The sequence below is a fragment of the Martes martes genome, assembly GCF_963455335.1.
Source record: "Martes martes genome assembly, chromosome: 9".
Classification (NCBI taxonomy): domain Eukaryota; kingdom Metazoa; phylum Chordata; class Mammalia; order Carnivora; family Mustelidae; genus Martes; species Martes martes.
The window spans coordinates 20,686,351-20,756,484 of NC_137896.1; the positions used below are offsets into that span (position 1 = coordinate 20,686,351).

At 55.3% G+C, this 70,134-nt stretch overlaps 2 protein-coding genes across 3 annotated transcripts in view; both read right to left on the minus strand.

Moving 5' to 3' along the window:
- Positions 1–2,887: 2,887 nt before the first annotated feature.
- On the minus strand, positions 2,888–38,730 carry VSTM2L (V-set and transmembrane domain containing 2 like). Its single transcript, XM_080813717.1, has 4 exons — positions 38,596–38,730; positions 14,731–14,900; positions 13,107–13,157; positions 2,888–4,309 (listed from the first exon to the last, which is right to left on the minus strand). Exons 1-4 carry the CDS (start codon positions 38,714–38,716, stop codon positions 4,037–4,039), a joined length of 615 nt encoding a protein of 204 aa, XP_080669843.1. The 5' UTR covers positions 38,717–38,730; the 3' UTR covers positions 2,888–4,036.
- A 21,965-nt stretch (positions 38,731–60,695) lies between these two features.
- The window catches only part of CTNNBL1 (catenin beta like 1), a 161,126-nt gene continuing 151,687 nt past the window's right edge, over positions 60,696–70,134 (minus strand). For both annotated transcript variants that reach the window (XM_080813370.1, XM_080813371.1), the window contains exon 16: positions 60,696–62,521. In XM_080813370.1, coding sequence (XP_080669496.1) covers positions 62,433–62,521 — 89 coding nt within the window. In that variant the 3' untranslated portion in view covers positions 60,696–62,432. The remainder of the gene's footprint in view (positions 62,522–70,134) is intronic.

Here is a 70,134-nt window from a genome sequence, read left to right on the forward strand (position 1 = left end):
GGTGGGGCTCTTGAGTCCCTCCCACCTCCCCTTGGATCAGGCCTCCATCATCCCCTGCCCCTAACCTTATTCCTTATTCAGGTTCCGGGATGATTTCAGAACTGACCCCGGCTCTCTTAGGTAGCTAATCACATAGACAGCCCTTGTCAGGACTAGGAGCATAGTCAGTCCTGCCCTGAACCAGGAGGGCCAGCCCCTGGGTTGAAACCTAGTGGTCACACTCTTACCTCCTAAGATGGGGCATTTCTGTCTCACACTCTGAATCCTGGGGTAAAGGACCAAGAATAGGGAACAGAAGCTTTGTCCTTACTGTCAGTTACCCATCCCCACCCTCCACAGGGCAGAAGGAGAAGCTCTGGGACAGGGTCAGCAGGGCAGCCCTGAGAGGGGCACACACTTGGGTGGGGGGCAGGCCTCCAGGGTGTGGGAGGGGTTGGGGCCAGGGCCTTAGAGACCAAGGGAGCTAGAGATGCAAGAGTATGGGAGCGGAGCAAGAGTAGGGGACGATGTCCCTGGCCAGGGGGTCTGGTGCCACTCAGGATCATGAGAACCACCTGGGGGCACTAGTTACCAATGTGGGCAGAGAGATCTGAAGGCCAAGAGGGGGCCGGAGACATCCGAATTTATAACAAGCACACCACCGCTCCATTCTTACAATGCAGCACAAAGGGGACCATGGCCCACAACTAACCTGGGGGTGTGCAGAGGTTTACCTGGATTTCTAGAACAGGACGAGGTATGATTGTTATGAACTTCCCTGCCCCAGGACTCATGTTTCTCTCCTGTCCTGGGGGTGGTGGTGGTGTGGGGCACAACTTGGCTCTGCCTTCCATATAAAGTCACAACAATATTAACAGGAGCCAGAATCCCCTGGGGGCCTCCCATGTACCTGGTGGGGGCCCTCAGGCACGGGGCTGTAGTTAGGAGCACCCTCCTTTCCCTCAACAGATTTACTGAGATATAATTCACATACCTATCCAGTTCACCCAGGGAAAAATGTACAATTCAGTGGTTTTTAGGATTTCCATGGAGTGATGTGGTGCATCCATCACCACAATCAATTTTAGAGTATTTTAGTCACCCCAAAAGAACCCCATACCCACCTGTTAGCCGTTACCATCCACTCTCCTCTCCCCTGGCCCTGGCAACCAGCAGCAGTCTGCCTATTCCTACTCTGGACAGTTCATATAAATGGCATCATACACTGTGGGACCTTTTGTGTCTGGCTGCTTGCTCTTAGAATAATGTTTCCACGGGTCGTCTATGGAGTAGCGTGTGTCAGGACTGCGAGCCTCTTCATGGCTGAGTAATATTCCAGTGTCTGGAGACACCACATTCTATCTACCCATTCTTCAGTTGATGGGTGCCTGGGTTGTTTCCACTTTTTGGCTATTACGCATAAGGCTGCTGTGAGCATTCACGCACACACTTTTGTGTGGACATAGATTTTCAGCTGTCTTGAGTATATACACAGGAGCGGGATTGCTGGGTCATACAGTAACTCTCTGTTTACCATTCTGAGAAACCCAGACTATTTTCCCAAGTGGGTGCATCACTTTATAATCCCACCAGGAGAGCGTGAGGGTCCCAGTTTGGTCCCATCTTCGCCAACGCTTGTTATTATCTGTCTCTTTGACTCTCGCCATCCTAGTGTGTGCAAAAAGGTAGCTCAGGATTTTGATTTCTATCTCCCTGGGAGCCTCCCCATTTTACAGAAGAGGAAACTGAGGCTCAGAGACATGAGGAGCCTTGCTGGAGGTCCTGAGGATGTCCCTATGGGTGTAGGGACAGTGTGGGTGGTGCTCGTGGTTCCTGTAGGTGCTAAGGAGGAATCAGCTGGGCGTGAGGGCCTCAGAAGTACACGACCTCAGGCAGATCCTCAGCAGGACCATGGCGGGTGGGACTCTTGTCAGGGATGAGCCAAGGGGAATCCGAGCCCAGGGCATGATGATGGGAGAGGCAGGGAGGTTCGGTGGGTGGGGTGGGGCATGGGGGGGGCGGTCCAGATCTGGCAGAGCAGAGTTCGACAACTGGGTGACCTTGAGCAAGCTACTTAGGCTCTCTGATGCTGTTTCCTCAACTGTAAGAAGGTGCTGGCGATACCAGTTGAGGGCAAATGGGATCCCTAATGGGCCGTACCTCACCCTCCCGCCCCACAAACACACCCCGGAATCTCACGGTCGCACGCACTGGGAAACACGGGCGAGAATGCCCTCGGCGGTGTTGCCGAGCAGATGGAAACACACATTCTTGTCAACGGTAGGAAGAGTCAATAAGTTAAGTTGTGGGATATACATGCACTCATAAAAATGGACAAATTACAGGCACGCAACAACATGGATGGACCTCCCCAGCAGAGTGGTGAGTGCGGGGATGGATGGGCTGTGACTCCATGCATAGAAAGGTCTAAATGATAGACAAAACTCAACTCTATTGCTAAAGATGACGTACATTTAGGTAGTAAAGCTGTAAAAAGGACATGAAAAATGTGCTTCCCATAGAAGTCAGGGTGGTGATTCCTCTCGGAGAGGGAGGAGAGTGGGTGCGAGCAGGGAGACACACGGGCTGGGCTGGGGGCTTCTGTTCTGGAGTGCTGAGCTGCGTAGGTGGCAGGCTCACCTCGATCTGCTTTCTAATGTATTTATTGAACAAACAGTGTAAACATGTCTTATGCACTCCTCTGTGTGCGTATCTCAAAATCTAAGAATAATTCAAGCACCCGGTAGCTGGACAAAGGCCGGTTTCCCTTCGCCCTCTCTCTGTGCCGCAGCCAACTCTCGTTCTGTGCTGGGGGTGCCGAGAGCAGGAGTGAGAAGCTGCTGAGTGAGGCTGGTCCCTCCCCCGCCACACTGCTCCAGACACCAATGTCCCAGAAAGACACGGCCCAGAGGTTTCTTGAAACCGCTTTATTCAGGTTGGCTGGTAGTCACGGATTGGATCATGTGTACAGGTTGCCCACACACCCCTGGGCAGAGCCCTCGGCCTCTCCCACATCCCAACTCCATCACTGAGGGGCGGCCAGAGGTTTGAGCCAGTTCCCAGGGGGTGGTGGGCCCAAGAGAAATATTTACAAATTACCAGGGGGTGGGGGTCCCCCTAATCAGAATTGTGAGGGGATTGGTATTGGAGGCCCTTTGGCTCCCAGCAGCCCCAGGCCCTTGGGTGGGCGTGGCATGGACCCCAGGAGGGGATTGGGACATGGGGAGCTGGCAGAGGGGGGCTCCTGGGAGAGCCTCGAAGACCCTCGAAGGGGTCCTGCTGGTGCAAATCTCTGCATAGGGCCACTGGGTCAGAGGGGAAAGGCCCTCCTTCGGACTTGCCATGTGAAGGGGCAGATTCCTGGTTCCCCCACCTCTGCGGACGGTGGGACAGTGAGCTGTTTCTTAGGTATAAGGAAGTTGAACATGAAGAACCCCCCAACCCAGGAGGCGGTGGGTATCTCCCTCTCCTCCCAGGACGCCTGTGAGTGACCCTGTTCACAGGCCATGGGCAAGGAGATCCAGGCTCTCCTGGGGGCTCTGTGCCTCTGTTCTTCGCCAGGGTAGAGGCCCTAGTTCTGCTCAGAAGATTCCAGTCCAAATTCGGGGAGGGGCCATAGTCCACACCCCCAGGTTCAAGCGGAGGATGATGGGGAAGGAGGGAGAGGAAGGCTGGGAGGCCCCGGCTTGGGACAGGATGGGGGACAAGCAAGCAAAGCAAAACACTGGACTCCACGGAAGCTGGTGACAGAGAGGCAGCCTGGCCCCGGCATGGTGCCCGCCCCAGCATTTGGGGTGGTCATCCCCTTGGCGCACAGGGCCACCTTCTCCGAGCCAGGTCACCGCAGGGGTCTGAAAAGGAAGGGTTGGGCAGGGTTTACATGCTGAGTGAGGGAGTGGTGGGCAGAGGGCCGACGTGGTGGCCACAGGCAGTCTTGGGGATGGGGAGGCAGCTGGACCCAGGCAGTCCCGTCCCCAACGGTCCAGCGGCTCCTCATGCACTCTGTACAGCTGTAGGTAGGGGCGCGGGGCAGGTGGGTGGCCGGGTAGGCATCAGTCTAGAGGCTGCAGGCCTCCTCCTCCACCGAACGCTTCCGCAGCTCCTTGCCCGGCTTTGGGGGGGGCGGGGCGGGCGCGGCAGGTGGGGCTTCCGGCAGGTGCAGAACCGAGTTCTCTCCAGGCTGCACCCGAAGGTAGGCCTTGACCTTGTGGTGCCGGGCCTTGCCGTCGCTGAAGTCGATGACACGGCATTCGTAGGTGCCTTCGTCCGTGGGCTTTACCCTTGACAGACGCAATTTGTGGGAGATGTTGCTGCCCACTACCTTGACCACCTGGGGAGGGGGAGAGAGAGACCATGACCTGGCCATCAGGCAGCATCTGGGAAGATGGAGAGCACTGGTTCTGGGAGCCCACTTTTACCTCGGGAGCCCCAGAGACACTCCCACAAGGGCATTGGGAGGCTTGCAGGAAAGTGAGTCAAATAGGAAAAAAAAGCAGAAACCACTTCAGTGTCAATCAACAGCACGAATAAGTAGGCGGTAGTTGATTGGATGAACTACTGCCCAACAGTTAAAAAGCCTGAGCTAGAGGGGGGCTCCCAGACACGCGGGGAGGGGGAAGATCTCACTGCACAGCCCCTGCGGGGCCAGGCCGTTTCTGTAAACAAACACATAAAAACACTCGGTCCTGGCTTTGGAGACATGTGTGTGCAAGTGTAGAAACAGATTGGAGGGAATGCGGGGGTCCCAGAACAGGGGCTGCGTCTGGGCTGGAGCCCGGGGGAGGGCCGGGGAGCTGCAGGACACGGCAGGGCCAAGTCTCAGCTTTGTGTGAAAGGTCCTACTGCCTCAAACACACAAACACACAAAAAAGAAGGCTAACCACAAACATATCAGCATGCTAATAACTTCACACCGTTCACAGGGAGCAAGAGTGTCTGTGCTAGTTGTCTTTGTACTTTGGCTCTTTGCTTCTTTATTTGATTAGGTTTTTACATTTTTATTTTAAAATTGAAATATATCTTGGGAGGCAGTAAAGAACATAGAGTTTGATGGAATTGTATCCACACACACCTGTGTGACCGCTGCCCAGAGCAAAGCATGGGACACTCAGAACCTTCTAGAGCCCACCCTTGTGGCTCTCCCTCATCAACACCCCCACCCACCCTGACTTTTGTCACTTCAGACTAGTTGGGTCTGTCCTTGAACTCTTTTGTTTGTGGCCACTTTCCCAAGAGGGAGTATTAGTGAGGCTGCTCTGTGTTGTTTGCCCAAAGCTCTGTGCTTTTTCACTGCTGAGTAATATTCCGTCTGAGAAACAGCCCACAATTTGTTCATCCAGCCACCTGGATGGGTATGTGTGGGTAGTTTCCAGGTCAGAGCTCTTACCAACAAACCTGCGGTGATTATAATGCTAAATTTTTTCTTCAATGAGAAGAGAAGAGGCAGTTGGCCGGTTTTATGATACATGGCTGGGGAAGCCCGGGGAAGGGCACAGGGGACTCTGTGATCTATCACTGTAACTCTCTATGAGTCCACAATTCAACGTAGGAAGTTAGAAAGTGGGAAGGGAGGTGGTGGGCCTGGAGAGGAAAGGTGGGAAGGGGCTTCCATCCTTCCCTGGCCCCTTCTTACTTGCCACTGAAAGGAGACCCCCCTCCCCCGCCTCCAGCAGCCCATGCCCTGCCCACACAGAATGGGGAGATCAGTCCCCAACCCCGTGTCCCTGACCTCACCACCTGCCTCCCCACCTGGCGTTACTGTAGGCTCTCCAGGCCCAGGCTGGAGTTGAGTGGATGTCAGCCCTACGGCCCCAGCCCTGAGCCCTATTGGCCCCTTACTCCCCTGAGTGGGGGGTGGGCATAGAAAACTAGCTGTCGGATTCTTGCTGCAAACCCCAGGTCTCAGAGGGGTGGTCCCTGCGGGTCACCCTTGCCATGAAGAGGCCGGAATGTGAAAGAGGACAGTCTTCACATATGCAGTGCTGGGCACACACACACATGACTTACAATATCTCACTGACATGCTCGGACCTCCGGCCTCCTTTCAAGTCCTCCAAACGCCAAGCTCTTTCTGACCTCATGGCCTTTGCGCGTGCTGGCCTCTCTGTCCCGGTGCTCTTCCCCACCTCTCTTCACCTGCTTGACTCCTGTTCATTTTCAACATCACCTCCTCCAAGAAGCCTTCCATCACACCCCCCTGTTTATCTTCTTCGTAGCAGTCATTACAGTTTGAGAACCATTTGTCTGTCTGTCAACTTGCTTTTTTGTTTCTCTCCCTGGCCAAACTATAAACACCGTGAAGGCAGGGAAGATAGCAATTTTGTTCATCTCAGTGACCCTCCAGGGCCTTGTGCCCTGTAAATGACAGCGACACCATTTGTTGAATGAGTGGATTCCCTCTAGGTCCTTCTTCCTCCATGTGAAGTGGTACCCAGATATCGTGCTTTCTAACTTGAGGTCACGTACACACGACTATACCCACCTTACAGATGAGGAAATGAAGTCTCGGAAAAGAGGAGGGGCTTCCTGCGGGCAGTGAGTCAGCGAAGGGCAGAGCTGGGAACTAAACCCAGGCCTGACTCCATGCATGCTACCCCTCCAAACAGTATGACCAGTTCATCCATGGTCACCCAGCGCTGGCAGGGTCAGAGGGGTCGTGTCCCAGGCTCCAGAAGGGAGGAGGAAAGGTAGGTGGGCAGTAGCAAGGAGCCCGGCCCGTCTGAGCCCTCCAGCTGGCCATCACCCCCACGAAGCAGGAAAATGTGGGCTTGTGGTGGAGCAGGAGGCATGAGGTGGGACACAGGCCGAGCTCCCGGAAGGAAGCAGAGGGAGGCTCCCCCAGCTGCCCCTCTTGGCGTGGGGCTGGGGACCAGCCTCCCCTGCCCAGCCATGGGATTGGCCCAGCTGGAGGCCACAGGCCCCGCTGATTCCATCACCTCTGACCAAGGGCACAGGGAGGCCCCGTGGCCCTGCCACGCTCTCAGGCGAGTTAGGAGATGCTGTTGCAAAAGCACAGCCGGGAACGAATTACCTCAACATCTGTTTCCCTCACGGATATTAATTATCCTTCATTTGTCAACCCTACAAGGCGCTAATGGAGTAATAATGCGAAGCACTGGGAGCAGCCGCTGCTAGGGAGGGAGCACCAGACGCAGCCCACCCCGCCCGCCCCAAACCCCAGGAGAGGCCCTCCCCTCCGCAGTCTGCGCCCCACCCCCACCCCGCTGACCCTGTCACCCCCTCACCAGCAGACAAGGTGGACTTCAGAAGAAGAGCCCTGCCCTTCGGAGAGGGGAGAGGGGAGTCGGGGAGGGAGCTGGGAGGCTGGGTCTGGCCCTGACCAGTCACCAGCACCCAGGCTCCCCGGACGGGTTCTGCCTGCATCTGCCCGACATTCAGCAGACGCCCGCTCTGAGCTGGGTGCTGGGTGCTGGGTCACTGCTGGGAACCAGCCAGACCCCAGCAATGCTGCATGGACTCACAGACAGCCAGACCCCACGCCGAACCGGCACCTCGGGAAGAGTCACGCATGAGACACGGCTCTCTCCGGCCCTGGTGTCTATCCCCTGAAGCACCATCGAGAAGGCAAAGAAAAAACCCACAGCAGCAGTAACAGCAACACAGGCAGCCAGTGTTTACCGAGCCCTCGATCGCGGCGAGGTAATGGGCTAAAAACTTCATACATCTTTTTTAACTCCTGCAATCACCCTGTGTTACAGGCCCTGCCAGGATACCCTTTGTATGGGTCAGGAAACTGAGGCTCAGAGAGGTAAAGTACTGGGCCCAAGGCCACCCAGCTGGGGACAAAGATATCTGGCGAGCCTCCCATGACCACTAAACCACAGGGCTACCTTTCACCCCCTCCTCCCTCCTTCCCCAGCTCCCCAGCCTTCCTTGTCTTGGGGGAGCCCAGCCCATCCTCAGAGGCATATCCTATGGGAGGGCGGCCCGGCATCCTACCCCAGCTTCTTGGATGGGGAAAGAGCAGCCTCTTGGATTTCCTCATTCACACACTGTGCAGAAAACCCTATGGCCCAGCTGTCCAGCGAGACCGGAGAGGCCAGGAGGAGAGGAGACCCCCGCACCGAGGTCTGGCTATAAATCATAATCACCTGGGCATAGGCATCGACAGGCCTTAGCGTGTAATTAAGCACCTAATTATGCTGAAAGAGACACGGCGAGTCCGTGGCATGACCAAGCCCAGCCTCCTCCCTGCTCATCCAGGGCCCCGGCCTTTCTGGGCATGGCAGGGGCACCCTGGGGCCCTCAAGGTTGGGGTCCTTCTCCAGAGCCAGGCCAGGAGGAATGAGTCATGCTGATGTATGTCCGTGGGGTCAGACCTCTCTGACATGTGGCCTCATGGCTGAGACTGCGAGAGACAGGGAAGGATGGTCTCTGCCCCAGGCCAGGACCTGCTCTGAGCTCTGCCACTCCCAGGCCTCCATCAGCAGCACCAGACACTTCCACCAGCCCTCCCTGCCCCACACCGTGTGTTCACAATCCAGCTCAGGGTCCCTCTGAATCTGGACCCCAGGAGGCCTCACCCACTCCAGCCAGACCCTTCCAAGTCGTCTCTACCCTTGCTCCTTGTGCACACTGGCACAGTCAGATCCAGAATTCCACGATCTTCCTTCTGACCATCACTGGGCCCCTCCCCTTCCCTCCAGAGTCCAGCCCCCTTGCACCGACTAGGGTCCCAGCTTCTCCCATCTGGTCATCATCCCAGCCTCCTCCCAATCTCCCCAAATCCACCGTGGCCCCTTCTGATCTGCTCTCCATGACAGCCAGACAAATCTTTACACAATGCCCCCAACTTAGGGCCCTTCCTTCGATGGTTCCCGGCAGTGGCTGACCAGGCCCTTTGGGGTCTCATCCCCAAACCTGTCCCTTGGCCACACCAGCCTCCTGCAGTTCCTCCAATACACCCAGCCAAGATTCCCCCACTCCTAGTCAATGCCTCTGCACATCAGTGCTGACTTGAAATAGCACCTCCTCCAGGAAGTCCTCCAGGCACTCCAGACTAGGCCAGATACTCTGTGACTAGCTCAGATCCCCAGTTTGATGGTCACAGTTGTCATCTTACTTTTTACCATGGGTGATGACTGGGCCAACATCCATCTCCCACACTGGCCTGGGAGCACCTGAACACAGGGACTGGGTGTGTTGGGACCATGGCCTTTGAGAGGCATCTTCGAGGTCCCCGACCACTCTAGGGATGTTTCAGGCATCCCTGAGATAGATGGAGGGATAAGGGCTTCACATGAATCTCACCTCCCTGGAGGAGCTCAGAACTTCATGCCCTGTGTATATTGTGGACCACTGCAGGAGTTTTAAGAGAGAAACATCTAGAACATAAAATAAATATCATAGTGAACAATGAGCCTCCACTTGCCTTGTTACTCCTTTGCGAAGTTGGCAGACCCTCTGCCCTGCTCCAGCCGTCCCAGCCTTCTGCCAAAAACCCCCAGGGTCCACACGTGCACCACACACAAGGGGGCAGCTGGGCAAGGTTGGCAGAGGCTTGGTTGATTTAACAAATGGGACCCATCTTATAACCATCCATGGAGATTTCATGGAGACCCCGGGGTGGGGGGCTGCTGATGCTTCCTGAGGCTTTTTCAAGGCTGTACCTGGCTTCGGGGGGCTTGGCTGGAAGGGATGCAGGCTTTAGGATGAGTGGGCCAGAGCACTGGCCACATGCATCTGGGGACCCAGGTGGCCCAGGACTCTTTCCCACTAAAGCAGTTAACATGATGAAGGCAGATACAGAAGGGATGGTGGGGGGTGGATTTCAGCTTGCCTTAAAATTAGGAAGGTGGGAATCAACACGGCTTGTAAAACTGGTTAGGGGCAAATTCACCTAAACTTTAAAACAAAGAACTTCAGTTAGATCCAAAGAAAAACTGCCAGAACTCGAAAACGGCCAGTAAAAAAAAGAATTTGCCTGAGCCTCAGAAATAAGGCCGGGAGGGTGAAATCCTCAGCATATGCAAACTACCAAGGGAGAGATTTTTAGGCCCAGGGTCTCTCCCCAGGTCCCAAGTGAAATGAGATAATTCATGGAAAGTAAGTTCACTCATCATGGTTCCTGGCACATGGCAAGCAACTCAATAAAAGCTAGGTGCTTTATGGGGCGCCGGGTGGCTCAGTGGGTTAAAGCCTCTGCCTTCAGCTCAGGTCATGATCCCAGGGTCCTGGGATCGAGCCCCACATCGGGCTCTCCACTCGGCGGGGAGCCTGCTTCCTCCTCTCTCTCTCTGCCTGCCTCTCTGTCAAATAAATAAATAAAAATCTTTAAAAAAAAAAAAAAAGCTAGGTGCTTTATTATTATTACTATTTTATCACAAATGCCTATCCTCTTATATAACCGATCTCCCTACAAGATGCTGAGCTCTTTCATTCCCTCCCCTGTCCCCTGCAAAGAGGCTGGGCTCTGTTTGATGCTCCAGCTGCCCCCTGCATGCTGGGAATAGGAGTCTCATGATTCACAAATTCATAAGAAGTTTTCACTCTAGTAACCACTGTCATTCACCCAGCCGATCTCTAGGACTTCCCAGGGTACAAGGTGGTCTCGGCCCAGGGATGCGAGGTGCCGGCCCCGCTGTGTCCTCAGCGTTGCCGACTTGGATCCTTCCCAGGGTTACGGCTGCAGCCCCAACGGGTCACAGAGCCCTCCTGCACCAGGCTCCGGGAAGTGGAAGGTACTTCCTCCCCCAGAGCCTGAGGTCCCACGGCACCCACGACACCTTGCTAGTACGTGACATGTGCTCAGCTTCCATGGTGATTTTCAAAGTAGGTCCCAACAGTTTAAAATCAGGAGCTGTCCAACGCCATCGGACTTTTAGAAGACAAGGAGTTACGGGGCCAAATTCCTGCCTGGCTCAGTTGGATCCTACAGATACAGGGCCTGGGTTCTAGGCTCTCCCCATGAGCCACGTTGTGCCTTCAAGTCACCTGTATACATACGCGTACAGGCACAGATGCACGGCATATTGGCAAGTCTGCGTACCAAAATCTGTGTCTGAGTTTATACCACTGTTGGCCTGGGAGCGTGACAGTCATTCAGTTATTTATTGGGCACCTACTATGTGCCAGATGCTGTACTAGGCTCTGGAAATGTAACAATTACTCAAGCAGGCCCAGTCCTGGCCCCACTGAGTCCGGGGGTGTCAGGGGACAGATATAAAACAAATTCACACATAGATGATTGCAGATAGAAATGCAGTCAGCACAGAAATGGGATGCTGGCCGAGCCACAGGGTCAAGGGAGGCATCCTGAGCTGAGCTCTGAAGGAAGAGAGAGGGACAGTTTTCTGGGCAGAGGAATTGCCCGTGCAAAGACCAGGAGGTGGGCAGGAATGGGATGGTGGCAAAGCAGCCAGAGCTGGGAGGGGAGAGGGAGCTAGGTCAAGCAAGATGAGACAGCCCAGTGGGCGAGCAGAACAAGTTGAGCAGAGCCTTGAAGGTCATGGAGAAAAGTTTGAGCCTTCTAGCCTGCAGGAAACCGGGCTGTGCATCTGTTTCCAGGTGTCAGCGAACTCCAAGTCTGTGTATTTAAGAACTGCCGTGTGTGTGACGCTGTCTGGACAAGGAGGTAGCCGATGCCTGTGTGTGAGTTTCCTCCCCAGACCCCCGGAGCCCCAGCTGGAGCAGGAATTGTGGGGGCTGCAGGTCGGGAGTGATTGCACAATCACACGAGCACATTTATTTTATTTAACTAATTAGCATCTTTGCATTCCCCTCACGTGGGGCCCAGCAGCCTCGAATTCTAATCCTCTAAGTCAATTAGATTATTCTTCCCTTTGCCTGAGACACTCCTTAAACCCCAAACAAAATCCCAGGGGAGAGAGCTGCAGGCGTGTTAATGTATACACAGACCTCTACCCACCCAGGCTTAACTGCTGGGTGTCTGGGCAAGGAAGGGGGTATTGCCTATGGCTGTGCTCTTGGCAGAGGGTAAGGGGCAGGGGTGTAGGGGGAGCTGCAGCTGCCCTAATCTGGAAGTGGCTGGAATTTCCAGACCCCAGCTGGGAAGGGCCTTGGGCCGACTGCATGAATGTTGCTGTAAAGGCCCTCGTTCTCTAATCTGCCCATCTCCTGTTCTGGTGGTTGTAGGAGCCTCCCTGCCTCAGTTCCCCCATCTTCACTGCCCAGCATGGAACCCCCTTTGCCTGCTGGGACTCAGTCTTTGCACTGTGACTTCTGCTCTGGGGCAAGGCTCTTCTGAACATCTGTGTCTCACTGGCCTTGGGGTCCGGAGCTCCCCCACAAACCCTTGAAAAATGGTGGAAGAGTCAGCAGAAAAGAGTGAATTTGGAGGTCACTCCCTGCCCCATACTCACTCATACCCCTGTGGACACCTGCATTTCTGATGTCGTTAGTGGGCTTACTAGCGACCTGGTGGACCTGATACCCTACGCACCAATCCAGCCCTCCTCCACAAAAACTGGCACTCCCTGAGCCCCCTAGGTCCCCACATGAGGCCCCAGCAGAGTCTAGGGACAAGGACATCAAGCCCTGAAGACAGGTAGCTCAGCCATATCATGGCCTCCAGCAAATCTTTGAGCCCTCTAAGCCTCAGTTGCCCTACCTGTAAAATGGGTGAATGCTTGGCTATTCCCTACAGAGTTGTAGCAATGATAAAACAAGTCCATGTAGAAGACCTGGCCAATCCCGAAATCCTTCAGCTGTAGTTCTCAGCCCCAGGAGAACCTCATGTCCCACCTCAGCCCTGGGAGCCACATGACCCAAGTGACCGTGGCATGACACCAGTCAGTCATGATGGGCCGAAAAAAGCCAGCTTGGTCCCATTAGACCCTGTTGGTTCCCCAAATTAAAAATGCTGCTGACAGAGCCACAAAGCATCCGGGCCACCCACAGCCTTGGTCCTGACAGGAGAGAATGTGTCTTCTCTCCCCCTGTCATTTTTTGTGCCTGTCATTCAATGAACTTGAAAAATCTGCATCTTTTAAAAAACAGAACGAAGCTGTTTTTTCCCCCTTTCTTTTTTCTTCTCCTCCATCTTCATGCCCAAGCTCCCAGCTGAACTGGACCCCCTTTTTTTTTTTTTTAAATTACAGCTGTGTCCTCCATTAGAGCCCTTGCAAGAAGTCATTACCAAAACTCACACTTATTTTGGTGGCGTCCTTCCCTGTGTCTTCCTGCTGAGATGCTTTTAGCTGTCGGGAGGGAGCAGGAGGGGCAGAGAGAGCAGAGACAAGGCGTTAGCATCATGGGGTGGGAGCACGGACAATAGCTAAGACTGTAGCTGCGAGGAGGATGAGTGATGCTTGGGGGTCCGGAGCTGGGTGTACCTCGGCTCTGTGTCACCTCGGGGTGGACGTGGGGGTTGAGTCTGAGCCAAGGACAATGCAGAGGGTCCCTGTAAAGCTGTTGTGTGCTGTGCATTTAGATATGTGGGGATCTGTGGGGGTGAGTGAATCTGCCTTCTGAGTCTGTTGGAATGTGTCTCTACACTTGGGTCTCTGTCTGTGAACATGTTCGTTCTTAGATGTATCATACCCGTGGTCGTGTGTTTGTGGCAAATCCCATCAGCGTCCTGCCCACACACTACTCCCTGCAGTCTAACTGCCCATGCCGCCAACTGCAGAAAACCCACAGGCTCTCTGCCTCCGGGCTTCCTCTGACCCCCACCCCCCAATCTGCCCAGTCCTCTGAGCCCCGTGAGGCAGACTGCAAGTGTTGGAGAGTCGACACCCCCCAGGAGCAAGACAGAGTTTAATGGGCATTTGTGAGGGGCGCCTGGGTGGCTCAGTGGGTTAAGCCTCTGCCTTCGGCTCAGGTCATGATCTCAGGGTCCTGGGATGGAGCCCCGCATCAGGCTCCCTGCTCAGTGGGAAGCCTGCTTCTCCCTCTGCCTGCTGCTCCCCCTGCTTGTGTGCTCTCTCTCTCTCTAATACAGGCATACATAAAAATCTTTAATATGTATTTGTGAAATGTTAGAGGCTATTTCATGAACACGCAAGCATATGTGAACACGCCCATGTGTGCGCATGAGGGTGTGTGAATGTACGTGCTCGTAGAGGAATGGATGGGCAGATAGGCACGTGCTCGTACATTATTTGCATTTACCCCCGTGTAAGAATGGAAGGGACTTTGTTTGGGTTCCCCCAGAAGCAGACCTTGTGACAAAGATTCAAGTGCAACTAGTCTCCCCAGGAGGGGACCCCAGGGACATCAGGAGGGGAGTGGGCGGGAGGAAGTCAGTAGTGTGCATGTTATCCAGACGGGACCACCGTGGGCACCCATAACAGATTCCCACAACCCCCTCAACACCCCCCCGCCCTGAGGAAGAGCATGTAGAACTCTCTTGTCACCCCGGCTTCGGGCGAGGCCGCTGGGGGATGCGGCCTCCAGCTCTGTCAGTCATTGCTGGGTTGCCTTGCAGGCCGGCAGGCTCTGTCACCCAGGGAAGACTCCGACGCAGAGTGGCAGGGCTAGGGGTCGGTCGTGGGGTTGGTGGCAGGCGTATGTGCCGGGCACCAATAGCTTCTGCTCCAGGGAGGGCGTGTGCAGTGATGGGGGTGCCCGCCGTGCCCGGAAACTTGGCCTCAGTTTCCCCACCTGTACACTGATGGGAGGGCCTCTGTGCTCTTTGCAGGGCCCTCCTTGCTGCCGCCACCCTGAGTGTTCAGCCTAGCTCTGCCTCCTGCTCAGAGCGCGGCAAAACGTCCGCACCCTGGAGGCCAGGGTGGTCCCAGCCCCGCTCAGGGGTCTCCCCAGGGGCTGTACCTGGTTTGAGGCCCACGCCTGCTTGTCAGTCCAGTCCCTGTGGCTCCGCACGTACCACCACTGGATCTCCAGCGAGTAGGAGGGCGAGCCGCTGCCGCGGAAGGAGCAGGCCATCTCCACGTCCTCGCCCGTCCGCGCCGTCATGTCGTGGGGCGTCTCTGTGAACAGGGCTGTGTGGAGAAGGGGGTGAGGAGTGGCTGGGGCTCAGGAAACAGCAAGGCCCGCGGGTGCTGGGCTGGTGGGTCGCGGAGAGGGTGGGAGCAGCCAGCTGGGAGTGGGAACGGCCTGGCTTCACGTGGGGCCCCTGAAGGAGCTCAGCGAGGCCGGACAAGGGTTGTGCGACAGCAGCTGGCAAGACATGGGTATGACGGGGCAGGTCCAGGGCCCTGAGGGTCCCACACGAGCTGGGTCTCTATCCCGGAGTCTGTGGATGCCACGGGAGACCCACGCAGGACAGTGAGGGATCAGGGGAAGGCTGGATTGGAAGGCGGGAGCAAGGAGACCTAGGAGGAGGTTGTGATTTTCAGCAATTCTTCCAGATTTTTCTAGTCACCCCCACTGGTCTCCCTCCCAGATTCTTCTCAACCCCGGGGCACAGGAGCCAGTGCCACAATTTTTGTAAAACCAAGTCAGACCAGGCCAACCCCCTGCTCAGAACCTGCCCTAACTCCCCGCTGCCCCTGGGATAAAGCCCACCAGGTTGGGGTTCGGGGCCTGCCCACTGCCCTGTGCTCTCCTCTCTGTCCTGTGGGCATGCCTCGCTTTCCCCTCACTTTTGCCCTGACTGCCCAATGCTGGAATGCTCTATCTTTGGTCTCTCTTTGCCCAGGGGGCTCCTTCAAGTCACTCAGGGCTCTAACTTGACCCCTTTCGTCCTTTACCACCCAGAGCAGGACCCCCCTCATCCTGACCTCCTGGCACTCCCCCTCCCATCAGACCATATATCCGTTCACTGCATGCACTGCCTACCGAGCTCCTTGAGAACCGGGGCCTGGAGCGCTTGAGGCCGTGCAGTTCCCAGCACCTAGCAGGCGCTCCGTGACTAGATTGAACATTCTCCATCCTCTGAGGGCCCCCCAGGGTACGCTGGGAGCCACATCTGCCTCCTGTGCCCCACAAGGCCCAGCTCCCCAGGAAAATTCCAGGGCAGGTGGTTCCCCCCTACACTCCACCCAATGACATAGAAGGAGCCCCGCCCCCTGCCCCCCCACCCCACGCCCCACACTGCCAGGTAAATGAGAAAACAAATCCCCATTTAATGTGGCCCGTACCCCTCCCCGCCATATGTTCTCTCTCTCCTCTCTCCAAACAAATATTGTCCTGAGATGTAATTAGAATTCTTTCCTCTTCTCAGGAAAGATTATCTTGCCCTGGAAAGACGCCTGGCAACGTGCAGGTCACCCGGGGAATGTATGTCCATCAGTGCTCCCACCCCCTGCCCCTCCTGGATGCTGCAGCCTGCAGGGGGCCCATCCTCCCCAGGGGCAGATGTGCCGCCAGCCAGCCCCAGGGGTCCCTCCTGTATGTCCCCTTCCCCGAGCAGCTTGGGGTGGGAGGAACAGCGAGCCCTGGGCTGGGAGGCAGGGGTCCTGCTCTGGGGCCACTTGCCTCCCACCCCTCCCCAGGATTCCAAGGGCTTTGGAAGCATCAGGATGGACAAGAACCTCCATCGGGAAGCTTCTGTTTTTCTGCTCTATACATGGGGTTTCCATGTGGAGCCTGACTCCAGGAACTGGTTTCTGGGCTAAGAGAAAGTTTGTGAGGTCCCTAATCCCTGAGGTTAAAGGATTATGAGGCGCTTTCTGGAGGCTTCCCACATTCAGTGAGGCTGGGAAGGACTGGCCACTGTCCCATAAACACAGCCTGTTTAATGAGAATGGCTGAATTACTGAACACAAGCCCAGCGAGGTACAAGTGCCTTCACGTACAGTAGATCTGAAAGTTGAGACTGTCCTTATTCCCACTGGGCAAGAGACAAAACGGGCCCACGCCCACTTTTGCCTGCTGGGTGCCCAGGCTCTAATCTACAGAGTCATCCTCGACCCCCTTCATCCTCCCTTCTAGCCCACATTAGGTCTGCACGGAGCCCTGGGGACGCCACCTCCTAAATGTCTGCAGAATCCCACCCCCACCCCCGTGCTGGGCCAGTGCCACCACCTCCTGCCCATAGCAGCGCAGTGGCCTCCTCACTGGCCTCCCCATGGCCACCTGTCCTCCAGACAATATATTTGCAACTGGTCAGTCAGAGTTATCTCCGCAAAACATAAACCAATCCCGACTCCTTCTTTCCTCAAAACTCTCCTACGGCGTCTACCATGAAAGGGAAGGCCTTCCATGTTTGGGCCCGTCCCCTCTGGTGCCAGCTTCTGCTTTTCCTCTGCTTATTCTGCTCCCGCCACCATGGCCTCCTGGCTGTTCTCTGAACATTCCAGTTGAGATCCTACCTCAGGACCTTTGCACTTGCTTGGTGTTCCCTCTGGCTGGAACACTCTCCCCTCGACCCAATTCCCCACATCGCTCCCATCCTCCCCTGCTTCAGGACTCTGCTCAGACGTCACCTCCTCAAGGAGGCGTACCCTAACCACCTCATGTACATTACATCTCTCACCCAAACCCATGCTTCAAATCACTGTTCCCCTCTAAGACATTATTGGTGCCGTCCGACAAACTTTCTGCAATGAGGAAAATGTTCTATATCTGAGCTAATCCAGAAACCACCAGCCACATATGTCTACTGAGCACCTGAAGTGTGGCTAGTGCAGATGAGGAACTGAATTTTAAATTTAATTTCATTTTAACTCATTTAAAGTTAAACAAATAGCCACTGGTAGGTAATGGCTACTGTACCAGACAGCACCGCGAAAACGCTTGTTTTGTGTTTATTGTCTACTCTCCTGGGAGGAGGGACTGTCCCTGAGCCTGTCTTATCCACTGATATATCCCCAGCTCCTAGAACACTGCCTAGCACCTAGTAGGTGCTCAGTAAATACTTGTCGAGTGAACGAGAGGACAGATAAGACTGGGCAGTGGTGGAGCAGGGTCTAGAGCCAACAGGTCCCCACCCTGAGAGTTCTCCGCCAGGCCCAGCCCCCCTCACCTTCCCTGATGCCAACCTGCCAGCTCAGGCAGGACTGCAGGGGGCCATGGAGGCTCTGAGCCATCAGGAGGGACTAAGAGGGGATCACAGTGAACGCTTGGCCCCTTGTCCTGGAACAGCTGAATTTTGCCTTGATCCAGACTCAGTGGCCTTTGTGAAGAGGGGAGGAGAGTTGGATCCAAAGCAGCCAGCTGTGGGACCTGGCTGGCTAAGGGACAGTGAGAGGGACACAGCTGTGACCTTCTCCAGGTGCGACTACTGAGCCACAGGAATCACAATGCGCTCACCATTTTTCCTCCTGCACCTGGGGGAAAGGGGTCCAGTGCTGCTAGGATGACAGATTAGGAAGGCCTGAGCCGGCCCTGGAACCCGGGCCTGTATGACTCCATCCCCATGCTTCTCCTCCCCTAGAGATGTGTGAGTGGAGGAAGCATGTCTGGCCAACAGGTATGTGGAGGGTCTCCTGGGTGGCAGGAAGGGCAGAAAAGGGCTTTCCTTGGGTGGGAACTCCAACGGGGGACCTGGAGAAGGGCCAGGCCTTCATCCACCCTAGCTCAGCTTCCCCTGCCCACGGGCACCCCCAAACTGAAAACCCAATCCTGGCGCACTGGTTCTTTTTACTGATGTATCAAGAAAGGCTCAGAAGGTGTGGGGTCTGGCCTGGCGTCACACAGCAGCCAGGGGACAGCAAGGTCAGGCGCCAGGCCCTGAGTCCTTGACCAGGCCCTTTAACTCTCAAACACACTTGGGGGACGACCCCTTCACCCCCGGGGGTCACCTGTCCCCTCCCTCGTCCCAGTAATGGTCCTCTAGAGGGCGCTGTCCAACAGTCCAGAAGGCAAGCCAGGGTTGCAGACACACGCAGAAATTACCATTTTCTAGTAGCCACGTTTAAAAAGTTAAAAAGAAATTTTTTAAACAGATGAAATTAATTTTAATCATGTATTTTATTTAACCCAAGATATCAAAAAAATTATTTCGACATGTAATAGAAATGATTAATGAGATATTTTACATTCGCTTTTGCTCTAAGTCTTAGAAATCCAGCATGAATTGGACACGATTATAGTACATCTCAATTTCGACAAGCCACATTCCCAGTGCTCAGCTGTCACAGGGGCGGGGCGCGTGTTGGCAGGTGAATCTTTCCTCCCCATCACACGTCCCCATTGCTCAAGGGAGGCAGCCAGGGCCCAGTGCAGGGCAATGACCCTTCCAAGGCCACACAGCAGAGTTTGGATTTGAACCCAGGCCTGTCTGACACCCAAGGCCATGTTCTTCCCAGGGTATTTAAACTCTGTCTGGCTGCAGAGGTCTTTCTTAAAAAGTAACAGTCTAAGATGGTCAGCCTTATAGGGTCCTGTGGGGCAGGCTGGGGTGTGCAAAGACTTGGAAAAAGCATAGAGGAGGCATTTCACCCCTAAGGCAATCAGGGAAGACTTCTCAAAGGAGGTGCTGTGCTCCCTGCCCACCCACCCCAGCCCCAGGTGGGGAGATGGTCTGGGGCCAAGAGTGGGGAAGGGCTTTGGGGAGGAGGTGGGATAGAAATCTGGCTACAAGGACTCACGGAGCCAGGTGAGTCATCTGTGCGTGCAGAAACCTGCTCCCTCCCCCCACCAGAGTGGACTCATGTCCCAGGGTCTCTCTGGTCCCCTCAGATCCTGCCAGGAACTGTTTAGTTGGGATGGGGGAGGGCCCCCAGGATCCCGTTGTCTCCAAAATCAGTGATAAGAGGGGTGACGTGTCTGCAAGACAAGTGGGGAATGAGGTTCCAGGCATTTGAAGGCATAACCCGAGTCTCCCTGTCCCCGGACCTGTCCCAAGGAGCCCCTGATGGAGAAGCAGCGTATGCCAATGAGCACCCAGGGCACGGGGCTGGAACCAGGGATGGAGGACTGAGCCTATTTCTGCCAATGGACGGGCCGTGTGGTCTAGGGAGCATCTCTCCCCTTCTCTGAGACTCGGTTTGCTTTTCTGTTCAATGGGGGTCGGTGCTGAAGGTCTGAGAACCCCACCAGCTCAGACAATCTGAGGGAGAAAGTGATGTACTAAGAGCAGTGTCTTGAGCACTGGGAAGGGGAGGGGTCACTGCTACTTGGGGGAGGAGGAGCATGTCAGCCGGGCGTGAGATGGGTGAATCCTGATAGGCCGAGGCAAGGAGAAAAGGAGTGGTGTGAGCCAAGGCAAGGAAGAGGGAACTCCAGGAAGCCTTCTCATTGTTTTGAAAAAGAATCCATACCATTTATGAAGCATCTACTACACGCCTAGCACTATGCAGGCACTATCTCTTAAGACTCTCTAATCCGCTCACCCCCATTTGACAGATGAGGAAAATGAGGCTCAAAAAGGAGACAGGACTTGTCTGAGTTCACACAGAACTGGGTTTTGAACCTGGGTCTGACCAGCAGTTGGGACCAAGACCCGGGGCTCCATCAGTCCCCATCAGGATTTGGTCTGAATTATCAGGAAAAGGTCAGCCACCAGGCTCCACACCTCTACATCCCACTTGCACACCTCCAGAGATGGGGAGCTCAGCTCCTCACACCTCCACTAGAAGCAGGCAGCTCTAACCAGCAAGAGGTTCTTACTCCCTGTCCCAGGTCTGTGAGAAAGGATACCCCATCAACACCAGAAACTGGAAGGCGGTCCGCACTAAGTTTGAGGATGATGATGGCACAGTAATAACGTCAAAGAAATACAGAGTACTTGTGTCAGGCACTGTGCGAAGCTCTGCACGGACATTTGCCCCCACCACGATGCTGTGGGGGCAGGAGGATCATTACTATCCCCATTGTTCAGGTGGGGAAGCTGAGGCCCAGAGAGGTTAAGGATTTGCCCAAGGCCACAGAGAAAGCAGTTGCATTTGAACCCAGTTCCAGAGCACTTGACAGTGGAGCCCATAACTTCTATACCTTGCTCCAGCAGCCCCTCTTCCTATCCCCTGCCCCATGTCCTTCCCTCCAGCCACCCAGACCACCTCCCCCCATCTTCAGTTAGCATGCCTGCTGAGTTTGGGACATAAAATTCACCTCTCCTTGACGTCCTCCTGTCCTGAGCCCTCCCCCGCTGCTCAGGTAACTCCTCACAGCCGTCTCAGGGGAGGCTGGTATAATTATAGATTTTTGAGAAGGAAGCAATTGCGTTCTCCTGCCCCAGGGCCTGAGCAGGGCTGGGCTTGCTGGGAAGACAATTAAAACCGGTGTCCACAAATTAGGATTCTGCAGGAGAAGGAGAAAGGGGCTTGATTGAATGCAACTTCTTCTTCCTTTCTGCTTTTAATTGGGGGAGCAATGTAGTCATTAACCCCAAGCCCGGTAATCGCGGCATGGTCTGCAGGAAACAGCCCCGGGGCCCTGGCCTGAGTCAGTGGGTTTGGCTTCTGGTAAAGGCAGAGGAGGACCTGGAAAGATCTTGTCTGCCCTTCAGGACCAGGGCCTGACCTCCTTCCTAACCTTCCAGGTCCTGATTCGATACCACATCGAGGGCTTTGTCTTCAGGCCTGGGTTTGAGTCCTATTTCTTCTACTCCCCAGCTGTGTGACCTGGACGAGCCCCTTTGCCTCTCTGAACCTCAGTTCTTTGTATGAAAAAAGGAGAGAAAGAGAGGGGAGGATGACACAAGACAACCCGTGCCTCATGCCTGGCACAGAATCAGTGCTTGACAAGTATTCTCTTCGCTCACATTCTAGCTCAAAGTTCTGTCATCGCCAGAAAGATTGTAAAGATGCTTCCTCTTAGCTTCATCAGATCAAGCAGGGGTACAGTGTCTCTACCTCCCTCATGCCTGGGCCATGTGAAACCTCTTGTCCACCAGTCCTGTACCTCTGCTCCTTCCTCATTGGCTCCCGACAGCCCCCTGCCAGCCGGTGACACACAGGCAGGCCACAGGGGACTTGGCCACCAGAGGCAGCCTCAGCCCAGCCCCCCCGGCTCCCTCCACCTCTGAGGCCAGACCCCACGAACCCTGACCCTCTGATCCAGCCCCATATCTCCTCTCTCCCTTCACACAGCCTTCCTTGCCCTTCTCATCTTCAAATCTCTGGTTTGAGGCTGCCTCCTCCATGAAGCCTGCAGGGACTGGACCCTAGGCCACCCATCAGTCTCTGCTAGAGTGAGAGTAGGCTCCCCTTGGTCCCCGCTCAGCCCATCTCTTGCCAAGTCCTACTGTGTCATGGCCCGCTCCAGCGATGAATGGATACACAAAATGTGGTTTCTCTGCACAACGGAATATTATCCAGCCTTAAAAGGAGGGACATTCCAACACGGACGAACCTGGAGGATGTGACGCTGAATGAAATAAGCCAGGAGCAAAAGGACAAATACCCTCTGATTCCGCAAGGCCCCGGAGCAGCCAAACTCAGAGACAGAGGTGGAAGGGTGGCTGCCCAGGGCAGGGGGAGAGGAGGAGGATGACGGGGGAGCGTTGAATGGATGGGAGCACAGCCTCAGCTGGGGAAGATGCCAAAGTTCTGGAGATGGATGGTGGGGACGGGTGCACAGCAATCTGAACATATTTGATGCCACGGAACTGTATGCCTAAAAACGGTGAAAATGGTAAATTTGATGTTGTTTTACCACAAATTTTTTTAAAAGCCTCTTGGGCTTCCCCGGCCCGCAGCAGTGGCTTTCACACCACAAGCCTCTCCCTGGACTTTGTGTCGGGAGTGCTCCCCAGTGCACCGGGGCGGTGGGGGCGGGGGGTGGGGTATAACACCGCCCTCAAGTCTTAGCTCCAGGGTCACTGCCTGAGTCTTCCCTACCCTGTCTGTCCGCCTCTTCTCTACTTCACGCTTTTCCCTTACCACTTACATGTTCTCTCTGACTTCCCTCACCTTCCCTCTCCCACCCTGAGTGTAAGCCCCAGCAAAGGCGGGAGACGGGAGCGGCTTTGTTGACCGCTGCATCCCGGCAGCTAGAAGGACACCAGGCACACCAGCGTGCAATAGGTGTTCCCTGGACACTGGCTACTGTGACACCAGACATACACAGTGGCTCTGGCAGAAGGCAGAGAAAGGATCCCTTTCTCTCCTCTAAGCTCTGGGCCACCTGGGAGCTCCAGGAGACCCTCACACTCGGGGTGTCCCATGGGAAACTGCCAGCTCTCAGAGCTAGAGTCAGGCTCATGGGCTGGGCATCCAAAGTCTGTGGCTCTGGTTCTGCTGGACCCCAGCTGTGTGGCCCCTCCTGTCTCTCCCGACACTTCTAAGTGTCCATAACCACCCACCCCCCCACCCTCCGCAGCCCGCTGGGCGTAGTTCCCAGAGTCCCGGCTCACAGGGGGCCCTGGGCCTGGAGGTGACTTCCCTGCCCAGGCAGGTGTGGAAGCCATCCTTGGGGCCCTGGATGGCCCCCCTGGAGTGTCCTGTGATGGATACTAAGATATCTGTGTCTTCCCTTGCCTGGGAGCTCCCTCAGCTCCAGCACTGCCCAGCTATCCAGCATGTGCTGAAGGAGTGAACGAATGCACGAAGGGAGGAAGGTCACACAAAAACCCAGAGGACTTCAGTTCTTGGAACTATAAGAAAAAAAACCGAGAGAGACAGACATCGTTCATTTACTGGGCACCCACTATGTGCCAGAAGAGAATTTCGGGGGGAACTGTGCCCATAAGAGCAGGGATAGGCACAGACAAATGGACAATGTGGACACAGGCATCCTGGGAGGCCCTGAATGGGGCCCCAGCAGGCCGGACCCCTCCCCACCCTCCCTCCTTCTGGCCCTCCTGACCACTGGCCATCCAAGCCCAGCCTAGGCGCCCCAAGAGGGCCCCTAGAGTTGTCATATGAAATGTGACCAGAAATGAAAAGCAGCAGTAAACAAAGGTCAGCAGGGCCAGGAAGTGCTGTGGCGGCCTCACGGGGAGCAGTCTGAACCCTTGAGGCCCAGGGCCAGCACCAGCCACCCTATGGGCTCACCCTTCTCATCGGGGACCTGCAAGGCACGGGACAGCTGAAGTGTCTGATTCCACATAAGTCTCAGAGCGACCCTGAAGGTCAGGGGTCTTTGACTCTTTACTACAGGTGGGGAAACTGAGGCTCACAGAAGGTCACGGGAGGTCAGGGACTAGAGCTGGGACTGGGACCCGGGCCTTTGAGGAGCCGGGATTCAGACTCAGCCCTTGGGAACCCCAGAATGCAAAGTCCCCCCAACCCTACCCCATTCTCTGCCAGTGGCAGGGCTGCAAGTGATGAAGCAGGAAGTAAGTCACGTCCACATGAGGGCTCCCGCAGTGCCCCCACCCACCCCCTCCAGCCACCTGAGCTTTTTTCCAATGACTTGAGCAACATCGCTCAGAGAACCTGGGGACCCGCCCCTGGGACCGCAGGAAGCAAGCCCCTCCAGGCACCATGCACAGGACCCAAGGACTTGAGGAAGTGGTGCTCTTTATCACCTGCCCAATCTCACAGAGGGAGGTAGCCTGGCTCCTGGTTCAGAGAGGGAGTGTCAGTGCCTCAGGCCACACAGTATGAAGGGACAAAGCCAGATGTCCAGCCCCAAGGCTGGCTGAAGGATCTCCCAAGCAGAAGCCGAGTCCTCCCTCAGCCCTCTTCCCCTTCAGCTTTATGCAGTGTGACTCCTTAGGGGTTATTTCCAGAAAGCCTGCTCTGTGCCCAGCTCAGCCTCGGGCGAGAGCTGCAGAAGGCCCATGGCCACCTTAACTCTCGGCTGGGAGGCAGGACAGGGAAAGACTGCAGAGGGAGTGTTTGAGGAAGCCCCAGCTCACCCATGAACCTCACCTTGCTCCTGAAATCAGGAGATGTAAAATGTCCCTAAGAGGAAAACCCAGATAAACTGAATGACAAATCCCCTAGGGACTGAGAAGCCAGGCTTGTAGAAGGAGCCCTCTCCTCCCTGGGGATGGGTACAGTGTCTACTCTGGGAGGGGCAGGGCTCCGGGGAGCGTTCTGGCCAGCTGCCTAGAGCAAGAAGGATCGAGGTGTGAGTCGATGAAGGTTGTTTGATCTTGGAGTGGACAAGTTTTCCTCTTCTCAAGAAGTGCAAGGAGGCCGTTTGTTCAAAAGCTCAGGGAATTGCAGTGTGCCTTAGTGGGAAGATGGCAGCCTGGGCATGCAGAAGGACCTCAAGTCCTCCCTGCAAAAGCAATGAAGGAGATCGACCCTCATGGACCCATCCCTGTGCTGGGCTTTCCAGGGTGCTCTGGCCAGGCTCTGGCCCTCAAGGGGCCCAGAGTCCACAGGAAGGGCAGATACACAGACCAGTGACCACTGTATTGACAATGACTGGGACTGAACCTGTATCGCCATGTACAGTTGTTCAGGGTGTGCACCATTCACAGAGCCATGAATCGTGGTCCCCCCACCTCCTCCCCAGAGATATGCAGAAGCTCAGAATGGAGGTGCAAGTGTTAGGGAAGATGAAGGCATGCCCACATCTGCCTGGACTCAGGGATAACTTCTGGAAGGTGGGCCACGTTTGGACTCGAAGGCTGGTTGGGGTTGGCACAGTTATAAGGAGCTCTGAACAGGAAAAGGCATGCCTGAGGGAGAGAGTCTCACAAGTCCAACCTTTTGGGGACCCCCCTCACCATTTCTGCAGGATCCCTGAAGCACCTGCACTATTATTTACTTAATATTTATTTTCAAAGCACCTTTCCCTTTTTACTTAAATAAATTCAGCTTAAAAGGAGACTTTTACTGCTGCCATAAACGGAAAATCAGCATCACTTGCCATAAATAGAGGGTAACTGTAAAAATAAACACCATGAGAACCATACAGTGTCTGTAAATTCCAGCCAGGGAAGGCGGCCTGCTGAAGGCAATGGGTCTCAGTGTCCATTTTCTTGCAGAACAGGGGAGGTTGGCGAGAGTTGTGCATTAAATTCAGAGGAGGACCAGGTAGAGACGCTTCTCCGTCAGAAAGGCTTGGGATGCAGGGCTGCTTAGAGGTGGCCTGGCTTTGGCTTCCTCTGCTACTGGCCCTCTGTCACCTTCATCCCCTGTCCCCACCTCCCAGCCCTGGCTTCCAGAGAGGCCCAGGAACTGGACCCTCCCTGCCACTCACCTGTCACAACCCTACCGATCCCACCAGTCCTGCCCGACGGGGCAGCTTTCTGTCTGATTCACCGCGTCTTGCACGTGGGGAGGTCTGACGCCCATTTCAGGCTCAACGATGCCCGAGGGAGGCCTGCTTGCAGAAGGAGGGAACAAAGAAAGGAAGAGCGGATGCCCTCATGGTCTCCACTGCTCAAACCAGGGAAGTGACCTCCTGAGGCATGGATCCCACCCCCCATCGCCCCAAATGGGGAAAGAACATTATTTTTGTATTAAAACAAACATGAATATATTATGGAATAGAATACGGAATTCATGAATTTTGAATGACACAGGAGAACATCAAAGAAACGTTGCCCCTGGTGGGGCGCTGTTCACTCTGCCTCGTGGGCTGATCCCCCAGTCCACCGCCCTCTGCCTGATCCAGTCAGAGGCCTCCTTTGTCTCCACCGCAGGAGTATTGATGTGTCGCTAAGGGGGCAGGTGGGGGAGGGGAGCCAGGAGGAGGGAGAGGGATGGGCGGTTGGGCAGTGAAGCCTAGGACTTACGCGTGGGCATGCAAGCTGCGGTTCTGCCCTGACTTACTGTGTGGCTTCGTGTAAGTTGCCTGCCTTCTCTGAGCGTCAGTTTCCACGTGGCTCATTGTGAGGATGAAATGAATGCAGGATGAAATGAATGCAGGTGAAGAGTGTTTGCATGTGTGGGAACCAGGAGAGCCTCCTTGTCTGCCGTTCTCTGGTGGCAGCTGCTCACCGTTGAGTTATGTGCGCGCACATACACACACACATGCACGTACACACACATGCAGAAGGACACATGGCCAGGTTGGGGGGGTCCTTGCCCCGCCCCACTAACTGGGAAGGAGGGTGGCCTCAACCAATAAAAGTCAAATAGCTGGGCACCTGGGTGGCTCAGTTAGTTGAATGTCAGCCTTCAGCTCAGGTCATGATCTTGGAGCCCCAGGATCGAGCCCTGCATGGGGCTCCCTGCTCGGTGGGGAGTCTGCTTCTCCCTCTGACCCTCCTCGCTCTCATGCTCTCTCTCTCAAATAAATAAATAAAATCTTTAAGAAATTCAAATAGCTAACATTTTGAACACTTGCTGTGTGCTAAGTGCCTGGTGGTGCTGTGCCTCGGTTTGCTCATCTGTAAAATGGGGATGATGGTAACAGCGACCTCAGGAGGCCGCTGTAAGGATCAGGTACGTTGACAATTATAAAATGGACGATCTGGCACAGAGGACTGCTATAGAGATGGGTCCTTTCTACTTAGTTTGTCATTGAAGTAAAATTCACACCACAAAATCGACTGTTCTCACGTGACCGAGCTGGTGGCCCTGAGGGCATTCACAGTGTTGTGTCACCCACCTCCATCTAGTCCCCCCACATTCTCATCCCCCCAAAGGGAAACCCTGCCCCCATGAAGCAGTTATGCTCCCTTCTGCCATCCCCTGGCAACCGCCAATCTATGTCGAGTCTCTGACTGGATCTGCTGTTCTGGAAGGTTCCCACAAATGGAAGAATATAATACGTGGTCTTTGGGGACTGGCTTTTTTCACTTAGCATCATGTTTTCGAGATTCGCCCACACTGTCCCATATATCAGATTGCGTTCCTTTTTATAGAGACGCTCCTTTCATCAGATAAAATCTCACACTGGTTCCCCACACAACATGGGAAGTAGCCACTCTCACTCTCCTCTTCTTGGGGACAAAGAAACTGAGGCACAGAGAGAGCGGTGGGGACTGGCCCGGTCCCCCGCCCAGCAGTCCTGACACTGCTGGGCGGGTAGTGCCATTGCCTGCAGCTGGGGGCAGGGTGCCTCCCAAGGCCACGGGCACATATTGAGGGAGACAGCAGTGGAATTACAAATCTAGGAAGATTTAAGGAGAGTGAAAATATTCTGGCACTTGCAGGATGTGGGAGCGGAGCAGGTTTCCCCAGTGGAATTCCCGCCTCCTCTTCCCACACATCTGGGCCACGGGGAGGGAAAGGGTTGGGAGGGAGGGAGACCAAGGTGGGAACGCACGGGAAGGCAGGGACAGGGCCGGAACCAGAATGGGGGAGCTGGCGACGGGAGAAGGCAAACAGGCATCGTGATGGTCGTGCCCACGGCAAATCTTTTCTTCCTCACCTGTACAGCCTGCGAAGCCGGCGGGGTGAGGCCACTGCACAGACGCCTAGTCAGGCTCAGAGAGCTCGAGGGAGCTCAGGACCTGAGCCCTAGAGTCTAACCCCGAAGCCCAGGCACGCACCATCCTTACTGCCTGCCAGAGGCAGAGACGGGGTGAGTGCGGGAAGCAGAGGGAGGTTGCAACAGCCACAGCGGAGTAGCTGCCCTGGAGCCCAGAAGGGAGCATCCCCAGGTTCACTGAGAAGCGGAAGTCAAGGGAGAGGGGTGGGGGGCACCGAGGCGGTGGCCAACAGGCTCCAGGGCCATGAAGACCAGAGCAGAAGGGGAGAGGACACGGAGAGCCAAGCGCAGAGACCAAGAGGAAGGGAGAAACTGAAGCAGACTCCGGCAGCCATGTCGTCTCCCCGGGACCTGGTGTGGGGCAAACGCAGCCCCGCTTGGGACCCAGGGCCTGCCCTGCCCTAGCCCTCCCACACCTGCCTGGCTGTGTGTGGGAAATCCAGCCCCCCAGCCATAAACGTATGAACTCTGGAGTCAGCCTGACCCCAAAGTGAACCCAAACTGTACCTCCTTGTGGTGGGCAAATCACTAAGCATCAGTGTCCTCATCTGGAAAATGGGTACTGTGGGGACTCAAGAGGATCACCCACGCCTGTAAACATCTGGCGCCTAGTGGGCTCCATGAAGCATTATTAGACTCTCACAGGCCAGACTTTTCCAGCTCCTCTTTCTCCAAGGCTCCCACCTACCCTTTCCTCACCTAGAAGACTAAACTGGCCTGGCCTCTTGAAACACAAGGGCTATTCTGGAACCAGAGAATCTCTAGCTGAAGGGGTTCTAACCCACCACAGGGCCTTTGCACTTACTGTCCCCTCTGCCCGGGGAGGAGATTTAATGGAAAGCAGCAGGGCCAGGATGGGGCTCAGGACTCCCAGTGCCTAACTGGGTTAGGGACCACTGCTGGGGTCTCTGGGGACAAGGAGACCAGCTGGTGAATCTCAGAGCCCCTGCCCCAGAGGCCTTCCATCAGCTGTCAGCCAGCCTGCCTTCCCTCTCCCTCTCCTCTGCCTGCCAGGAGACCATTAGTGTAGGGTTGTTTTGAATGCAATTTCCACTACCATGCACTCTGGCCGCCGGGCCTCCATTAGGGACCCTTTCCTGGGGCCAATGACAGGCGGCAAACAGCTCCCCAGTGAGCCAGCCCTAATTGCTGCTGCCTCTGAGGCCGGAAATCATTTTTTTAGAACCTCACAAAGCAAAACAGACACCCTGCAGTCTGTTCTCACCTTCCCTGCCCTGGGCTAGGAACCAAGCCCAAGGGCTGTGAGAAAGGGGGCTTTGGTCAAGATCCCCAATCCCAAGTTGGCTAGTGAGGCTCAGAGAGCCTGAGTGGGGGCCGGGATCTGAACCCAAGAGTGTCTGACCCTGAAGCCCAGCCAGGCACCATCCCCTACCACCTTAGCACGCCAGGTTAAGGGAACAGAAGTTTGGGTTCTGTCCCCTGGCTTTGACCAAGGTGTGGGCCCTCAAACGACCGCACCTCTGAAGCCTGTCTCCTTCTGTGCAAGATGGGCATGTTGATAGGGGCTGCAGGGTGCCTGCTGGGGTCACCACGGTCAGGCTCTGACAGGTGGTGGGGCCCTGTGAGGAGGTCTACAGAGCATGAAGGAGAGAGCCAGAGGGTGGGAGAGGTGGGGGAGAGCCTGCCAGTCAGGTAAAATCGCTGGGCTAAAGTCCTGAGGAGCGATCCTGGGGGTGGTGAGCATTAGAAAGGAAGCAGGGTAGGTACACACATGCACATGCACACACACACGCACGCATGCGTGTGTGCTCAGCTCCTATCTCCTGCCCAGCCCATGTTTCCTTCAACCCCTCTGCGGCCAGCCCTGGCATCCTGCGAGCCTGCAAACTCGGACCTAGTCCAGGAAGCAGCCTGTCCCCCTCCGACAGCAACCCCCAGCCTCCAAGTCCTATTTGACCCCCACTTCAGTCCCACCCGCACACCAGCCACACCCCGCACCTTCCCCATCAGAACCCCCCGGGTTGTGGGGGCCACGCCAAGCTCGGCCTCTGCTTTGCCAGATACACATGCACGGCTCTCTGGATGAAGCCCCTGCCAGACCCAGGCAGTCAGGGGATGCTTCTGCAGCCCCTGGAGTCCCCGCTCAGCCCTAGCAGGCCCTGGAGACCAGGAGCCCACTTCCCCCAGGAAGTCTTCCTGACTGCACTGGGACACAGCCACCACTCTGGTGGGAGAGACCCCCGTGGGAGAGTTCACTTGCCAGAGCTACTTCCAGGGCTCCCATCTCTGGTTTGCTGTCCTCCCTGACCTCTCCCCTGTGCCCACCCGCTGAAGACACTCACCCAGAGCTCACTGGGGAAGGAGAGGAAAGCTTGTTATGGAAGGGCTGCAGTGTGGGGTTGTGGGGGGGACTCCACGCCTGCTCCTGGCTCTGCTGCGCACTGACCCTGCATCCCCGGGGCCCGGCCTGGCTCCTCCCTGGGCCTCAGTTTCCTCGCAGATGAAATGAAGACCGCTTCCCCTGGAGCCACATGTGAGCCCTGGGGGCCTGCCCGAACCTGCTGGAATGAACCCAAACCCATGTGGTATTTTTCTGAGGCAATGATCCAGTTTTCACCAGATGCTCCAGAAGACGGCTACCTCCAAGAAAATTAGGAACCACGAGTCTAGGCAAGCTCCAGGGCCCCTTGGAGCCCCACCCTCTTGATCATTCATTCCTCCACTTCATTCATTCACCTGGCATCTGTCGAGTGCCTGCTCTGCGTGGGTGTCACGATGACACACAGAACAGACGCATGTGTAATCCCGAGGTGTCACCTGGAGAGAGGAGTGTGTGTGTGCGTGCGTGCGTGTGTGCGTGTGAAGACAGAGAGGGGGAGGTGGGGCGATGAGAAGAGGGAGGGAGGTGGATGCAGCAGACACAGGGAGAGGGACAAAGAAAGATGGAGAGTTTGAAAGAGAGAGAGAGAGAGAGAGTGAGAGCGCGTCTGACCCTGGGAGAGAGCGAGCCGGAGAGAGGGGCAGGCAGAACACTTGCCACAGATGGGCACTGCCAGCCCCCTAATTGATAGCTCTGAGTGAACCCCCCCACCAGCTCCAGCTCTAACCTTCCAGATGCTCCCAGAGTCTCCATGCCTCGTGTCCCAAGGGCACCCGCTTGCAGGGGCTAGGGAGGCAGGTCCGCATGCCGAGACCACAGCGCAGAGGGCCCAGCCTGGCCACCCAGGTTCCTCCCCGCCCACAGCTCCTCCACCCCACATGATCAAATAGCCACACACATACACTCCAGACACACAGTCAGGCAAAACCACCAGCCTCTGGCAGAATACCCCAGCAGGTGCGCCCAGGACCCCGTGCGTACTCACAAGGTCCCAGCACCCCCACCGACACGGCTGGGCTTGGATCCAGGAGCCTAGGCTCTCAGACCACACTCGTGCAGCCAGACCCAGGCCTTCCCAGCATTTTGGCATCCTGGACCCCGAGAGAATCCAGTAAAGCCAGGGTGCCACTCCAGAACAAAGCAACTGTCCCCACGCCCACCAGGCTCGGCAGCCAGGAGCAGGACAGATGAGCGGGGAAGAACTCCAGCCCTGCAGCCCCACAAGCTGGGCTGGAGCCCGGCTCTGTCGTTCAACAGCCTTGTGGCCTCAGGCCGAACCCAGAGCCCCCCGAGCCTCCATGTCCTGGTCTCTAAAATGGGAACATCCTTCACATGGGCCTGCATGAGGCTTGAAAGGAGGAGGTGAGGGATATGCCAGGGACAGAGAAAATGCTCCAGGGATGCTGTCTGGCGTCTTGGTTCTCAGACCCCTGAAGGCCACTGAGATTAAGCGCCACGTGCAGGACAGAATCCCTCTCCGCCACAGGCTCTCTCTGCACCTGTCGCCAAGAGGACAAAGGAAAGGGCCACAGATGGAAGGATTCTGTTGGCTTAGAGCCTGGGTGAACTCACTATTTTCAGGGATCGCTGAGGCCCCGAGGAGGGCAGAGACCCGCCAAGCTACCCAGAAGGCAGAGGCCGTGGAGGGAGGATCAAGGCTCAGGGTCTACTTCTCTTGCCCGACCTTGGGCACTTTAACTGGGAGCTGAAGTGAGTCACAAAGGAGCCACTGCCTGCGCTTCTTCACACAGGAGACAGCAGAGGCCCTCACCCTTGCCATGGCCTCCCTGGTTGGAGGAGGGGTGGTCAGGCATCCTCTGAGTTGGGAGCTCCGCCCCCCGGGGCCGGTCACTAAATTGCTGTGTGACAGATTGCTGTCTTTTTTTTTTTTTTTTTAAGATTTTATCTATTTATTTGACAGAGATCACAAGTAGGCAGAGAGGTAGGCAGAGAGAGAGGAGGAAGCAGGCTCCCAGCTGATCAGAGAGCCCGATTCGGGGCTCGATCCCAGGACCCTGAGACCATGACCTGGGCCGAAGGCAGAGGCTTAACCCACTGAGCCACCCAGGCACCCCCACCCACAGTGTTCTGACTTCTCTGCCCACTTCACCAGTCTGTGCTCCTTGGGGAAATAAAACAGGGATTCCCCCATAACGACCCCAGCTAATACAGGGTGGGCTCCAGCTTGCATCTCTTGTGTGACAGGGAGCTCACTACCAGTCGCCCTCGCTGCCTCGGGAGTGCCTTTTCTGGGCTGAGCATCATCTCTGCTTCTTTACTCTTATCACAATTTATACTTATATATTTTTTATAGGTTTAGTTGTCTGAGCAAGAACCTTATCTGTCTTCTTCGCTGATATGTCCCCAGTGGCTAAAAGAGCCTGGTACATGGCAGGTGCTCAAACACTATTTGTTGAATGAATGAAGGAATAAATGAATGCTCACTTCCAATAGCTGACAGCAGCCTCTGTTAGGCCAGCAGCTCGCGACGACAGCACAGAGCATGAGGCAGGAGGGGCAGCCCGTGGGCCAAGAGCCCCCACATCCAGTAATTTCTGCCCACAGACCTGCCTGTGTACCACCCTCACTGTTCTGTCCTTAATGTTTTCCTATAAACCAACCCACTATTTTTGAATATCCCTGTTAGTATCATCCTAAGCAATCATATCTGCGAAACCACAGTTTTGATGTGCTGGGTTTATTTTTCCAATCCACATTAAAATAAATGCATAACTATTAAAATGTAAGAGGTTTGTCTGGGTTCTGCCTAAAACCATCTCTCAGGTAGGACCAAATCCTGCTGAGGGTCCTGGGGGTTCTTAAAGAGGGGTTTCCACTGGGTGTGATGGGGCAGGTCCCAGAGACTCCTCTGCCCACTTCCGGGATGGGGAGGGGGCCCAGCCATGGGGAGGGGGTCCTGGAGGAGCAGGAGCCTCTCTGCCTCCCCAGCCCCACCTCCCTTCCCCACAACTGAAGGTGAACCAGAGGGAACTCAGGGTCGCCAGCTGGTAGAGGGGTAAATTTCTACCCTCCGTGAGATCACGGCCCATTTTTCTCTTAGAAGATTCTTGTCTCACCAGGGCTGGGGAGAGGAGGACACACCCTGGGACCCCATTACCTTCAGGGTCTTAGCATATCACAAGCGCTCCAAGGAGCCAGGTCCAGGTCCGCCCATTGCAAAGTGAAGTCAGCCTTGCCCACCCCAGGATATCCTTGTACTGGTCCCTAAGGATGAGGGAGGGGCTCTGATCTTGGGATCATTCTACTAAAAACATGGAATCCTTACGAAATTAAAATTATGGGAATGTTTAAAACTACATTAATTTGGAATACATAGACGTTTTAGCATTAGGACCCCAGGCTCCCCCCATCTCCTCTCCAGGACTCAGCAGCATTGTGAGCCTGGGCTCTAGGGTCACGTTCCTGGGATCAAATGCAGGCTCCAACCCTTGCGAGGTGAGTGACCTTGGGCAAGCCTTGTAACCTCACGGAGACTCAGTTCCCGCATGAATGCCGCAGGCCAGGGGAAGTCCCCTCCTCTGAGGGTTCTTGTGGGGGTCAAACGCCATTTAAGGCCCTGGCATGACACTCAGTCAGCATTTGCTTCCGTACATCTCTCACCTTATTTGCACAGAGTTGAATAAGGTGACACCACAAGCCAAGCGCTGGCCTCCCCCACCAATTTGGGTAAAATGCACCCTTGCCCAGGGCCTCCATCTCCTGTCCACTCTCCCTCACCCCAACCCTGCCCACTTGTTTTTCACCAGGAGACGTCCCCCAGCACCCCTGCTGTCACCGTGTCACCGTGTCACCGTGGAGATGAGCTGAATTCCTGTCCTGCTGGCCGCCCACGGTTCCCGTTGCTTCGGGAAAAGGCCGCCGGAGCCGCTGATAGGCAAGGTGTCAAAACCAATTGGTGTGAAGGACTCAGGGAAAACCGCTAGTGAGGGCCAATTCCCCACAGGAGGCCGGGAACCCTCAGCCCAAGGCTGAGTGTTTACGGGCGTAATTGATAGAGTAATCACCAACACCCGAGACAACGCGAACACATTTCTAACATCATAACCTTCGGAAGACAGCACTCAATTTTCTCCATCTTCCAGCCACCAAACTGGCTGGCTTATTGATGGCGAGGTACCCACAGCTGGGTAAAGAATGAGAGAATGCCGGGGTGGGTGTTCAGCGCACGGGCTGTTGGCCAAACGGCCCATGGCCCCCGCCCCTGCCTCTGCACCCCGCCGCTCCCTCCTGGCAACGGAGAGAACCTCAGGACAGCAAATCCCTCAATGGACAAAGTGCCGGGCCAAGCCAGGATCTGTGTCTGCATTGGGGTGTATTAATAATTGAAGGTGCTGGCCGAGGGGTGTGTGTGTGTGTGTGTGGCCGGGCGGGGCTGGAAGGACGGATGTTTGCTGCAGTGTAAGTCTTCCTGGGGATCCTCTCAGGGTCCACATGCCTGCTCCAGCTTGGCCCTCTCCCTCTCTCGCAAACCAAACCAAGCCAGCATCCCCTGGCACCAGACGATGTCCCATCCCTCTGTGTCCTCTGGCCTGGCTGAGTGCGTAAGGCCGAGGCTCCCAAACTCCAGGCTGCGTGGGAATCATCTGGGGGAGCTTAAGAAAATGCAGATTCCAAGGTCTCATCAACAATCATTTTGGCCACTGGGTCTGGGCGGGAGTTTGCACCCTGGGGTTTGCATTTTAACAAACCCCCTGGTGAGTCCAAGGCAGGAGGTCTGCAAAGATCCTCGAAAAGATCCTGCCTTCAAAGATCCTGCCTTCCGGTCCCCTGCCCTGGCCAAGATCTGGAAAACAGACCTAAGAAGGAGTCCAGCCCAGCTGTCTTTTTCTAACTTGCATGTGGCCGCAGCAAGATCCCGTCCAGCTGCCGGTTCCTCTTGGGGCCCCCCATGGCTTTACCAGTTCTCTGGGGAGCTGGAAGGAAGCGCTGAGATAGGGCTGGGCAGAAAAAACAAGTCCTGTCATGTGACCGGCCAAGCTTGCCTCGAGGTCATCCTAGAGGAGGCAGGCACAGCTCTCTGGCTCTCTGTACAGACTCAGTGACCTTGGGCAAGTCACTGGCCCTCTCTGAACCTCAGTATTCTCATATGCCCAACACCAGCCTTGCGTGAATAACATCAGCCTTAGGGAGTTAACACTGGCAAGGGGCTTGGCAGCACAGAGCACACAGTAGGCAGTTCATAAATGCTAGCCCTGCCGCCTGCCCCCCCCCACGCCCCGCCGCTTGGCTGAAGGCAATGAGCTGACCCTTTCTCCTAAGGAGTAACTGAAACAGCTGCCATTCATTGAGTACCTAGTAGGTACAAACACGGACCAGTGCAAACCCAGCCTCCAATCCCTTATGCCTCTCCAAGGAGCACGTACCACTCACCCCCCATTCATTCCTCATGCCTTTAAAGGCGCTCTGCGAAGTGGGCTGAGTGGAGATAGCAGGGAGATGGGAGGCGAGCCAGATGTCCTTGCCGACCCATCTGACCATGGGATCTCCCTGTGACAAGTCCCGGGCGGGCACAAGGCATCAGCCTGGCGGCTGGGCTGGGCTCAGATTGAGCTGGAGAGGTGAGGCGCCACCAAGTGGTTGGGGTTCATGGGCTCCTCTGGAGGAGACCCACTTCCAGCCTTCCATCCTCACCCCAGACACAGAGACACCTCCCTAACCCGGCCACATCTCCTGAATCAGCTGAGGACACGCGGAGCCCAGGAATAATGAAACGATCAGGCTCCAATCTGCTAAACAGCAATTTCTGGGCTTTTTCAGCACACACAGCTTTTATCAAATTGGTATTCTCCTCCTGAACACAAATGGCTTATTAGACATGACCCACTTATTCGCCGCGTCTCACTATCATTAATAACAGTTTCTTTTTGTGATTAAGTGAGTGGCTCCAAAACCTTCCTGTGGTCGGGCGCTTGGCCCAGCAGAGGGGCAGCCATGGGGGCTCCTCGGCATCCACTACTTGGTGACTTTGAACCTGGCAATGGTGGAAGAAGGCAGTCTGGCCCCTGCAGAGCAGCCTGGTCTCCTCGTTTCAGGAGGAACAGAAGGAGCCCCAGAGGGCTGACCCACTTGCCCAGAACTGCACAGGGGGTCAGTGAGAGAAGTCAGGTTCCCCTGCAGTCGGTGCTGCGACTTCTCTGTCCAGCCCCTCTTCTGGGCCTTAGCGGGACCTGGCCAGGGTTCAGAGGTGACATACAGCCGGCGGGGCAGAGCTGTGCCCCTACGAAGCACACCTGGCACCAGGGGGCAGACAGAGACTACCACACAGAGGGCAAAACCTGATTTCCTATGGGGGGCCCCTCGGGGCCTCAGGAATGCCAGAATAGCACCCAAATCCTTGGGGCCTGCTGCTCCAGGGACAGGATGACCATAAAACTCAGAGCCCCAGTCCTCGTATCTCTTGGGACTGCAAACTCAGGAAAACTCTTCCTTGGAAAACCCTCCTAGTCTAAGTTTTAACCGTGCCAAGGAACTGAGCAGAGCGAGGAGGGGAGGGAAGGAGGAATTCCCAGTTTCCTTTAAATGGGAGGGAATCTGACAGGGAGATGAATATCCTGGAAAATGATCTGCCTTTACCCAACAGACCCCGTGGCCAGTCCCAGCTCAACCACTCACTCACTGTGTGACCTTGGACAAGTCTCTTCACCTCTAGGAGCCTTGGTTTCTCCATCTGTGAGTTGAGGGTCAAAATAACCCTTCCCCTATTCACCAGTGCTCCAGCCAGGTCAGTAGAAATTCGATGAGGGGTATGAAGGGTTCAGAGATGAAACACAGAGCACTTACACCAAATGTGGTGAGGCAGAAGGGTGCAGGGAGTTAGGCTTCCCAAAAAGCAGAGACCCTGAGAAGGGCTTTGGAAGCACCCACACCCCCTGCAACAATCCTACTCGTGCGTCAGGCCCCATCAAAGCCTCCTTTAATTACCTACATTCCCCCCCCCCCACTTTCCCATCAAAATAAATCACACAGTTCTCTGCTCTTTGTGCAAACCTACTCCCGCACCCAGCTCTGGGCTTACAGTGCCCAACCTTGGTCCTGTAGCCTCTCCGACCAGACTGGGAAGGGACTGATGGAAGAAAGGTCTCCATTTTCATTTATGTTCTGGTCTCCATTCTGGAGCCTGGCTCACAGGGGTAGGGGAAGCCCCCACAACTCCCACCTCAGAAGCTACAACTCTGCTGCCAACTTGGGCTCCTTTGGGGCTGAACGGAGCTTCTGACACTCAGGCAACCAATGTGGGATTGCTTGCTTGCTCCCTGGCTCCCATGGTGGCTGAGTTGATTTTCCCACCTTTCCAGTCCTCGGGGCCAAGGATGAGGATGGGTGTGTACCCGGTAGAAGGATGGCAGGGTCGTTCTGTCCACCCCCAGAGACAGACAAAAGCCCCTGGCATCCTTTTTCCCCTTTCACGCCCGTGGCTGGAAGCAGCAATCCCAACTATTCCAATGTCTTTGAGGGGCTCCCACCAAGCTTTCGTCACCCACCCTGCATGGACTCTTGCAGCCCTAGACTACCGGTTCTCAATAGGCAGGGTCTGCTGTCCCCTAGGACCTTTCCCAGTGGTTCCCAGTGGTATAAGGGGCAGGGGAGGAGTGGGAGGGGATGAGGGCAGCTGCAGGGTTAAGCCCACAAAAGGGAAAGGCAGATGGGGAGAGAGGAGTGGGCGAGCAAAGTGTGTTCACAAGTGGTGTGTGTGTGTGTGTGTGTGTGTGTGTCTGCAGGCAGAAGGGCAGGCAAGAGTTGTGCAGAGTGTGTGCGCCTGGGCGCCAGCTGGTAGGGTGTGAGCCCCCAACCGTAGTTAGTGCCTGTATGTGTGTGCAGCGGGCATAAGTGTGAGTGTTTATGAGTGAGGAAGGGGATCTGGAAGGTGTCTGGAGATGTGTGAGGGCAGGAGTTGTGAGTGCGAGAACAGTGAGTGTGCCCCTGGCTGCGAATATCTGTGTAGTCCTGGAGGTGGGTGCATCGGTGCGAGTGTGTTGGGGAGTAGGGGGCTCTCCGCGAGGGCGGGATGGGGTTGCACACGGGGTGCCCCCTCCTCTGCAGGGGTGGTCGGGGTGCCAGGGCCGGTCCATGGACCCGGCAGGGGGCGCCACTGGACTCCCGTCAGGACCGGCGCGGGTTCCAGCCCCGGGGACGGTCAAGTTGGAGCGGCGCAGCCCGGGGTGGGGTTGGGTGGGGAAGTCCGCGGAGGCGGCGACCGAACTCACCGTGGCCGGAGACGTGGTTGTCCCAGGGCGCGTGGCCGGCGGGCCGCGTGGCGCCTCCGAGTTGCAGGAAAAGTGCCAGGTAGTGGAGGGCGCCCAGCGCCAAAGCGAGCGGGGCCCCCATGGTGCGCGCTCGGGCCGGGGCGCCGCCGCCTCACATCGGGGCTCAGGAGACCGCAGACCCCGCGCCCGTCGCTCCCTGCCCGATGCGGCCTGGCTGCCCAGCTCTGGCCGCTGCCCCTCGCCCGCCGAACCCGGCCCGGCCCCGGCCCCAGCCCTCGCCCGGCTCCGGCCCAGCCCCGGCTGCGGGTAGCGAGCGCACGCCCAGCCGGCCGCCTCCGACTGCGGGACTCTTCCCTTCCGCGGAAGGCCACTCCGCTCGGCGCCGCTGCCGCTGCCGCCGCACCCCCTCCCTCCCACTCCCTCCCGCCCGCCCAGAGGAGGCGACGGCGGAGGGATCTGCCTCTTGATTTATCATCAAAGTTTTGGCCAGGCTGGGATTTTTAAAGCGGTACCCGCAACTTCCCCTGCCCGAGAGTGCAAATGGGAGAGCGAGATGAGGTGGAGGAAGCCCCCGTAGGGACCTAGTTCCTTCAAAGCATAAGACAACTGGCTTCAGGAACAGATATACTATCCAGCGGGATAAGGAGAAAAACCAATCCACCTGCCGCCAGACCCAGCGCGCTCAGAGGGACTCCCAACTTTGCTAGCAGCGCGGTGTTGGGGTCAGGGGGTCGGAGGAGGTGGGGGTGAGGTAGTGCAGGAACCTGGGCTGAGGCACAGGGGACCCGGTGATAGTCCCGCCGCAGCCTTTAGTTCCCTGTGCGGACGTGTCCGTATGTCTATTCCCATCTGAGCCTCAAAGTTTTCATCTGAGAAATGGGAAAAGCAGCTACCTGCAGGGGTCCTGTGAGGATTTATGAAATCGTGTATGTTAAAGCGCTTAGCATAATGCTGTCCTCATGGTAGGAGCTGGATAGATATTACTGTTGTTATCCTCTCTGTGTCTCAGTTTTCCTGTCTGCATAATGGGAGTGAGGCTGGCCAGTTGCTCCGGCTCCTTCTAGCTTAGAGATGCTGGGCCCTACGCGGTGGATTGGATCGCCCCCTTCTGGACTGTAAATCTCCGTTCCTTGGACCGATGGGCCTAGATGAAATGTTGGAGGGTCGGGCAGGTAACAAAGACACTCCCATTCCCAAGACCAGGAATCCAACGAGAGCCTCCGATTCCGATTCCTTCCCTGACGGTTTTCCTGGGGCTGTTGGGACAGACCTTCAGTAAAGACAAGAAGGCCAACCGGCGGCCTCCTTTAAATTTAAATTTAAATTTAAATTTCATTTAAATCGGAGACGTAGCTTCTCCGAGGTCCCACAGCGAGGTCCTTTCCTGCCCTCATCCCTTATCCTTCCGCAGGCCTCTTTCCCTACACGGCCATGTCCGCCGCGGTTTCAGCACCACGGAGGAGGACAGCGTCAACTCCGACCCCCATCTTTTTGGCCTCAAGTACCTCGCCTAGGCGGGTCTCAGATTCGAGGGTTCAGCACCATGGACAGACCTTCCAGTTTCCTCTCCCGCCCCACCGAATGGGAGTGAACACTGCAAAGAGACCACTCCCCTCTCCACAGACTACAGGTGGATCCAGCATTATGGACAGAGCCCTAAGTTTGAGAATGAGGTTAGAACCCAAGGGACAGCTCCCCACCCCATCTTTACTCTGTCCTTGTATCCCCCCCTTTCCAGTATTATGGCGGGCAGCACACTGGATGGGGCCTGTGGTCGCCAGCAGCAATCCGGTTCGTTCAAAACTATGGACAGCCCTTTGAAGTCCCCAATTACAAATGCTATGTTTCAACACAACTGAGCCCCAACAGGATGCTACTTTCAGCACCGCGGACAGATCCCCGCCGTCGACCCACCTTCCCGCCCGCATTCACTAGAGGAAGGGGTTGGTTTTGCCGGATTGGCCCCCTTCTTTTCACTTCCTTCCTACACAGAGATAGTACTTAGGTTATCCTGGGATGGCCAGGTGTCTTGGACTCTACAAAAGTGTTTTCTCATTCATTAACTTGAACCTCACTCCCAATAGAAATGGGCTCCAATGCCCCCATTATAAAGATGAAGGAACAGAATCTTTGAAATCACATAGCAGCACCGAGACTGAAACCCAGACTCTAAGTTGCAGCCTGAGGCCTCTCCAGGACAATGTGGTGGTAGAAGTCGGGCTCAAACCTAGGGCTTTCTCCTCTTAACCTACAGATTGTAGGCAGGGGGGCACAGACAAGAGGACAGGGAGGGAGGGGATTAGAAGAGTGAAAACAGGAGACTCCACTTGGGGGCTGCCAAGGAAGAAGGTCCGAGTGGGACCACAGCCCACTGCTGCTCTGACAATAACCCATTGTTTGACCTTCAGGTATCATTTCTCCTCATAGTCTGGAACAGGGTTAAACACAGTGACCTCTAAATCTCCTTCAAGGACAAATATCCAGGGATTGTCTGACTTTGAAAAGGCTTACACTGTGAAGACTCTGCCCAAAACCTTCCAATGGCTTTGTTTATTACAGAAATCCCAGCTTCTCTAGCTTGTATTCCAGGTCCCAGCCTCACCTCCTGCACATGCCCTCGGTCCAAATACCATTTCTGCCACGTTTCCTCCCTCAACGTGCCTGATCTTCATTATGTCCTTACCCTTCTCAGTGCTTCCCCCTCCTCTTGCATGCCTTCCCCTCTGTCTAGCTGAGTGCCCCATTGACCAAGGCCCAGTCTAAGTCCCCCACAGGAAGAAATGAATTTTCCCAGCCCCCAAGCCTCTGTTGGCTCATCATTTGTACACAACACTGTGCTAAGAACTTGACTTATCCCACTTAATCTTCAGAACAACCAGGCCAAATAGAGTAGAATAGTGTGATTCTAAGTGTGGATACTAGTTTTGAATCATGCTACTTCCTAGTTGTGTGACCTTAGACAAGTTACTTAGCCTTTCTGTTCCTGAACTTCCTCATCTGTAAAATAAAGACTGTAATAATTCCATCACAAGATTATTGTGGGGGCTAAATGAAAAGCACTACATAGAAAGCCCTTAGTGGTACAGAGTAAATACATGATACATGTTGGCTATTATTATTATCACGACTACTATTATTATTTGCAGATAAAAGCAGATGCTCAGAGAGGTTAGGCATCTTATCCAATGTCACACAGCAAGGCAGTTGTACAGCCAAAATATGTTTGATTCTAGAGCCCATGCTCTTAGGCATAATATGGAAGCACATCTAATGCAACTGCCCTCTTTGAGGAAACTTAGGAAACTAAGACGCAGAGAGGTTAAGTGACTCCCTCAGAGTCACACAGCCAGCCATGACAGAACTAGATCCAGGTGCCCTGTCTCCCAGCTCAGGGCTCTCCCACTATACCAGACTGTCCCATCTGTATTTCCTACAGCACCTGAATTGCAGTTTATAAATCACATTCACATCCATGATCTCATATAATTCATGCAACAAAGCCTGAGGCCAAAATTATTACCTTCCTTCTTTTACAGATAAAGACACTGAAGCTCAGAGAGATGTGGTAACACACACAAGCTGGCACAGTGAGGCAGGGCAGAAGCTGGAGGTGAAAGAAGACCCCCAGCACCTATGCCCCCCCTGTGTAGTTCTGTCTGTTCTGCTCATGGATTCAAGTGCAGGCACTGCGGAAGCTAGATGCTTGGTAGAGGAAGGAGGGAACCGAAGACTATCCCAGAAAATAGTGTCCAGGACTTCACTAGGGTGAGTGATTCTCGTCATTCTGGGAATGCTCCAGGAGAGAGTAAACATCCCATCCCTGGAGGCAAGCATCCCGTGGTCACGTGGATGCCATGAGACAAATATCCCGTTTCCCAGATGAGACTCCAAAGGCAAACATCATGTCGGGTATTGCAGGTGGGAAGGACAATCCTTTGATTTTAATACATATATTAAATAGATATAACATATAATACAAATAAATATATTTTATAAATATATATACATGTTTAGATCTTATTTATTTGCAAGAGAGAGAGCATGAGTGGGAGGGAGGAGGAGAGGGAGAAGCAGACTCCCCTGCTGAACTGGGAGCCCGATGTGGGGCTCGATCCCAGGACCCTGAGATCATCACCTGAAACTAAGGCAGACGCTTAACCGACCGAGTCACCCGGATGCCCCAAGACAATCTTTTTCAAGTTCACCCCAGGCAGGGCATCTTGCACTGTCCCCTGCCTCTGACCTAAGCTCCCTGGAGAGCCTCCACCCTCCCCTTGACTCTGGGAGGCCACCCTCTCCCGCCCCTCCTTGAGAGGTGTCACTTGAGCACCATGGCTCTGTCAGTGGTAACAGCGGTAAGATTTGTCCTTTTAATCCAGAATCAATAACAAATTTCATTTAAAAATAAATTAAACCAGGCATTGGAAATCATTCACCGTGTGGGCCAGGGCCCTATATAGCGCCGTCTAAATGGCTTCCTTTCACTCATCTATCAATGCCAAGAGGGGGGAAATACCTAAGCTGCCTGATTCATGGAGAAACTACTTAAATGTATCAGCCCCTAACAATGAGCAATGTGAGCCCGGAGTTGCGCCTTTTAACACACCAATAACATGTGCAGCGCGGCTTCATGAGAGCTTATCAGAGACCCCACGGTCACTGGCTTCGAGGGAGCCCATTTATAAGGGGGAACAATGGCTTCAGTATGTAGCCACCTAATTTCCAGAATGCATTACGGAGCTCGGAGGAGCACTGGAATTCTATTAGACTCTTATCTGCCATGGGAGGGTGTGAAACCGGCAGGGAAATCCAGACTTGGCATGGACATACCCAGAAAGTGTGGGGCCTGACCCGTGGAGGTGGGTGAACAAACCTGGAGGGGGGGCAGGCGAGGTCCCGGATGTGTGAAAATATGTGCGTTAATAGAGCTCGGGTTTCCAGCGATTACGTTTACATCAGCGAATAAAACTTGGCAATAAAACATCGGAGCTGCGTCTCAGACAGCATTTCCTTTTACAGCCTGGTGTATTTCACTCATTATAACAGGAGGCAAGGAGCTTCAGGTGTCCCCGTTTCTCCCCCTTTAATTAAATTTCCTAAATTACTGCCCAAGATTTGGATAAAGCGAAAGACTTACGGCTCCGCTAATCGCCAACGCAAGCTCCCGCCCCTCACCGTGGTGGCCCTGACTGTACCAGGTTCCAATATTATTAAAGTGAAATACTGTGAGCACTGCCTGCCTGGGCTCTGGTTTGTAAAAGGAGATGGAGCCTCGGGAGAGAAATTGGCCCAGGCTCAGGAAAGAGGCCTGGGTTCCAGGATGGGCTTTTCTATCATCTCGCTGTGTGACCTTGGGCAAGTTACTTCCCCTCTCTGGGCCTCACAAGTCCGTCCCCACCCCCCACCCCCGCCTTTCCCTAAACATCCATCCTGAGGCACTTAGAACTGACCTGGGGCTGGGGTAGCCCTTGAAGGCACACTGGGATGACTTGGGGGAGCTTTAACAATATGAATGCTAAGGCCACACCCCAGAGATACTGACACAATTGGTCCGGGTTGAAGTCTGGGTATCAGGCTCCTAAAACATCCCCCAGGTGACTGATGCCAATGGCCAGCTGGGGTTGAGCACCACTGGCCTTGACACCATCATGAGATATTAGTGGACGAGCGCCTCTGAGGAGTCTAGCTGTGCCTGCGGAGACTCAAGCCCCGCCCAGGGGCTTCTCTTTCAGTCTGGCTGGAACAGGTATCTGGGCCCCCCGGGTGTATCTCCTGCAGGGATCCAGGGGGCCACAGAGAGGACTGCGGCAGGGTGAAAGGACAGGGGCTCTTCCTCTCCTGTCCCTTGAATTGGGTCCAGCCAGCCTCTGGGGCCAGGAAGCCACCGCTCATCTGGAGGGCGGCATGGGGTGTGCCAAACGGTGACTCCCACCCAGGTCTAGGGGGGCTCTTCTCTTCTGCTGATGGATTTATCCATTCCCCACAAGGGTGGCAGGATCCAGGAGAGGACTCTGCAGCTGGGCCATGCGTCTGTCGTAGGAGCCAGCCTCCAGGTTCTGATGCCTCTGTCCACGTGTCCCACCCTTGATGCCAACCCAGGTTGCCGCCTGCGCGGGTTCAGAGCCTCCCTCTGCGCTCCGCCTCTCTCGGAACCCATGTTCCATCTAGGACAGGCTGAGCGAGGGCCAGGCCTGGGCCAGAGGCCTGGGGCAGGAGGACGTCATTCCGCCCGTCCCTGCCCCCGACACACTGTGTAACCTCAAGAAGACCTGTGGGGCCACTTGGAGGAACCCGAGTGCACCACACAGAGTGAAAGCATCATCTAGAACCTAGAATTTAAAATGTCACCATTTTTTAACAGAGAAAGGTCGTGAAGGTTCAGCCCCCATTTCTCCCATTGTAGAGACAGGGGAACTGAGGCCCAGAAAGGGGTAATGACAAGCCTGTGATCTCACAGGGAAGAAACAGCCGAGCCAGGCCAAGGACCGAGGCTCCCTGACTCCAGAGGGGTCTTTCCTCCTCATGTCATTGCCTGAGGAGCACAGAGAGGGTCCAAAGACCTTCCACCCCACGGCTTCCCATAGGGGGCACCTCTCTGAGGTCCAGAGAGCGCTTGTAAGCTCTGGCCCTCAAACTGTAACCCAAGCCCAGAAGTTGGGCTCTACCAAGGTCAGTAAGGTGTGCACGTGGTGTGCATCCGTGTTGTCCCAGCAAGGAGCCTAATGTTAATCTCCATCAAAGGCAATTAACTGCATCAGAGAGACGGGGTTCCTGGGCCCTTCGCCCCACAAGCTGGGTGCTTATTAAACACGACGGGACAGCAGAGGCTCTGCCAATTCGAGGCTCTGCTTTGTAGGAGTGTTTTTTTAAATGCTGAAATGACTTTAATGGCACGCTTCACGCCAGTCTAAATATTCCACGGCTGTGACTAATTAGCTAGACCGACACCGCCCAATGGAAAGCAAACGCAGCCTGCTGGTGTAATTTTAAATTTTCTAGGAGCCACAATAAAAAAGACAAAGTAAACAGAAACAGGTGAAATTAGTTTAATAATACATACATACCCCAAATATCATCATTTCAACACGTGACCAATATAAAACATTAGTGAGATATTTTACATTTCTTGTATGTACCTTGTCACCAGAATCTGGGGTGTATTTTATACGCGGCGCCTCTCAGTTTGGAGGGCCCTCCTGGCGGCTCTCCAAATGCCCCAGGGACGCTCCTGCCTCAGGGCCTTTGCATTTGCTCCTCGTGTTCCCTGAAACACGGTTCTTTCAGATCTTCTTGTCTCTGATGAAATGTCGCCCCGACCATCTTACCCAAAATGCCCCTCACCTTTCTCTGTCTCAGTGCCTGTCATTATCTGCCATTGTCCCCGTTGATATCTTGACTTTCTGTCTCCCTCCCTGCAGTGTGAACCCCACGGGAACAAGGGCTGTATCTGTCCTGTGCTCCAGCCAGGCCCCGGGGCACCGTGCGGGCTCATCAAGTGATTACTGAGTGAACACACAAGTGTGATTTTTGAAACTTGTTTGTGCCCGTCTACCCCGCAGCTTGGGAGACCCTCGAGTGAGGGACCAGGCTGGTTCTGCTCATCCCCTTGTACTGCAGGACCAGTCACACCCAACAGTGGCCATCCGACCAGTATCTGATCTTTGCTGGTGACATGATGAGAGCTTGCCCATAAGGTCCAAACCTGAACCCACTGGGACCCCAGGCAAGTGTCCTCACCTCTCTGAGCCTCCATTTCCCTGTCTGAGACACGTGCTTGCCCTCCCCTCACCCTAGAGCTGTTGCAAGAGGATGTAGAATCTGGGCACCCAATTTAGCAAGTAGGCACCAGGCCAGCTCTCGGCATACCAGCTCATTGAAACAGCCCTGGGTTGGGGGCCCATGATTCTCCCTAGCAGAGACTGGAGAGGTTAGAGAACTTGGCCAGGTAGGCACATTTGCTTGTTGTCGCTCACTTCTACCCACACCCACTGCAATTTTCTCCCCCCATGCTCCCATCCATGCCCTTCCCCAAATACCACCTGCCCCCAACCCTTGCCATGGCCCAATTTCCTGGGTCGCTGGTTTGATTCAGCAGATGTTCCCCAGGTGGGCTCCTGTTCGGGTCTGGAGAAATCTGAGGAGTGAGGGAAGCTGAGAGTCAGGCTTGGATGGATGACCACGGCGCTGCCTGGAATACACTCGTATCTCTTCCAGAACTGGCCCCTGTGTCAATTCCTGGAGGGGCCAGCCCTCCCCCTCAGGGCTCTCCTCGTCCCTTGTCCTCTCCTCAAGGTTCTCGGGGGGCTTCCAGCCCCACTGGCAACAACAGGGAGGAGGCTGTTGGCCAGGCCATGTGGCCCCTGGTAGCATTAACAGGAGCATACAGCCTAGAACAAGGGAGGAGATGGTTTGTCCTATTCTTCTCTGTCCAGCCTGGTCTCCCCTATCCCTGCCCCAGACTCTTCTGCCCCTTTTCAGGGAAGGGAGCATGAGGATGGGATGGGCCTGCAGATCACACGCTTTCAGCATTTGGGAGGACTGAGCAGTCTGGCTCGGGCTCTCGTAGGCCCTGACCCAGGCCTCACCTGTCTACAGCACACCCCCTCCTGAACGGTCCCTCCCATCCAACACGCCTCCCTCTAAGGTTCTGCTTTTCCTCTCAGTCCTGCCCTGCTCTAGGCTTCCCTGTCTCAGGCAATGCCCCCTTCCCAATCCCCCCAGCTAGCCTGCCCCCAGAGATGGAATCTGTCCTTAAGCCCCTCACGGAACCCCTCTTGGCATGCATGTTCTCTGAGCTGACGGGTCGGTGGGCACCTCCCAGGTGCAGGAACTTCCCGTGTCCCCGGTGCCCACCCCTCATCCCGCCAGAAGTCAGAGGGAGTGCTTCTACCAATGCAAATCCCATCCTCCTCCCCCACTTAGAGCCCTGCTTAGAATAAAATCCAAATGGCTTCCTTAGGTGACCTCACCTCCCACGAGCTCCCCCTCACTCTTGCTTCCAGCCATTTGGCTGGCGGTTTCTGGAATGTACCACGCTCCCTCTCACCACAGTTCCCTCTGCCTGGAACATGCTCGCACCTCTTCCAGAACTTGGCTCCTGTGCCAATTCCAGGAGGGGCCAACTCTCCCGCTCGGGACTCTCCTCGCCCCTCGTCCTCTCCTGCGCAGCCCTGCCACCCTGACAGGGCCGTGAGCACCTCCACAGGAAGGTCGGATCTCCCTCATTCTCACATTCTCCAAGACTGGCACAGGGTCAGGCCCCAGGAAATGCCACTGAACGAGTAGGGGAGGGAAGTAATGGAGAAATGAAGAGCTGTAACAGTTCGGGGAGTGGAGGCTGTGGGCCCCCCGGGGGCCTGATCGCTGTATTTCAGACATGCGGGGGTCGGGCCCCACCGTGACATCAGCTCCCCGTGCCATTCTGGCGTTATGGTCCTCCTCTGGGCCTCAGTTTCCCCAAGAGGATGAGGGGCTTGTGGGAGACTTGGAAGGCTTCCCCATGCCTTGGGGGTCTTTATTCTGGGATGTGAAGGAGGCGGGCAGGTGGCAGAGCCCTGGAGGTGGGGCTGGGGAGGGTTAGACTAGGTCCACGCAAGGACAAACCCTCCCCTGGCCAGAGCTGTCTGGCCACAGGACAGGCTGCCTTGGGAGAAAGTGAGCTCACCCCTGCTGGAGGCGTGTGATCGGGGGGCCATAGGGAGGACCCCCGTGTTGCCTGAGCAGTCGGACTCGTGACCGGGCACCCGGCCTAGAACTCAGAAAGGCACAGGCTCGGGAGGTCAGTCTCAGCTCTGTTCAGCTCTGTGTGACCTTGGGCAAGTTGCTTCAGCTCTCTGAATCTCTCAGAGGGCGTAATCCAGGACACAGAGGAAGAGCTTCGAACTTGCGATGTCTTGAGAAGATACCCGGGGCCTGGAGTGGTGTACGTGCGTGATAAGCAGCAGCACACGCCCCGCCCGGCCTGCATGTCCAGGATGATGAAAGTTCAGGGTGGACACAGGACAGTTAGGCTGCTTCACCCCCGGAGTCCAGCAAGCGCCCGGCCCCCAGTCACAGGTGGTGTGGGGTGCTCCCTGGATGGACCCATGTGCCTAAGGGAAAGGGCAGGCTTGAGCAGGCCCCCTCACCCTGCCGGGTGGCCCGCCATCCATGGGCCTGTGAACGCCTCCTCCTGCACCCCTCCCCCCTCCCCTCCATGCAGGGAGCCCCCTCCTTTCCACGCCTCCCAATCACGGCGAACTGCCTCATCAATCATGTTCTCTCTAATTAACTTCTAATTTACCTCTTTAGTCAAATCTGTTTACAATCAGAGACAAGAAAACACGCAGCGGCTCGAGGTGCGAACGTGGGTCCCGGCTCCGGGGACCGTGGCAGATCAATCAGCCCTTGACCTGGGGCTGGGGGGGGTGGGAGCCTCGCTTCCCCTTCCCTCCAGGGAGGTCCGAGGGCTCTAAAGGGCAGGGGTGGGGGGTACAATGGCCCAGAGTCCTGGCATCCAGCACCCCTGTCCCCAGGGGCCACCCTGCACCCCTCAACCTCCCACAGGCTCCCTTCCCTCTGGACTTTCTGCCCCACCAGGCGGGGAGCTCCTCATGGGCAGGCGCACAGCCACATCCTGGTTGTACGTCCCCAGAAAATGCCTTGGTGACTCTGAACTTCTGTTTCCTTGTTTGCAAAGTCAGGGATCAAATACCATCTCCCTCTGTGTGTAGGCAATGAGTCCAGAAGGGGTCTCCATCTCCAGGCTGGCCTGGCTAGGCCTGAACACTGAGCCCAGCGTGGAAGGATCATGGGCCTGGTTTGGTTGGGTTTTGTTTCCACATTTTGAACGTTTAAAATTTTTTAAAAATTTGAATTCATCTTCAACTTAGGGGAAAGTTGCAAGCACAGCATGTGGTAGGTACACCACCGTCTCCGAATACTCTAGCACACATTTTCTAGAACGAAGACCTATAAAACCACAGTACAGGCACCGGAATCAGGGAATTCTCGTTGAAGCATCACTACTCTTTCATCTCAGCCGGGCCCTCTTATTGGCCGTGGGCCGAGCCACAGGACCCCGCTGAGGCCCAGTTCTGGCCTCTGTGAAGGGGGTGGAAGAGGTAAGAACCCGAAGTCTACCATGCAGGGCTGCCGTGTGACATCCACAGCCCGTGCATGGGAAGCAACCTGGGGCAGGGGTGCGAGATCCTGTCCATGCTGGAGGCGAGAGGGAGGCCCAGGGAGGCCAGGCCTTGTTCTAGGTCACGCAGCATGACGCCACAGTCAGATCCCATGGCCTTGAAGAGACAGAGCCCTGCGTCATGGGTGGCTCTTACGTTCTCCCCCCAGGGATGGATCGCCGGGGGCTCAGAAAGCCCCAAGGCTTGTCTTCAGGCTCCGTGACCTACGCAGAGGACGCAAACCGCAGCCGTGCAAAGACAGAAGCAGGGAGGGAGGTGAGGGGTAACGATTATTAATGACACACCAATAATACGAACAATAAATAATGAGCAGAGTCACCTTAGAGGAGGTCCCTTGTGGGGGTGGCATCTGGGCTCGCTGCAGTGGGGAGGGCCCGGCGCCCCGAGGAGGGAAGGAAGGACGCCCACACTGAGGGCACAGTGCTCTGCCTGCGGGGGACTCTCAGGGGAGCCTGTGAGCCATGTGGTCACAGACCCCCTGCAGTGGAGAGCGAGGGGACCCCGTGCCTGTCTTCCCACAGTGCACCCCTTTGTGCTCCCCCTCACTCACCCACATCCCCACGCACTGGTTCATTTGATTTGCATTCAGCTAGAATGTTCCCCCAGCTCCGCCCTTAGCTGCCCCTTCTCATTGTTCAGGTCTCAGCTCAAACACCTCTCAAGAGAGGCCTTCCAGAACCATCTTATCTCCAGGAGCCCCCACCCCCACCCCCGGGCTGATTCGATTCACTCTTCATCCCATCACCTTGTTTCCTTCATCTCACTTGTTTCTATCCGAAGTTACACCATTTAATTCTCTTCTTCTAATTGGTCTGGAATTGCTCAGTGCCTGCGTCCCCCCAGCTCACCGGTCCTCCAGAGCAGGGACCTCTGTTTTGTTCATTCCTGTCTCCCCAAGACCAGCACAGACACAGGGGGGATAGGGCAAAATGAATCCTGATATCACCCAGTCGTTACTGTCTGCCCCAGTGCCTCTTGGTGTGGGGGACATGGAAACAGGATCACACAGGGCCCCTGCCCTCCCCGGCTTACCATCCTGCTCAGTATAAAATCACAGGTTCTCACAATGGGGGGCAGCCGGGCCCAGCGCCTGCACCCAGCACAGCCACTGGGACAGAACCTGCTGGGACAGCCCTCCTGCTGGGAGATGGAACCCTAGTTCCCCGGGGCCAAGCCAGTGCAGCTCCAGCCCAGCTCTGCCCCAGCTCGCTGTCCTGCCTGCTGGAGGCCTAGAACGACACCTGTTCCCCACGGTACGAGGAGGCGCTGAGACGGGCTCCCACCAACACGCTCCTTTGTCATGGAGCCCTGACTGGCGGCAGCAGGTGGAGCGTGGGGGGCTCTGCCAGGCTTCCTCCAGCTGGGGAGCCCCTTCCTGGGAGCGGGGACCTTATTCAAGGACCAGGAGATGCGCCCCGTCCTTCTGTCTGGAGGCCTCGGGGAGATGACAGCTTCTGGCGATGGGGAGAGCGCTCTGCCGCCGGCTGCACTGTTTGTTCATATTCCTGTTTCCCTGCCCATGTTTCTCGTTCCAGACTGTGTAATTAGGTGTCCAGGGGTGTCTCTGATTCTGTTCCGATAGAATTTGCCTTGTTTAATCGGTAACAGGATGGCTGCCTCTGACAGCTGTTTTTCCTAGGAAAAAAAAAAAAGGCTGTTAGGGATGGGGCAGGTTGGGAGGCAGGTGCGCTGGTATCTGGCTCCTTGGCTTGAATTTCCCTTTGTCACCCACTTGGGCGTGAGCCCGGGGCCCCATACTATCCCCTTCCTGGGCCTCAGTGTGCTCACTGGTGGAACGAAGGGAGTGGGACCTTGCGATCCCTCCGTGGTGACCCTGAAATAGGCCGGTGGGCCGTGCATCCACTGAGCCAGCTGCAGTGGGGGGGTGGGCTGAGCTCATGGAAAGTCGTCCGTGGATCCATTTAAATCCAAGGTGGCATTTTTATCACTGTGTTCTTAAATGTAATTGCCATTTAATTAGATTAATGGTAATTAATAACGCTAATAATGTACTGTCCTTTGGGATGATGACATTGCAAACCCACCTCTGGAGGTGGAACTGGGCCGTGCTGAGTTCCCCTGATCCCCTCTTCTCTCCCCACTCCCTCTGATCACCCGTTCTCCACACGCTGGGTTGGGATTGCCTCTTGTCACGGTGGTCTTCCCATTAGACGGTGAAGTGCTCCAGAGGGCCAGGGACCAGCACAGGGGCTCTCGTACCCTCCCCGCCAACACAGAGAGGGACCGGCCTCTCTGGGACATGCTGGATGGAAGGAAGGTGAAGCCGTGGGTGGGTGGACAGGTGGTCAGAGATGTGGGTGAATGAAAGGCTTTAGTCTCTGGCCCGGGGAGGGCCCGGGGAGGTGACCGAGTTAATTGACCCTCTCAGGAATGTAACCTGTGCTCCCCCACTTCCACCCAACCAAGTCGGGCCCACTCTAACTCCATAATAGCTTTCAAATATGCCCTCTCCTCCCCATCCTCAAGGTCACCACCAAGGCCTGCCTAGACTACAGCACCAGCCCTGTCCTGATCTTCCAGCCTCCTGACCTACCCCCTTCCCTCCGTCACGCAGGAAACGGGAGGGTCCTTCGGATTCATTCAGAGCCCTTCCAGGGCCCCACTGGGCCTTCTGAATAGAGTACCAAGGCCTTGGCCTTGGAGCATTCCCAACCTGACTCCTGTCCACCTCCCAGTCCCATTTTCTACCTCCTCTCCTTCCTCCCTGCCTGCTCACCCAGCACGTCCTCCCTCTGCAACCTCCTCCCCACCCATCAAAAGCTCACCACCCTTCATGATTGAATTCAAATGCCACCTCCACTACGATGCACTCCATGATACCCCAGGAAGAAGGAGCTGCTCAGCAATGCCTGCAATGTGTGTGTGTGTGTGTGTGTGTGTGTGTGTGTGTGTGTGTGTGTGTGTCTTTGGCAGTATCATCCCTCCTGCCTGCCATGAGGCCTCCCAACCCTCCCAAGAGTGCTGGGATACGTTTTATTGATGACTCTTGCTTGGGCTTTGAGGTCAAGATTCAGCTCTCGCCCAGAATAGTTGTGTGGCTATCCAGCCTCTTCCCTTTCCCAAGCCTCGGTTCTCTCACCTATAAAATGGGGACAACAGCTTGCCCTTCAGAGATTTGTGGTGACAATTAATTGGATTTGGGTCTGTAAGGCCCCCAGCTCAGAGCTGGGGTCTTTCCTGCCGTTCTGCCTCCTCCCCTCTCAGAGCCTTTCCCGGGAGCCCCTCCTGTCCCCTTTCCTGGTGAAGTTCCCCTTGCCCTTTCATCCCCAGGCCATTGCTGCCTCCTTCTGGAAGCGAAGCATCAGGAACTCCCAAGACTCCGGTCAGATGTTCCCAGAATCATCACTTCCCACCCTGACTCAGGGTGCCTTTGTGTCTGTCGCTCTGACCACCACGAGCCTGGGCTAGGTGCGGCCACTCCAGACAGTGGGCCAGAAGGGACGTAGAGGTTAAGGACAGGAGGGACCCAGGTCCTGCTGCATCCGTGGTGGCATCTCCTTCATGCAGGTAGCCAGCTGGGTCTTTTTCCCTTTGCTTTGCCGTTCATTCCTTCATCCTCTCTTCCTTCACCCATCCCCTCCCATCCTCCCTCCTTCACTGGGTTGTTTTATTCCACACACACTCCTGGGATCATTTTTCCCTCTACTGCTTCAAACCCTTGCATGGTTTCCCATTGTGTGTGGAAGAAAATCCAAATTCCTCACTGTGACCAACAAGGGCCTGTACAGCCTGCTCCCTGCCCATCTCTGCAAATTCAAACTAGCTCTCCTCATTCACTTGGCACCTAGCTATTCCTTAATAGGCAAATCACACTCCTGCCCCAGGACCTTTGCACTTGCTCTTCCTTCTGCCTAGAATCCTATTCCCAACTTTCCTTGGCACCTGCTCTGCTTGTCAATTCTGTCCCAACTCCAGCATCACCTCCTCAGAAAGCCCTTCCCTGACCATCCAGACCGAAGGAGCTACTCTTCCTTCCTGTCACTCTCTTTTATTTTGTGGACAGCTCCCAGGGCCACCTTGAGCTGTCTTGCTGGTTTGCGGGACAAGGAGCCTTGTTAGTTCTCCAACCCCACAGCCACACATGGGGCCTGGCACATGGTAGGTGCTCAGAAAAGATTTGCTGAGAAAAGCAGGGGTTCGTGCTGGGCACTCAACAGAGATTTGGAGGAAGGCAGCTCCTACCTTCAGGCGGCTCACGGGGCAGGTCAGGAGAGGCAGGCTTGGGGAAGGCTCCCTGGGGATCTGGGGAGAGCAGAGAGGGGGTGAAAGAGGAACTGGGGGCCTTGGGGCAGAGGGTAGAGTGCATGGGGTTCTCAGGACCTCTGCTCGTCATGTTCTGGTTGATGAGAGGTGCATCTGCCTGTGAGAACGGGACCCATGCTCCTGCCCCCAGGGAGGGCAGTGTCTGGCCCTGGGCGAGTCTTGAGTGACAGCAGAATCATCGCAGAGCAGGAACACAGGGACGGATGAAGGCCTGGGGGGAGGGAGCCCCAGAGAGGCTGTAAGCAGTGGCTGGGCAGTTGGTCAGGTGAGGCCCACCCACGCCACTCTGGTTCAACACCCCAGCCCCTTAGAGAACAGCTGTGGGGTATGGCACACTCACTCTGCTCCTAAAGGACCTTGGTATGGGTGTTTGCTGATGGAAGGACTGATACCCTCACAGGTTCACTCATTCATTCTGGAAGGTATAAATAAAGATGAATCAGCTCCCCGTCAAGTGGGGAAAGGGAACAAGAAAATCCGCTAACATAAGGATGACGGTTAATGATGGTATGATCCTTAATTAGTACTTAACAGTTGGTCAAGGACTTTCTACCTATGAGCTTGTCTCAGGTTGAGACGGTGAGTAGTATCGCTGAGCACTATCCCCATTTTATAGATGAGGAGGCCCAGGCCCAGAGCGGGGATCACACAACTGGGGAGGAGCAGGGCTGGGTTTGAACCCAGGGAGCCTGTCTCCAGCACCATGCCCAGTGCCCACCAGTCCGGGGGGCCAGCCTGGTGAAGCTTGCTTGCGTATCTTTTCATCTTAATTACGGAGAAACACTGGCTTACAGCTGGTAAAAGCAGAAACCTGTCCTCAGGCCCTGCTCTCAGGAGGGCTGGAGTGAGGTGAGGCAGGAAGGCAGCTGGCCAGGGCCATGTCCTGTCCTGGCCACTTAATGAGCTTAACTGATAACCACGGGCTCAGGCGAGTTGCCAGCTGTACACCACTGGCGGGGTGGAGGGTGGCCACGGGGCCAGGGGGAGGGGCCTGAGGATCCCCAGCTGTTTGAGCAAATAGCCGGTCTCTGTGACACAGCTGTGTGACCCTGGACACATTCTTTGACCTCTCTGTGCTTCCTTTGCTCATTTATAAAATGGAGGTGAGCATGGCAACATTCTTGGAAGATGCTCCCCAGCCTTCAGTTTGGAGGCTACTACCTGGCACATAGTAGGCAATCGGTACATTTTCTACTCCAGTCTTTGGAAGGTCTCAAAAAAGAACAGAACATTTGCATAAAGGAGGGAAAGGCAGCTGTGGTCGGGCCGAGACAGACTCTCATCTGGCTGTCGCTGACACAGGCGGTGACCTGGATCCTACTTCTCTCTGGGCCTCAAGCGTTCTCATCTGTAAAATGGTACGGCGCCATTTCTTTGCCTCCTCCCTACACTCTGGTGATGCGGAGACGAGCATGGTGGTCTGTCATGGCATTTAGTTGGTGCTCAATAAAGGAGCCCCCGCCACGTTTGGGAGGGCTGGATCTACTGATCGTGGGTGATTGGGGGACAGTCCCCTACTTTCTTGGGCCTCTTGTTTTCTCGTTTGTAAAACGGTCTGACCCCAGGCGTGCTTTCCCCCAGCTCTGTTGTTCCTGGAATTCAGCAGCCTTGGTTACTGTCTTCTCTGAAACCCATCTCATCTGCACTAGTGGGGAGGGGGTGAAGTCTCTACCGTCCTGGGAGGGGCTGGGAGGGGCAGGAATTGCTGTGTCTGATTCCCGAGGGGAGTGAGGTCCTTGCCCACTGCTGCTTCTTGCCTGTTCTAATGGGGTTGGGGGGGCTGCGCTGGGGCAGGAAAAGACCAGACTTCTGCGGTGGGGTCCCAGGAAGGCTGGGGGAGGAGGGCCCGGGTCCGGATTCTCCATGGAGTGGGGCTGAGTGGGCCCAGCGTGGAGGTGGGGCCGGGGGGGTGGGTGGGCAGATTCATTGCAGCCATTCCTCTCCCCCTGCAGCGCCTGCTTCTAATGAAATTTTACGGCAGGTGGAAATGATAGGACTCCGCCAGCCCTAAAAGCACTTCTATTTATTCATTAAAGATATTTATATACTGAGCAGCTCACTCGGGTGGCCCCACCCGCCTCTGGCTGGGCCATTAAGTGGCTCCCAGCCCTCGGTGCTGGGAAAGGCTCTGGGGGCAGGGGCCCCTCCCTGCATGGTGACCCGTTGCTGTGCCTCAGCCTGTCCCCACAGGCCACCTCCTCCCGGCTCCCAGCACCAGCTTCTCCTCCCTGGGAGCGTGCCCCAGCCTCTTCTTGGGGTTCTTGCTCCCACGCTGTTCTCCACAACGAGTCCTCCATCGAGAAAAGGAATCTTTTCAAAACTCAGATGGCGTTCCTTCCTGGCCCAAACTTCTCCATGGGCCTCAGGGCCCTCAGATCTGGCCCCTGTCCCCCTCCCTGGTCTGCTGCCCCAGCAGCCCCTGCCTCACGTCGGGGTCCAGCCACATGGCTCCTGGCTCTTTTCTGGAGAATGATGGTGCTATCCCTCTGCCTCTGGGCCTCTGCTTGGGCCCCTCTCTCCTCCCTGATGTCCTTCAAAGCTTAGCTCAAAAGCGCCTCATCAAAGAGGACTTAGCCCACCCAACCTCAGCTGGGCCCCCGTCGCCTAGTCTCTATCCCTTTGTACCCTGGATGCTCCTTTCAAACTCCCCAGTACTCATTCTTTGTTTACCTGTTCATTGTCTCTCCGTCTGTCCCAGGAGGTTGGGAGCTCCTTGAGGCCAGCAACAACACCTGTCTTGTTCCCCACACAGCTTACAGTGGGTGTTGAGTAGATGATGGGGGGGGGGTCCTCCGAGCTGGTTGCAGGTGGATTTCCACAGGCTGACCCCCCAGAGACCCTCTCGTTCAGTCCTAGAATGAAGGAGAGCCGAGACTCCAAGAGGTGAGAGGGCCGTGGTCTTGTCTGAAGGGGGCTGGGCTTGAGGCCCCAGTGTCCTCTTCTGCTCCGTGGCATTTCCAGTCTGGGCCTCACTGAGGCCCCACCCAGGAGCTGGAGCCTTCCTTGGCGGTGGCCTGACCTAGGTCCCAGCTTCTGCAGTCCTACCTCTGTGCCTTTTCCCATCCGTTCCCTGGGGGCCTCCCGCAGCCTTCCTGCTGCCTTAGGGGCCGAGGCCTTGCTTGTCGCTCAGCTGTCACCAGCATTATCTGGGGTCTGGTTACTTCCCAGACAAACCTGGGAGGTCAGATCTTGCTTCAGGGGTCAGAATCTGTTTCTGCATCATTCGAGGACTGGGGGAACCTGCCGGAAGGGGAGGCAATGCGTCCTAGAACAAGCTCTGTGACTAGACGTGACGCCAAGCTCCCAGAAAGCAGAGGAATCCACATGCGTGTGATTCTGCCGGGTTCTGCCACGGCCAGGAGCTCATTCAGCCCGTGCCCTGGGGACGGTCTCAGCATCCCCAAAGGCTCGTTTTACCCAGCCCCTGCCCCTTTGCCTGTGCGATTCCCTCTGTCTCAAAGGACTACCTCTTATTTTTTGAGACTCATGGCCCTCTTAAGACCCCTGTGAACGTCACTTGAGGTAACAGATATTGTGCACTGTCCTGGCTTTCCTGATCCCTCCTGTCAGGTTTGGGGACCCTCTCTGTCTCTCGTGTCTCTTAAAGCTCGTTATCGCTTCCTCGGGACACCGTGTTGGGCAACTGTGGGGAGTTAACTTCAGGCTGGTGTGCGCGCCCCCCCGTGCCCAGCACGAGGCCCTGTCCAGAGCAGGTGTGCAGCGGACATGCCCTGGGCAGGGTGGGGAGGGAGTGGGAGCAGGAAGACGTGCCCTGGGAGGTTACAGTGACATGCAACATGGGTTGGGGGGTGCAGAAGAGGAGTCTGAGCTCAGTGGACAGGTGGGGGGCAAGTAGATGGGGGAAGGTAGACAAGGATCCTCACTACAAGCTGCTGGAAGGCGGCTCCTCCTCCCCATTGCTGTAGAGAGAAAGCCTAACCTTCCAGATGTTTCTTGGACTTCCCTCTTCGCATGGTGGAGCAGCCAGGGCCACACTCATGTGACTGCCTATCTCCAGCCAGGAAACCTGGCCTTGGGCCCCCCACCCAGGCGAGTGTCACAGCCAGCTGCCCAGATGTGGGAGCGAGGGGCTCAGGGAGCCGGGGCCTACACAGCCACCATGGGCTCCCGTCACAAGGCCATCAACGGGCTGCTTCTCTGGGGCTTCTTGCACAAGTGCACCAAAGGCTTCTGCCTCTGATGCATTCTGTACGGACGGAACGGGGAGGGGGGGCTCCCCAGCGGCCTGCTGCCACTCTCCAACCTCCCTCGAGCCCCTTCTCTGCCAGTTGGTTGGGAGACAGGGCGGCTCTGAGGTCAGGAGTATGGAATTCAGAGCCAGTCTGCTTCTGTTCTGGGCCCAGATTTGTCACTTTGTAAGCCACAGGCCCTGGCGTCTCGTGTCATCTGTGAAAGGGGGCTGATGACAAAGTACTTACCCTTAGGAATGAGGGTGCCATGAACTGATTTGAGAGAAGCATGAGCTCACAGAATGGGCTCGATGAGTACTAGCTAATACGTCCATGTGCAATCAATTCATCCTTCCAAAACACTAGATGACTTCACTCCTAGGAGAAATGCAATTGAAGACGCAACCACTGTTGCCATCAGACAGGCTGAGACGCCAGGGCAGGCGCCGTGCTCGGTGGGGGGAGCGTGGGGGGGGGGCCCACAGGCCGTCGATGGAGGGCGGGCCACGTGGCAGCAGGTATCACAGTGAAAAACGCGCATTCTGACTCAGCAATTCTGCTTGGGAGTTTAAACTCACACGTGTGTGAAACGGCCAAGGATGTTCACTGCAGCATTTTAACGGCCAAAGATTGGAGACACCCAAACGTCCCTGAATGTGATTAGTGGAATCACGTGTGCCCCTGCCATAGTCGAGCTCAGCGACGGAAGGAGCGGGGCCATTGGGTGCGTACAGCGGGTGCAGAGCAACAGCAAGACTCAGGACGGGGGGCATGATATGCTCCCGTTTGCGTTACATACGTTTTTATTCACTTAAAAACACATCCCTGAAAGGACAGTCTGGCTATGCAGCAGTGGCTGCTTCTGGGGAAGGGTGCTGTGGGGCGGGGGCGGGGGGCCGGTAATCACACACGGAATGCCCTCGCAGACCTTCTCAAGTTTACACCAAGGGCATGCGTCACCTGATCAAGAAAAAGGGGGCTGGAGGAGCACCTGTCTTTTCCACAGCACAGAGAATGGTGGCCCAGCGCTGAGACACCAGCCACTTTCCATGTGGACCAAGGAGGAAGACAGGTTGAAGACTGTGGTTCTGCTCTTACCTTTGCTGTTGGGTAAGAAAATCTAATCAGGAAGTTTTTGCCTTTAGGAAAGTGAGTCTTGCCTCTCTGTCAACACTAAATTGACGCTCTTGGTAATGGCAGAGGATGCCCCCCGGGCATGGGTGCTTTGGTGGGGGGTGACCCAAGAAGGGTGGCTTCTAGCTCCCCCGACAAAATGCTCCCCCCCAGATAAAGGAGGAGTGTAGCCTGTATAACAATCTCTTTAAATTAGACATGACCCATCTCGCTGCCACTGAACTCAGGCATGCGGACCAGCACGGAGCAGCAGGCTGTGAGGGAAGAGGTAAGTGACATCCTTGCTTCCCTCGTGAAGAAATTCTAATCCTGCTTAAAGGCTACTTTACTCCCGTGTTTGGATAGGAAAAGACATACCGCCCTGCTGGGATGGTGGGTGCCGGTACCACACAGCTATGGGCACAAGGATGGCCATGGGGGGCTTTGCTTGAAGGGAAGAGTTTGGGAGCCCCAACAGTGGACAGACGTGGAAGTCAAGTTCAGAACTTCATATGGCATGGGTGGCCTTTACTGGATGCCCAAGAAGTCCTTCTGGAGGGGTTGGGGCTGCTTGACGAGGCAGATAGGGTCTCAGCAATGAGCAGACACAAAAGGTAGGCCCACACCCCAGGAGCCGATGGGTTAGCAAGGTTGGTAATGAGTATCTTTACCTTGTTCTTAACAGCTTTTCTTAGCCCTGTGCAGTGGGTTGTTAAAATCAGAAAGCAGAGGGTCAAGATTTCTCCTCATTCCGTCTAACTAGTTCCTGCAGGACCTCTGAACTACAACCCCTTCTGAATCCTAAGGGATTATGCCTCATGTTCCCCCCACCCAAAGCCTCCTGTCACAAAACTGATAGAAAAGGGGACCCACTTCCTCATTTGTGAAGTGAAGACAGGAGTTGAAACCTCCTTTTGGCAGAAGGACTTGTCAAACAAGCCCCAGGAGGCACCCCTACGTGGGAAGCAAGGTGGAGTGGAGCCACTGTGGTTGAAGCGGGGTGAGGGCCCCGAGCCCGGTCCACCGTCTTTTCTGTGCTGGCTTCTGATGCGCTTCTGGGAAACCTGGAGCCTCAGGAAAAGGCGGCTGGACAGAACTTCTCTGGATGGAAGACCGGGCAACAGTGGCTGCCTCCAGGGGAAGGGGGGTCTAGGGGTCGGGATGTGGGAGAGGAGACGGCTGGCTGCCTACCTTTCTGTCGAATTTTGAACTTCCGTACAGCATACAAGCCTCACCTGGCTAAAAACAAAGAGAATTTAAGAAAGAGGATAATGCTGAAGGACTAATGCTCTCTGAAGTATCATCCTTAATTCAAGAAGTCTCTGATTCTGCAGGTTACATCTGGACATGCTTTATTCTTTGTGAATTCATTACACCACATATCGACAGTGGAACCGATCGAAGTGTCATGTCAGTCAGTGATCCGTGGTGGTCTCCCAGACGAAGCAGCGGGTGGGGGGGAGAGCGCAGCCTGCACAGGCAGGCAGACGTGGCTGTGAGCGCAGGTGCTGCTGCTTCTCGGGCCCAGAACCTCGCACAAGTCCCTCACCCTCTCTGGGACCCCAGTCTCCGCTCTCGTGAGTGGGGGGTAACGATGCCAGCAGGGCTGTCGCGCATGTTAAAAGAATGGATGCACAGCAAGAAACACATAGCAGGTGTTCGATACACGGGCACTACCGTAGTTACAGGAAAGTGAAATAAAAACACCAAACACCTAAATCCAAAACAACACTATAAGGCCATTCTGATTCTGGCTAGGTCCTGCGGCAACACCCACCCCACGACAAGCACGGGCATGCTGTCCCGTTTCCCGCTGGGTTGACAAGAGCACCAGGCAGGCAGGGTGGTCTTACTCGATGCCCTCCCAGTTGCCCGATACTGGGCACGACGCAGGTGCCATCTTATTCGGCGTCCCCTTAGGCGGCTGCCCAGAACGGCAACCGGGTCTCCCCTGGCTCGCTGACTGTGGCCGGATGCTGGGGGCCGCTTGCAGCCCTATACTTGGGGCTTGATGAGAAGAGCTGGGCCGCTTGGCAGTGCTGGCCACGGGCACAGGCAGGGTGTGCGGCAGCCCCGTAGCCTATGTGCTGACCCTGGGCCATTTTAATGAAATGCCGCTTTTCTGAATTGGCTCATCTTCTACCTCGCTCACAAGGACGCTTTTCTTTGGGACACGCTAAAAGCATGCTAACGGCCCGCTGACTTCCGTAAAGGAGGAGAGCCATTTTCTCACACCCTGTGTAAAATGAGTGGGACTCCAATGCTGAAGCCCCAGCACGTGGGGGGAAGAACAAAGGAAATCCTACTTCTAAGGCTCCCACTATGTGCGGCATGCTCAGATGACTCCGCTCGCCCCCCTCCGCACCACCCCTCCTCTGCAGAGGAAGGAAGGTAAACTGGCAGGCACGGCTGGAATTTGGGCCCAAGGCCTGTTTACTTCCGGCAGTGGCGCTCACCCTGATGCATGGAGCTGCCCGGGAGTTAGAGCCCAGCCCGGCACCCGGCCATACCCCAGATCCCGATCTCATCATCCTGGGGTGGGGCCTGATGAGGACGTGTTTGTTCACACTCCCCTCCCAACCAGTGGCTCCGACGGATGCCCGGGTCTGGGATGCTATTCCAAGGTCTGTGCTCTGGGTGGCAGGGGCCTCGCTGGGCCATGGAGGCTTCCAGAGCTGCTTCCGCCCGAGCCACATGCCTTGTGTCACTGTTGGGGTCAGGGCTGGACCAGAGAGGTCACCAGTCCCTGTGCTCCCCTTCCCTGCAGGACCACAGAGCAGATGCGCGGCCACGGTGTGCTGCGCCACTGGCTCACTGAGACGCTCTCTGGGCCTCAGTTCCCTCCCAGGGAGAGTGAGGCCCACCACTGAGCTTCCTCAGAGGTGTCCCCGGACAGCTGCTGGGAAAGAGCCAAGGAAAGAGCAGAGGGTACTGCCCTGCTACAAAGAATGCCAGCCAGGAATACCAAAACTAGCTTTAATTCGTCCAAAAGTCACATTGAGCCATGTAAAAACTTTCTGGGATGGAGGCCCAGAGAGAGTCCATGCTGCCTGAGGCCAAGGGGTTTCTAGAAGTTCTCCAGCAAGCCGAGGATGCGCTTCTGCTCGTTCTCCCGGAACTCTGGGCTCCGGCCATCACCGATGTTCTCCGCATACTCTGGGGAGACAAAGGCAGCGTGAGGCGTGGATCCAAGGTGCACGGCTGGGTCCCTACATGCCCTTCCCTAAATCCTGCTCCTGCAGAGGCGTGTGCTGTGCTAAAGACCCCGACGCCAACCACCAGCCCCGCCCCGGGGCAGCTGTGCCCAAACTCCTGGGTCCTGCATTCGAGCAGCTCAGTGATCAGGGCCCAGCTCTCCCGTCCTCACTCAGAGCCCTCCCCAGCCACACCCCTCACCCGAGCACGAGAAGTGGATGCCTGTGACAGGCACGTTCGTTCCGGCCAGTGTTTGTCAGAGTGTGACCCCGACCACCAGCAGCAGCAGCAGCAGGCAGCAACTTGTTAGAAAGGCAGATTGTGGGGCCCAACTCAGACCCACTTATAGACCACGCAGTCCGTGTGAACAAGCCCTTCAGGGAATGATGCACAGAAGTCTGAGAACCACCATTTGAGGCCATGGGGATAAAGTAATGATCAAAAGAGATGAAAATCTCTGCTCTTGGGAAGCCTACTTTCTAGTGGGGAAACAACCAGGTAAATAACAGAGACGGGGGCTGTCAGAAGGCCTCACAGACACGTGATGAAGACGTGAAGTAAACTCCTGTGGGGAGGTCTGCGAGCGAGCGGCAGAGGGCTGGCCAGTGAAGACTGAGCGGGGAGCTCGCCTGGCCCGGTGGAGGGTGAGTGTGGAGATCTGTGTGGCTGGAGCTCCGCACGCGGGACAGGAAGGGGCAGGCACAGACCACAGGGCCTATGCGCTGCTGCAAAGACTTTGGCCTTTCCCCTGCGACCAGAGCTGTGGGAGGGCTCTACTCCAGCAGCTGTGTGGGAGATGCCCTGAAGGGGACAAGGGCAGAAGGAGGGAGATGTGATTTGATGGTGGCTGGAACCAAGAAGGTCACAGTGGGGGCGAGAAGTCTTCAGATCTTACAAGCATTCTGAGGCCAGGCTGGAAGTGGGGTGGTAGAGAGACACGTGGATACTGACACCACCAAGAAGTATGACTGAGTAGTGGAGAAGGTGACAGCAAGCCTCGAACTCCCCCCATGAGGTGACCAGGTGCTGCATCACCAAGGGGGGGGGTCAGGGTACAGTCCCCTGAGGTGAGATGCAAACAGCTGGAAGCTTTTAGGTAAATGGGGAGGTGGGAGAAACAATGGTGTCGAGATGCCCCTACCCTGTCTTCAGTGGCAGGAGGATGTGGGAGAAAAGAGCCACCACGGGAGAGGGGGGTTCCAGAGCACAAAGGCAAGGAGAATGCTCCAAGAGGGAGGACGATACAGAGGATGACACTGAAGACAGATCCCCAAAGAACACCAGCAGAGCGGCAACGTAGGTCACCATGAGATCCACTTAACCCAGAAATTCCAGCACAATACTTGTAGCTCTCCATTTCATTTTCAGAAGTATCCCCCCTCCAATTATATACTCACCCTGGTTTTAGGAGGTGGGGGCATATGGTGCAGAAATGCTGTGGAACTTAGGGACTGGAGGGCAGGAAATGGGGGGGGGGCTTCCTATAGTGAGTCCCAGGAGGAGGGACACAGAATGTGCCAGAAGGGAAGGAGGCCAGCTTTCTCACTGCCCACAATCCCAGAGGGAAGATGGTGTGACATCATGGGCTGGGTTTGAACCCTGTTTCCAACTCACAATCCTAAGTGACTTTGGGAGGGTCTCCTCTGAAAATGTATGGAAAGTACTTGAAGGAACTAGTATGTCTTGAACATCTGTTACAAGACATACTAGTTCCTTCCTGGAGGCTCCTTTGCTCAGGTCAGCAGAGTCATGTGTAGAGAGCCCACATATCCTGTAGGTCCCTCTTAAAGGCCATCTTCTTGGTGAACCCTACCTGGTCTTCTCTTCCTCTGGCTCCTGTCGTCAGGCCAGGGTCCCCATCACAGGCCTGACTTCCAGACCACCCTGAACTTGTTCTCCTCTCCCTCCAGATGGGGAGTTTCAGGAAGGCAGAGGCGTGTGCCTTACTTTTGGCTGAATACCCAGCAGAGTCTGGCTGAGAGTCAACTGTCAGTGCGGAGAGGTGCACAAGCTCTCCGAACAGTGGATTAGGGTGATGGCTTGCGTCCCTGCCCCACTCCTCACACTGGGCAGCTTCAGGTAGAACAGAGAACCCTGGGCAAGAGGTTTTTATATAATAAAACATGTGCTGAGCCAAATCAGACAAAGATTGGGGAGAGAAAAGAAAGTGTGCAACTCCTCCCCTGCTCCCTCCCACCCCCACTGTGCTGGGGAATAACTCTGCTCCTGCCACTTCTTCATTTTTCCTCCTCCCTCTTAATGACTTTGGACATGTGCCGGAAAACGGGATTTGGGATTCAGACATGTGCCAGCTGTGTGTCTCCCCTTGGAAATCATCCTCTTCCGTTAGATGCATCCATCACCTCCAGCAGCAAATGGTTGTGATGCCTTCTATTAAAGGCCCCTTAAAGAAAGGGCTGGGGCGATGGGAGAACAGGATCCGGGCTGCGGAGACAGCTACAGGGCCACATGTAAGTGTTATCTCTTACTCACGTGTGAATGATCTAGTAGTTGAGGCCCCAGGAGACAGAGAAATGACCATTATAGCATTTAATACCCCCAGAGGCATGGTCTGGAAGCAAGAGTCTTAATGGATTGAACTAACACTTTGCTCTCCTAATGTATTCTCAGACTCAGGAGGGAGGGAAGTGGAGAAACAGTCTGATCCTTTGGGGCGGTGATTTTCCAACTCAAGCCAGCATCCCTGTAGGGACTTAATCTCTTTCTAGAGACCCACAAGGTAGAGGAAAGCAGAGTCCGTATCAAGGGGATTAGAAAACGCCAAGGCCTTAGAAAATCCAAGCACACAGAGCACCCATCCCATGGCCTGTCTCCCGTGGCTCTCTGTGGGGAAGGAGGAAGCCATCAGATTTGCTGTTATCTGCAAATAGGCAGTGAATGGAACAGGTGCAATGTGGAAGAGGGGCTGTCTCCTCCGCAGTGTGTGCTGGGCGTGTGTGTCTGGTGGCTCATCTGATCTCTGCAGCATCACACAAGGGAGAGAAGCCATTCTGGTTTGCAGACAAGGAAACTGAAGCTTATTAGAGAGCTGGAGCGACGCGCCCAAGTCTGGGACAGTAGAGAGGTTGGGATTCAACCCAAAAGGTGTATGAGTTGGGAAAAAGGCACCTGAAGAGCCAGTGGGTGGGGGAGCCAGTCCCCGAATTGGCATCATCTTCCCTGAGCAATATGCCGCCCAGCCTGCTTTCCATCCTTTGGGGAGAAAAGTGCTCTGTGAGCGCTCCAGAGCAGCCCAGCCTCCTGGGGCTTCTGGCTACAAAGTGCTCCAGAAGGCTAAGACTCCAAAATGCCATGTCCTGTGGGAAAGGGGCCCCAGTGGCCACAGGCGTGGAGCAGGTCAGAATGTCAGAACCGGCAGGGCTCTCAGAAATGTAGTACAATTCTGAAGGCCGGGTGACCAGCCAGCGTCCCACAGCAAGCCAGCCGGAGCTGGGCCCAGAACCAGGTCTGACGAGGCCCCAGTGCTCTTCCACGACCCCTGGCAGCCGGCACAGCTGTGCCATGCGCCCTCTCTCGCCTTCCGCCCCCTACCCCTACTCATTCTTTGTTTCCACAGTAGAATCCTATTTAGAGAAAATCTTGGTGGTGCCAGCTACCTCTGGTTATTACAGCTGCTGCAGCAGTTTATAAATATTGAACAGATCCCTCCCAGAGGTCTTGGGGAAGAGTTCTCTTTGCTTTGTGTGTGTGTGTGTGTGTGTGTGTGTGTGTGTGTGTGTGTGTGTGTCTAAGAAAGGAAGAGAGAATGCAGGAGAAAGAGAGATGCTAGATGAAGGGGGAACTAGGAGTGGGGGAGCTGGGGGAGACTGGGAGAAGAAGAAGAGGGTGAGTCGGGCTGGAGAGAGTGAGAAAGGTGGTTTGCACATCAACTCCCTTCTCTACTGCCCCAGCATGTTCAAATGCTCTTATAATAAAGGCTTTGATGGAGCTCAGAAACAGGCAGCAGTGCTGAACGCATAAATATTAAAGCAAACTTTAGACAGCAGGTTTACTATTCAGACATGGAATACAAGCTGTTCTGTTTATGTTAAACGGGAGAGGGAGGGGCCCCGGGGCTGGCGGATGGGGAGAACTGTCTTCAGGGCAGAGACTTGGGCCGCACTCACAAGCCGGGTTCGGACCCCTGAAACTGAAGCCTCAAATGCTCACCCTTCAAGAAATGCAGGAGGAAGGGGGTGAAGGGAGGAGAAGAATGCCCCTATTTTTCACACTGAAAACTTGGAAGACGCAAGAAACTGGAAAAGGAAAATGCATGTCTAACAGATTCCTTAATGACAGTGACAAGCCTGGAAGGTCTGGTGTCATACTTCCCTAGAAGGACACTCACCTGTAGCTACAGGACACAAGTCCATCAGAAATTCCATTAATGTGACACCCATTTAAAGGAAAAGGATACCATCTGCTTCTCATGCTAACAGGGGTCACGTTCCCATTGTCCTGAGGACACCTGAGTTGCCGGGAAAACACCCTCCCCTCCCCTACCAGGCCCGGAGGAGGAATCTGTCCGGGTGCTGGTCCACCGGCTTTCCTGCCGGCACCTGAGTCCAGGCTGCTGTCACCTCCAGGTCAAAGGATTAGGCCGAGGAAGCCAGGGAAGGAGGCTCCATTTGCTGAGCACATACTATCCCAGACGCCTGACTGCAGCTCGACTTGAGCCTTCCCGAGGGGCAATATTCACTCCAGGTCTGTGTTTTACCGAGAGGAAACCAAGGCTCGAATGCATTATCTACCAACTTAGCCAAAGTTGCACAGAGAGCCAGAATCACACGGGTCTGTGCATCTCCGATCTGTTTCTTGCTGGAGGAGATCACACACGGGTCCCAGCAGCAGAGGCGCTGACATGTAGCAAGCACGTGCTACATGCTGGCCGCGTGTCAGGGCTGCGCGTGCGGACGGCACCTCCCCGGACTCTCACAGAACCTGGTGAGGCAGGTTATCTCCACCTCACAGATGAACGGCTGTGGCTTACAGAGGGTAACGAGCTGCCCAGGGTGAAACGCACGCCTCTCTCCAGGATTCTCTCCTGCCACCGAACACCCTAGTGGTCACAGCAGCCATGATCTGGGGCAAGTCACGCACACATCAACATGTCATCGAAAGAGAAATCCTGTCAGCTTCTGCAGTTTCAAAATTGCAGAGGCAATGCTCAGGCTACCAAGAGCCCCAAATCAACATGGAAATACATGTTTATGAGCTTCTAGAGGAGACTTCAAGCCATAATGAAAAAAACAAATCAAAGGGCCAGGAGCCAATTTCTGAAGGCATTCTGAAGTCTTTGGCTCAGTCTTCTTGCCACCAATAAAAGAGTCTGGGGTCAGTAATCCTCTAAGCTTTCCCCTGCACAACAGCCAAGCAGCCATGTGGTCTTCCGGTAACTTTCGCCAGTGACCAAAACATTGAAGAGACTTGCCAGCAGCTTCCACGGTAACCCCTGGCACAAGTATTTATACTAAACAGTATTTCCAGGTCACAGCTCCCACACCACATCCAAGGAGGTGGCCCCTTGATGATGGGCATCTGTGCCTGCCCCTAAGAGGTCAGTCACGTGCTTCCAGAACCTCCTTGGTCACTTAACCAGCTTCACAGAGACAGAAAGGACAAGGGTGGCTGCCAAGAACCAGGGAAATGGGGGGAGGGGGGACAGGGGGTTTTGAGTACAGAGTTTTGGGTACAGAGTTTCAGTTTTGCAAGATGAAAATTAAAGGTGTGGATAAGTGGTAGTGACGGTCGCAATGGTTATAATGGTAAAGCTGACATATATTTTACTACCACAAAAGAAAGTACTTCCTCTGTGCAGCACCCCTGGACCCTTGTTCCCTTTAATCTGCAGCAGAATGAACCACACCTTCACGATTCCTGCTCTGTCTTCACACTGACTTCATGCTGCCTTGTGTAGTTATCAGTCATTTAACCTGTGATGGGACTGTATGCTCCCAGGGGACAGGGACTCCTAAGTGTCTCGTTCATCTTAGGAGCTCGCCTAGTGCCCTGTGATGCCAACTCAGTGCTCCATAAAAGCGGATGCCTTCAATTTTCTTTCTTAAAAGATGGGAGGACTGGGGGCGCCTGGGTGGCTCAGTTGTTAAGCACCTGCCTTTGGCTCAGGTCATGATCTGGGGTCCTGGGATCGAGCCCCACATTGGGCTCCCTGCTCAGGGGGAAGCCTGCATCTCCCTCTCCCACTCCACTCTGCTTGAATTCCCTCTCACTGTTTCTGTCAAATAAATAAATAAAATCTTAAAAAAAAAAAAAAAAAGATGGGAGGACTGTATAAGCCAATCGACGAAGTTAGAGGTTTCCTTTCTGCCAGATGAAAGACAGACTGTGTATAGTTCTGAGTTTTGATCTGGTTTTCAACACTGTTAGTGACTCAAGTACAAGGCACAAGACTACAGGCAGGAAGACTGTCAGGTCCTCCTGGAGCACACGGTGTGGCCTGCCCTTCTCCAGGGAAGAGACCACCCTCTCCTACGTGCGTGCCCCAGTGCTCAGGCCTGGAGCAGCTGCCAGCTCCAGGGAAGGCTGGACTTTGGGAGCGCCGAGTAAGCAGTCTGCAGAAAGAGGGACTTTAATGAGCCATCAATTATTCCCAGCTTTCTTGGCACCCCCCAATAGAAGAGGAGGGAGGAAAATGGTGAGAAAGGGGACTGAGATACAACGGGAAAAGTCCCCTGCTGGGCTTGCCTCATCAGCGTTTTCCTGGGACCTCAAGGGATACATCAGCTGTCATCCTGCCAGCAAAACTTAGGAAATATGTAGGCCATAAAATCAAAGAAAAAGCTTGCATCTAATTAGTATGTTAAAAAAAAAAAAAAGGAAGCAACCCAAACTGAAAAACAAAATTAAAATCAAAGAGGACAGACTGATGAGCTGGTTTTCTTTATGAGCCTTTGTTTTCACATGCTTTTTGATGGAAGGAAGGGTGGAGGAAGAAGGGGGAGGGAGTGAAGGCTTTCAAAGGGGAGGGCCTGAGCAGAGCCTAGCCATCCACCCCGCCACCAGCTGGCCTGACCCCTTTTCAACACCAACAGGGCCCTGAGGGGCTTGCTGGCTGCAGACAGGCAGACCACCACACGCAGAAGGGCTTCCCCGAGGTGGGAGCGAGCCAGGGTGGGCGCCTGCAGTGCAGAGAGGGTCGATAACCCTTTGATGTCCTGTCCTACCCCTGGGTCTCCTCTCTCTCTGCCTGAAATGAGTCTTTACCCCTGGAACACTTTTTCCAGTCCTGGGAGGAGCCTCTCCCTCCCTGGGAGCCCACAGAATGGCCTGTGCCTCCAGAACTGCTCTTACCACTCTGTTAGCACGGCGTTCCCAACTTCAACCAGCACTTAGCATGCTGTAATTAGTTTCGAGTATCTCTCCCCACCAGACTGTGAACGTCTCAAAAATATGGCTCATGCTCACTCTTCTTTGCCTCTCTAGTTCTGAACACAGAGCCGGGCACTCGGCAAATGCCAGCTGAGAAGCTCCTGGAGCATGTATTTCGCTTGAAGTATGGCTGGTCACTTACATAGCCATGTCCCCCGGATTATAAACCCCAAGAGGGCAGGCGC

What these genes read in the sequence shown, in the direction of transcription:
- VSTM2L (XM_080813717.1), bottom strand. Translation starts at nt 38,716, where the DNA reads ATGGGGGCCCCGCTCGCTTTGGCGCTGGGCGCCCTCCACTACCTGGCA. An exon ending in CAACCACGTCTCCGGCCACG is followed by an intron (nt 14,901 to 38,595) that starts GTGAGTTCGGTC and finishes TTCTCCACACAG; the next exon opens with CCCTGTTCACAGAGACGCCC. An exon ending in AGGACGCCACCAAAATAAGT is followed by an intron (nt 4,310 to 13,106) that starts GTGAGTTTTGGT and finishes CCCCCTCCCCAG; the next exon opens with GTGGTCAAGGTAGTGGGCAG.